A 72,089-nucleotide genomic window follows, 5' to 3' on the forward strand; every position below is an offset into this window, starting at 1 on the left:
CAGTTTCCATTTGTCTGCAGCAGTGGCAGCTTTTGCGTTAGCCTGACAGATGTTCCACTCAAAGGCTCTGTGTCTGTATGCTGTGTGCATGTGATAAATAAGATACACAACAACTATACTGTACACATGCGCCAATGTAGTTCCACCAAATTATGCTAATCAACCTATAGACCGATAAGCATGACCAGTCAAACGGGATTCCGTCGACTGGTATTTCCATCAATGAATAGGCTAGAAAGCATTATTTCACAATGGGATTTTTTTTATATATCGGCTTTTCCCACCAAAATAAAATAGAGGACAAAAGCGGCTAATGGAAACCCCGGGCATGAAGGTGCATTTATAATGGTTTGGAAGTGGACAGGAGGCAAGAGAGGAGAGGTGGGAGGAGAGCAGAGGAGAGATAGGGAAGGGAGAATGAATGGGAGTGAAATAAAGGAAATGGACCGAGAAGGAGAAAAGAGAGAAGGAGGATCTACTCTCTGGTCCTTATATATGCAGTAAGGGAATCATGTCTGCTGTGTTAAGCAGGTTGTTGCTGTCATTCTAGAGTTCTTTAACTGGGTTTATACAACCCTCTAACCTTTCTGTTTTCTCTGCCCTGCCCCCCCCCCCCCTCTCTCTCTCACACACACTCACACACCTCCTACCATCTCTCTCTCAGATGACCCAGCAGATGTCGGGCATCGCCATGAGTGGTAGTGTGTCAGCGCCACCCAGCTTTGTCCAACCAGGTGCTCCTGTAGGGGGTTGGGTGGGACCCCCCTCGGGTCAGACCCTCAGCACCCAGCTGTGGAAGTGAGGGAGGGGACAGGGGTAAAATGTGAATGGGAGGCAGAGCCCCCATGTCCCCCCCCCTAAATCCCCTCCTTTGCCCTCTTCCACCAACCCCAAAACAGGAAACAACACACAGATGGTAATCTAAGGACTGCTCCACTGTCCTCCCTCCTTCCCTTTTATCATTCCTTTAGAGACCCCCCCCCCCCCCCTCCACCTCTCTCTACCTCTCTCTGTGTGTTGAGGAGAGTCAAAAGGAAACGGCACAGAGTCTCGTGTGAGGCTGCTGGTCTATCTCTGCACGTGACTTTTAATTGCATCTTCTTTTGACCTTTTTTTCATTTGGTAAAAAAACAAAAACACATTGGCGAAAGAGAATCAAGCGTCTCATAATAATAAGTATCATTACCAAAACCAATAGAGACTAAAGAGATATTGAAATGGAGGATATGGCTATCATGTTGGTGATCCAATCAATCTCATCTGTGTATATTGTACTGTACCCTCCCCCTTCCTCCCCTCTGGGAAATCAGAGCCCCGGTAGCAAAGCATTGTATGATCCAGTACTGTATTGCTGTATGTGTGTCTGAGATAGAGGCCTCCCACCTATCCCTCCCTGTCATGTTGTGTTCTACTGTCCCCTATCTTACTGTGGTGTTTGGTTGTGTGCAGTACAAGAAGACGCAATGTTATGCATGATTCACACAATAGAGCGTGTTACGTGTTCACATTAGTTGCTAGAACCGTGCTGGACCGTGCCGGACATGACAATGTGAAAAGACAATATCTGAGGCAGCGCAGTATGGTTTCCGCTCGGCCATATAGTGTGAATCAGACATTAGATTGAGGCAAACAAACCTGGAAGACAGTCAGTGGGGCAAGGAGCTAACAAGGGATGGGTGGGGAAGGAGACCAGAATGGTATGAAGAAAGATATGATAACAGTGACGACATAAAGCTCCAGATGATTCGGGAAGTGTGTTGACATTGGGAGCCTAATGGAGCTGTCAGAGATTGGAACAGTCGTCTCAACATCATGTGTACTTCATGGTCTCTATTATGTTATAATCTCTGTCTAATCCTGCTTGATGTCATTCAATAGATTATATAGAGGGGAAATAGGAAATCCAAGTGAAGAAATACTATAGGACATGGGGGAATATGGGACAAACCTACAACAGAGCAAACACACCCAATCACAGACATACACACATATTGTGTAGTGTGGTTCTAAGGTGGAGATTCTATCCCTCTGCCAAACAATAACGAAAGAGAACACACAAACACACATATATACGCTCATGAGAACACACACATACACACAGTGCGTACTCCAGGTTTATTTCTAATGGTGTTTACATTTTCTGGTGCCTAGTACAGAGAACTAGTTTCCGTGCATTAAACCGTGAATAGCCCTGAACTGTGTGACCATTTTTGTCCAATGACTCTTTTATTGTAAAGTTGTAGTTTATCTTTTGGTTCTTTTCTTTTCTTTTTTCCTTCTTTTACAAGAGGGTTCATTTGGAATAGAAGTTGTACTCCTGGAGTTTATTCTTGGTAGTCCAGTGTGTCAGACCCACAGACACTTGAGGCCAAGAAGACCAACATTAACGTCGGCAGTACACAACTGGTGGCTGTCCTGTCACTGTTGACCATAGAACATCAGATCACATTTTCTGGTCATTTCCCAATTATTCAACATGTTGAATGTCCACCGTTCATCGGCACCCAGCAAGTGATCTACTTCGCACTTCCTTTTACAGATAAACACACATACTGAACACAAATCTTGTTCCGTTTCATACAAACTGAACTTACATACTCAATGATCAGGCACAGATCGACAGACAGACACACACACACACAGAAACACAGACAGACAGGTTTAGCCCACATACTTCAGAGGAAGTCCCCTCATAAGGGACTGGTCCACTTATTGCAGTACAAGAGCAGAGTCCACTGGGAACGCACAGGTCACCCAGTGCATTTTGGTCCACTTTGAGTTACAAATTAATCGGGGACCTCATTGAGTCAATCACAACATTCAGGCAGCAGTTCCCATCCATGCAATTGGTCTAAAGTGTCCATCGTAGTGTAGTCAAGGTTATGGTCAGGCAAGGTGCTATCGGTAGTGTAGTTCCATAAATTACTGGCAGTCTGTCCGACCAATGGGCTTGTTAATTCCTCTCTGGTTATCCCGCCCCTTAGACCTCGATGACCATACTGTCCTGTCGATGTTTGGGTTCGTTGCCCAGATTCACCTTCTCTGTACGAGTGTGCCACACCAACACCTGACACAGAGGGGGAGAGAGGGTTAGCATGCACACCAGTGAACTGATATAATTGGGTATGCAAAAGCAAGGGTTCCACTATTTTTTATTTTTTTATTTCACCTTTATTTAACCAGGTAGGCAAGTTGAGAACAAGTTCTCATTTACAATTGCGACCTGGCCAAGATAAAGCAAAGTTCGACACATACGACACAGAGTTCCACATGGAGTAAAACAAACATACAGTCAATAATACAGTAGAAACAAGTCTATATATGATGTGAGCAAATGAGGTGAGATAAGGGAGGTAAAGGCAAAAAAAGGCCATGGTGGCAAAGTAAATACAATATAGCAAGTAAAACACTGGAATGGTAGATTTGCAGTGGAAGAATGTGCAAAGTAGAAATAAAAATAATGAGGTGCAAAGGAGCAAAATAAATAAATAAAATAAATACAGTAGTGAAAGAGGTAGTTGTTTGGGCCTAAATTATAGGTGGGCTATGTACAGGTGCAGTAATCTGTGAGCTGCTCTGACAGCTGGTGCTTAAAGCTAGTGAGGGAGATAAGTGTTTCCAGTTTCAGAGATCTTTGTAGTTCGTTCCAGTCATTGGCAGCAGAAAACTGGAAGGAGATGCGGCCAAAGAAAGAATATGTTTAGGGAGTGGCCAGAGAGATATACCTTCTGGAGCGTGTGCTACAGGTGGGTGATGCTATGGTGACCAGTGAGCTGAGATAAGGGGGGACTTTACCTAGCAAGGTCTTGTAGATGACATGAAGCCAGTGGGTTTGGCGACGAGTATGAAGCGAGGGCCAGCCAACGAGAGTGTACAGGTCACAATGGTGGGTTGTATATGGGACTTTGGTGACAAAACGGATTGCACTGTGATAGACTGCATCCAATTTGTTGAGTAGGGTATTGGAGGCTATTTTGTAAATGACATCGCCGAAGTCGAGGATTGGTAGGATGGTCAGTTTTGGCAGCATGAGTGAAGGATGCTTTGTTGCGAAATAGGAAGCCAATTCTAGATTTAACTTTGGATTGGAGATGTTTGATGTGGGTCTGGAAGGAGAGTTTACAGTCTAACCAGACACCTAGGTATTTGTAGTTGTCCACATATTCTAAGTCAGAGCCGTCCAGAGTAGTGATGTTGGACAGGCGGGCAGGTGCAGGCAGCGATCGGTTGAAGAGCATGCATTTAGTTTTACTTGTATTTAAGAGCAATTGGAGGCCATGGAAGGAGAGTTGTATGGCATTGAAGCTTGCCTGGAGGGTTGTTAACACAGTGTCGAAAGAAGGGCCAGAAATATACAGAATGGTGTCGTCTGCGTAGAGGTGGATCAGAGACACACCAGCAGCAAGAGCGACATCATTGATGTATACAGAGAAGAGAGTCGGTCCAAGAATTGAACCCTGTGGCACCCCCATAGAGACTGCCAGAGGTCCGGACAGCAGACCTTCCGATTTGACACACTGAACTCTATCAGGGGAGTAGTTGGTGAACCAGGCGAGGCAATCATTTGAGAAACCAAGGCTGTCGAGTCTGCCGATGAGGATGTGGTGATTGACAGAGTCGAAAGCCTTGGCCAGATCAAATAATATGTCTGCACAGTAATGTTTCTTATCGATGGCGGATAAGATATCGTTTAGGACCTTGAGCGTGGCTGAGGTGCACCCATGACCAGCTCTGAAACCAGATTGCATAGCAGAGAAGGTGAGATTCGAAATGGTCAGTAATCTGTTTGTTGACTTGGCTTTCGAAGACCTTAGAAAGGCAGGGTAGGATAGATATAGGTCTGTAGCAGTTTGGGTCAAGAGTGTCCCCCCCTTTGAAGAGGGGGATGACCGCAGCTGCTTTCCAATCTTTGGGAATCTCAGACGACACGAAAGAGGGGTTGAATAGGCTAGTAATAGGGGTGGCAACAATTTCGGCAGATAATTTTAGAAAGAAAGGATCCAGATTGTCTAGACCGGCTGTTTGTAGGTGTCCAGATTTTGCAGCTCTTTCAGAACATCAGCTGACTGGATTTAGGAGAAGGAGAAATGGGGAAGGCTTGAGCGAGTTGCTGTGGGGGGTGCAGTGCTGTTGACCGGGGAAGGGGTAGCCAGGTGGAAAGCATGGCCAGCCGTAGAAAAATGCTTATTGAAATTCTCAATTATAGTGGATTTATCAGTGGTGACAGTGTTTCGTATCTTCAGTGCAGTGGGCAGCTGGGAGGAGGTGTTCTTATTCTCCATGGACTTTACAGTGTCCCAGACCTTTTTTGAGTTAGTGTTGCAGGAAGCAAATTTATGCTTGAAAAAGCTAGCCTTGGCTTTTCTAACTGCCTGTGTATAATGGTTTCTAGCTTCCCTGAAAAGCTGCATATCACGGGGGCATGGGATGGAGGTCTGTTTTTAGCCACCTCGTGCGTTTCCGTTGGTAGGATTAGTGGGGTTCTGTGTGGTAGAGGGGATCAATCCAATTCGCAAAAAAAAATAGATATAGTTATAGAGGCCCAAGAAAGAAAAATAAAGAAAAAGAAATGTCCGATAGGTCTATTCAGATAGCAGCCGATGAGACAGCTAACGATTAGCGGACCGCAGATGGGCGTTCAGGTAACATCGCAACGGAGGAGCCAGCTGGATAACTCCCTCGGGCAGATAACGTCGGTAGTCCAGTTGTGAAGGCCTGGTGGGGCTCCGCGTTGGCAGTAAAACGGGTCCGGATAGGTGATTGTAGCCCAAGAGTGACTGATGGAACTCTTCAGCTGGCTAGCTCCGGAATAATTGATGTTTGCTCCGGAATCGATGTACGCCGATAGTCACACGGATAGCAGCTAGCTAGCTGCGAGATCCAGGTATAAATGTTCAGAGCTTGCGGTTGAAATCCGCGTCCGGTATGTTCCGGTCCGAGCCGCGCCGTACAAAACTGGCGATAGATTTTCGAGCTAAAGGACAGCTGATGACCACAAACCGTGGTTAGCTGAATACTAACGGTTGGCCAGTAAAGAAGCTAACTCGCTTCTGGCTAGCTTCTGATTAGCTTCTGGTTAGCTTCAGGCTAGCTTCTGGCTAGCTTCTGGTTAGCTTCTATGGAGGATTACAGATGAGGTAAATAATACTTTCTTTTTTTAAATATAAATTGGTGAGGCGGGTTGCAGGTGAGTGTTTTGAAGATGAGTTTATGGAAAATAAAAAAAATATATAAAAAGGTATGCGAAGAAAGTTGTAAATATATATATATATATATATATATATATATATATATATATATATATATATACGGGACACGACAAGACGAGGACAAAAGACGTCTGACTGCTATGCCATCTTGGTGACACAAGCAGAGCCAACCCTGTGAAAGGGAATGGTGACTGTTCAAATATTCAAGAAAAGGCACTGTGACAGAGAAAGTGAGGGAGTGTCAGACTGAACAGACTGATAGTTCTACCTTGTACTTTAGTACATGTGAAAGTGTCTCACTTCTATTTCCAACCCAGTCGATGGTGGTCATTTGTGTGTTCACACTCACATGCAGTGATTGATTGTTTGGTGTGTGGTGCTATCCGTTCCCGTCTCCACATGTCATTTCCTGCTAATTGTCCCGCTTTGCATATCTAACGAGTCCAATGCCGCAGCCAGCAAAGCGGTGCAGAGGGTGGGTAAGCAGCATGTGTGTGTCAACATTTCTACGCAGTTTGAGTGCATTCCATTGTTCTCCCAAACCCCACCCAACATTCTAGTCCTGTCTGTAGGGAAGATCAGAATCTAGTTAGAACCCATGTGTAATAAGATGTTCTGGGAGAGGTTGGGGAGAATTGGGTGGGGGGGGGGTTGCCTGCGTGCAGTCCAGTCTGTTCACACCCAAAGAGTGGACAGAGCGCCCTGTGCCAGTGTGTCTAGTGATAAGTCTCCTCCTTCGGGATTTAGCCGTGAAGAGCACCCTTCACCAGCATTCCTATGGCCATCGAATGTGAATATTTGGCAAACGCCGAACTGCAGTCAGATCAAGACCCTGGTGAGGACGACGAGCACACAGATGAGCTTCCATGACAGTTTGTGCAGAAATTCCGTTGTGCAAACCCACAGCTTCATCAGCTGTCGGGGTGGCGGGTCTCAGACGATCCCGCATGTGAAGAAGCCGGATGTGGAGGTCCTGTGCTGGAGGGGTTACATCTGGTTTGCACTTGTGAGGCCGGTTGGACTGTTAAGGGAAATTTTATCAATGATGACTAATTATGTATACATTTCAATCAGGACTGACTAGTCCAAATGCTATTATGTACTGTACATATATTAATTTTCTCTCTTGCTCCCATTCCCAATTGTATATAATATAGTCAGGAGTTTAGTAACAATGACGATCTGTTCCTTTGTATAAATGAATGAACTATCTCCAGATGGCAGGGACGGACTATCTCCAGACTGTCTAGAATGCTGATTTACAATGACTGACCTTGGCTTCAGGCGAGGAGGGAAGGCTCGAGAACTATAGGGCCTCTCTACTAGTGTCATGAAGAGATAGAACATTTAGAAAACGCTGACGTCATTTTCAGTTTATAACCTGTGGAAAAATGTGTATGTACCAGTACTCTCTTGAATTAAATGCTGTTACCTGACTTTTAAGACCGGGGCTCTGTCCATTCTTATAAAAATATAGGGTCTTACAAGCCCTTCGAATGCATTGACAGAGTATTGAATTCTGATTGGGAAATAATACAGAGGAATTTAGAATTCCTTTAACATGGACGTACTGCCAAATTCTCTAAAACGACGTTGGAGAGGTGGCTTATGGTAGAGAAATTAACATACAATTATCTGGTAACAGCTCTGGTAGAATTTCCTGTAGTCAGCATGCCAATTGCGTGCTCCTTCAAAACTTGAGGAATTGTGTTGTGCGAAAAAAATTCACATTTTAAAATGGCCTTTTATTGTCCCCAGCACAAGCTGCACCAGTGTAATAATCATGCTGTTTAATCAGCTTCTTGATATGCCAAACCTGGCAGGTGGATGGATTATCTTGACAAAGTACAAATGCTCAATAACAGGGATTTAAACAAATTTGTGCCCAAAATTTGAAAGAAAGTTTATATTTTTGTTCAGGATATTTCCTCTCTGATGCTTAAGGTTAGCAAGTGAAGAATGTAAGCTTATCCCAGATCTGTAACTAAGGACAACCTACTGTACATGGAGCCTGGGTGGATTGTTATTGGGGATGAATTCACGTCCTGCTGGCAATGTAGCAATTGGTGATAAGTGATGATGTCATATCCTGCTAATGGTGTATATTAATACCAGCCTACAGCAGCCCCATTAACTTAATGGGCTGATAATGATGATGACTACTAGTGTCATGAGCTGCACAGGAGAGACGGGAGAGGGTTAGCCTAACTGATGAGATGACACAGTCAGACTAGAGGCTATATTAGGAGATAGTGTTTCATCCCAGAAAGTTTAACCAATGGAAACAGTGTTACTGTCAGGGCAACTTTTTTTTAACCTAATAACACTGTTGCCACGGTAACAGTGATAGGCTAGACTACTCACCCTTGTGCAGTTGTTGGCTTTCGGCTCCAGGTCTCCCACCTTCGTGATCTGCTTCAGGAAGTCAGACTCTTGCATGCCGGGCTGGGAACCCCTGCGCTTAAACAGCGCCCGCGGGCTCCCCAGAACCACCTGGAGGTTTACTGCAAAACCTGGAGAAGAGGAAGAGGAGGGTTTAAGGCCTTCTATGATCATGGTCCGAGGATTATACAAAAATTCAGTCTCAACCATTACATGTAATTCTCACTTTGGATGTGCTATACTTTTAGGAGAGAACAATTGAGAGGGGCAACGGGATCAATTAAATTCTTGTATCACTCCTTGACGTAATCATATACAGATCATTGATAACCTTAAACTATTGGAACTGAGTCCATATCCCACTATGGTGAACTGCATACTAGAGATCAGGTAAGACTGAGATCACATCACATTTGAGTGTGCGTGCACGTGTGTTTGTTGTTCATGACTATGCATTGAGAATGCCAAGCTTTGACACAGGAAGAGCCCGCTACAGTATCTCATATTACCCTCCTTATCAGTGTGTTACAGTACACACTGAGTGTGGAAACCATTACGAACACCTTCCTAATAGTGAGTTGCACTGCCTTTTGCCCTGAAAACAGCCTCAATTCGTCATAGCATGGACTACAAGGTGTCAAATGCGTTCCACAGTGATGCTTCACACAGTTGTGTCAAGTTGGCTGAATGTCCTTTGGGTGGTGGACCATTCTTGATGCACACAGGAAACTGAAAAGTCCAGGAGCGTTGCAGTTCTTGACACACTCAAGACGTTGCACCTGGCACCTACTACCATGCCCAATTCAAAGGCAGTTAAATCTTTGCCCTTCACCCTCTGAATGGCACATATACACAATCCATGTCTCAATTGTCTCAAGGCTTTAACATCCTTCTTTAACCGGTCTCCTCCCCTTCATCTATACCGATCAAAGTGGATTTAACAAGTGACATCAATAAGAGATCATAGCTTTGACCTGGATTCACCTGGCCAGCCTGTCATGGGGTTGAATATGCCATGCTACTGGGAATGGGGTGTGCTAATGGCTGCATGGAACAGCGTATTATGTGCCCTTGCCTCCTCGTTTCCAGTGAGCACACTGTTTTCTAGGCCAAAACGCTACTCACATGGGTATACTCCTTCCACACTGAGACATTGTGAGATTGTTCGTGTGAGTGTTTGTGCGTGAGAGTGTGCATGCACGTTTATGTGCATGTGCGAGAGTGTGTTTCCTGTATTTTGAAGTCACCAGTTTAACGCACAGATCCGCAGTGTCTGAGGCAGTCCAGTGAGATCTGCCTATTGGGTCAGTTCTAAATCAAATCAAATGTTATTTGTCACATACACATGGTTAGCAGATGTTAATGCGAGTGTAGCGAAACGCTTGTGTTTCAAGTTCTGACCATGCAGTAATATCTAACAAGTAATCGAACAATTTCACAACAACTACCTTATACACACAAGTGTAAAGAAATTAATAAGAATATGTACAAATAAATATATGGATGAGCGATGGCCGAACGGCATAGGCAAGATGCAGTAGATGGTATAGAGTACAGTGTATATACATATGACATGAGTAATGTAGGGTATAGTAAACATTATATAAAGTGGCACTGTTTAAAGTGACTAGTGATACATTTATTACATCCAATTTTTTATTATTAATTAAAGTGGCTAGAGATTTGAGTCAGTATGTTGGCAGCAGCCACTCAATGCTATTGATGGCTGTTTAACAGTCTGATGGCCTTGAGATAGAAGCTGTTTTTCAGTCTCTCGTTCCCAGCTTTGATGCACCTGTACTGACCTCGCGCTGTTGCACCTTCTTCACCATGCTGTCTGTGTGGGTGGACCATTTCAGTTTGTCCGTGATGTGTACGCGAGGAACATAAAACTTTCCACCTTCTCCACTACTGCCCCGTAGATGTGGATAGAGGGGTGCTCCCTCTGCTGTTTCCCGAAGTTCAAAATCATCTCTTTAGGGTGGAGGTGATATGATCCTTGACTAGTCTCTCAAAGCACTTCATGATGATGGAGGTGAGTGCTACGATAGTCGTTTAGCTCAGTTACCTTCGCTTTCTTGGGAACAGGAACAATGGTGGCCCTCTTGAAGCATGTGGGAACAGCAGACTGGGATAGGGATTGATTGAATATGTCCGTAAACACACCAGCCAGCTGGCCTGTGCAAGCCGGCAGCCTTGCGAGGGTTAACGAGGGTTAACACGTTTAAATGTTAACTCATGTTGGGAATGGGGTGTGCTAATGGCTGCATGAAATAGTGTATTATGTGTCCTTGCCTCCTTGTTCTATCAGGCATATTACTGAGAAATAAGTGATACCACAGTGAAAGCCCAGAAGCTGTAACAGGTATGATGGATGAATATGAAAGCCATTACATGATTGACTCTTAATCTCTTAACCTGCAGCTAAAATGGTATGAAGATTAGTGCATCTGTTAGCAATGCCCGCCTGTTATCAATGCAGTTTCTGTCTCAATAGTTTCGTCCAGCTTCCTTTCCTTGCATCATTTCCTTGTGTCCTTTTCTTTATGGTTCTGCTTCTGTGCATCATATGTAAAGTAGTGAAAGTCTACACACCCTTTGCACATAACATGATGCTGCCACCACAATACTTGAAAATATGCATGGTTTCACTCTGAGCTATGTTGTATTGGATTTGACCTGATCCTGAAGATTAACATTTTTGCTGTTTTGTCTTGCAGTAGTACTTAACATCCTTGTTACCAACACAAAAACAATGGATATAGAGTATGCTACCCTAAGAGTTGTGCAATGTTGCTAAAATCTTATTCAAAATTATTCACAGCTCTGATGGCTGCCAAATGTGCTTCCACCAAGTATTAACTCTGGGGTGTGAAGACGTACTATTGGAAATGTCACCGGAGGGGATGGCTGCAGTTTTACAGGCTCCTAACCAATTGTGCAATTTTGTGTGTTTTTTAATGCATTGTTTGTAACTTATTTTGTACATAATGTTCATGCTACCGTCTCTCATGCCCGAAAAGAGCTTCTGGATATCAGAATAAAGACTACTCACCTCGAACTGGACAAATCTCGGAAAAGGCACAAATCTCCGTCATTCACATTAAGAAAAGGAGATACCGGGGGTGCAGATCAGGGAGCCTTGTGAGAATTAGTCGGCAAGTGGGTAACCTGCCTCTACCATCTGTTCTATTGGCCAACGTGCAATAACTGGAGAATAAACTTGATGAGCTCCGTTTGAGACTATCCTACTAACGGACATTAAGATCTGCAATATCTTATGTTTTACCAAGTCGTGGCTGGACGACGACACAAACTTTCCAGATTTTGGAAGTAATATTAAGGTTGTCTTGAGATGTTGCTCGTCTTGAGGTATTGCTCACACACAGAGATGCGTACAATGCTCTCCCTTGCTCTCCATTTGGTAAATCTTACCATAATTCTATCATGCTGATTCCTGCTTACAAGCAAAAACTAAAGCAGGTAGTACCAGTGACACGCTCAATATGGAAGTGGTCAGATGACGCGGATGCATATTTTTCAAGCACAGACAGGAATATGTTCTGGGATTCATCCAATGGCATTGAGGAGTATATCACCTCAGTCCCCAGCTTCCTCAATAAGTGCATCGATGACGTCGCCCACGCGGTGACCGTACGTGCATAACCCAACCAGAAGCCATGGATCACAAGCAACATCTGCACCTCGCTAAAGGCTGGAGCTGCCGCTTTCAAGGAGCGGGATACTAATCTGGATGCTAATAATAAATCCCGCTATGCCCTGAGACGAACCATCAAACAGACAAAGTGTAAATACAGGACTAAGATTGAATTCTACTACGCCGGCTCTGTTCCTGACGAATTTGTGTTCACACTATCCATAGCTGATGTGAGCAAGACCTTTAAATAGGTCAAAATTCACAATGCCATGGGGCCAGACGGATTACCAGGACGTCTACTCAGAGCATGCGTTGACCAACTGACAAGTGTCTTCACTGACAATTTCAACCTCTCTCTGTCCGAATCTGTAATACCTACATATTTCAAGCAGACCACCATAGTCCCTGTGCTCAAGAAAGACTGTTGGAAAAGCATTCCTCATGTAGCTGGTTGAGAGAATGCCAAGAGGTTGTGCAAAGCTGCCACCAAAGCAAAAAGTGGTAACTTTGAAGAATCTCAAATAGAAAATATATTCTTTTTTGGTTACTACATGGTTCCATATGTGTTATTTTATAGTTTGATTTCTTCAATATTAGTTTTCAATGTTGAAAATAATAAAAAGAAAAGAAAAACCCTGGAATGAGTAGGTGTGTCCAAACCTTTGACTGGTACTGTATGTGAGAATGCTGTTCATTGACTACAGCTCAGTGTTCAACACCATAGTGCCCATAAAGCTCATTAGTAAGCTAAGGACCCTGGGACTAAACACCTCCCTCTGCAACTGGGTCCTGGACTTCCTGACAGGCCACCCCCAGGTGGTAAGGGTAGGCAACCACACATCTGCCACGCTGATCCTCAACATGGGGGCCTCTCAGGGTTGCATTCTTAGTCCCCTCCTATACTCCCTGTTCACCCACGACTGCATGGCCAAGCACAACTCCAACACCATTATTAAGTTTGCTGAAGACACAACAGTGGTAGGCCTGATCACCGACAACAATGAGATAGCCTATAGGGAGGAGGTCAGAGACCTGGCAGTGTGGTGCTAGGACAACAACCTCTCCCTCAACGTGAGCAAAACAAAGGAGATTGTGGAATACAGGAAAAGGAGGGCCGAACACGCCCCCTTTCACATGGGAGCGGGTCGGGAGTTTCAAGTTCCTTGGTGTCCACATCACCAACAAACTATCATGGTTCAAACACACCAAGAAATGTTTAAAGAGGGCACGACAACGCCTTATCCTCATCAGGAAATTGAAAAGACTTGGCATGGGTCCCAAGATTCTCAAAACGTTCTACAGTTGAACCACTGAGAGCATCCTGACTGGTTGCATCACTGCCTGGTATGACAACTGCTCCGCATCCGACCGGAAGGCACTACAGAGGGTAGTGCGTATGGCCCAGTACGGCACTGGGGCAAAGCTTCCTAACATCCAGGATTTATATACTAGGCGGTGTCAGAGGAAGGTCCCAGAAATTGTCAAAGACTCCAGTCACCCAAGTCATAGACTGTTCTCTCTGCTACTGCATGGCAAGCAGTACTGGAGCACCAAGTCTAGGTCCAAAATGCTCCTTTACAGCTTCTACCCAGAAGCCATAAGACTGCTGAACAGTTAATCAAACGGCCACCCGGACTATTTGCATAGCCTCATTATTGTTTTTTATATTGTGTTACTTCTTAAATTTTTTACTTTAGTTTATTTAGTAAATATTTTATTAACTGCATTGTTGAATAAGGGCTTGTCAGTAAGCATTTCACGGTATTCGGTGTATGCGACAATTAAAATTTGATTTGATTTGATACGCAATCAAGACATCTTCGTTTTGAAATGTTTTATTACTTACCAGGTAAAATAAGGGTAGAGATGTACAGAATTGTGTGTGTGTTTGTGTGTGTGTGTGCCTGCACCAAAAGAATACTAAACCATCTCCTCATTCTCTGGTCCAATTGTGGCCTATTAAATGGGATGGAGTAGAGATGGGACAGCTTAGTTGGCTCATTTGGCTGCCAACAATAGCCTCCAATACCACAATACAAGTTATTAAGGCAAAAGCTGCAATTTATTCACTGCTCAGCACTGCCCATTCTACATTGGATGTATAGTGATTAAAGAGGGTTATTGTGCATGCGTATGCAAGTGTGAGCACACGTGGGTGTACGCGTGTATCTGTGTCTTTTGTGTGTATCACTTGTCTGGCTGTGTCCATTTATGTGCACTCTTGAGTGATAGTATGTGTGGTTAGTGGGACCATTCATGCCGCAGGGACCACTAGATGGGTTTGTTTTGTACAGAGAGCAAGAGAGAGACAGGAGAAAGAGTGAGAGGGGGCTGAAGTGGTGAGCAGCATCACGGTGTCCCACTTTACTTTTAAATGTGCTTGCAGAAGCTTGTCCCTGACTGACCCTTTCAGAGAGGGAACGAAAACAGTCTCCCACTCCCCAAACACAAAAAAGGCCATTAATTGTGTGGAGCAGTTTACACCACCAAGTTGGGATGCATTCCAAACTGAAAACGTTATGACTATAACTATTGTTTCCTGAAAGAGGGAGTGGGGTACAACACAGCTATCGGGAGTTTGTGCGCTACGGACCTCTACTGAAGAACATTAGAATCATGCCTGACAAGGCCAATGAACACAGGGCCTCACCGGAAGCCCCGCCTTCCACAGGTGATAAACACCAGGCACAAATTCATTCTTTCAATTCAGTACCGCTCTTCACCAAGCCCAGAACTGGGCGGAACGGGTCCGAACAGCTGTTGTACCTCGTTTCCCTCCTTCAGAAAACAGTAGCTATAGTCATAACTGTACATTCCCTTTTTTGGTACAACACAGCTATGGGGACATGACATCACATTCTGGCCCGACTTTTGCTGACACAATATGAAATGGCCTACCGGCAAACCATTCGGAGTTCCAACCCAATAGGAAATCCTCCTGTACCTGAGTGTTTCACAATCTGCGCGCTGCCTAATGACCCTCTCCTGCCCCAGCCATAAGAGCAGATTGACAGATTTTTCACCTTGCCTGCTCGGGTATTAGTACCAGCGACCTTTCGATTATTGGCCCAATGCTCTAACCCCTAGTTACCTGCTATCCTAGGCTACCTGCACCCAAATCCCGAATGGGCGCAATTGGTTTATAAACCGGCCGAAGACTGCACATACCTTTTAAAAACTGCACTGCCAGGGGATTAGCCCCTGGAGTGGCACCATCAATTCCCACATGACATGCTGAAATAACCCCTGTATGCTTGTAAAGAAAAACAACTTTATCATAGAGGTTATCATGCCCACCAGTCATAGGTACCGGTGACACTGCACATTGTAACCCAGCTGGAAAAAGGGACAGACAGCTCTGAAAAATGTACCCCATCTGTGATAACAGACAGGGCGATACATAATTGAATCCAATTCCCAGGAATGAAACGCATTGACCGGGAGACAGACAGCTCATTTTGGAGTTCATAAGAACCACAGCGACTGTGTGGGGGATAAAAGCATGATTTCCAACCACCTACCGAGTCCATAATCTGTATGACTAAGCACCTCAAAGGGACCAGTGAGCTAGAGGGAGGAATCAGCAATGAATCCAGTAATATGCCACCTGTGGGGAGGGGTGTGCTCTTTGGACAAAGAGCGCCTGGTACTGTATAGCCCGCCTGAAACCTGGCCCTTTTACGGGTATAGGAACTCCAGCAATGGCCGACAATGTACCCAGGTCGGCCGCAGCCAAACACGGAGGCACTGTTGTCACAGTACCGTATGCTAGCCGACGTCAGCCATACGGCTTCTTAGTCTTGCTATGCCAGAACCCAGCTATCTGCATTATCCCAGTGGACTAGCACTTGCCAAGCCTGCTGCCAACAAGGAACTAGCCAAAGAACAAAGAGTGGCGTCTTCCTTCGGCCTCGAGAACCTCTCCGAATGCAACACGGTTCATCTAGAATAACCAAGCGACTGAAAGCTACGTATGCTAAACGAGAGAGAGAGAGAGCACGCTACACAAACAATTCCTCCATGGGAGGTAGGAATTGCCAGTGGCAGTACGCTAGCTCGCCTTGAAAAGTCAGCTAACCTGGCTAGCACGCTATGCGGCGCTGTTTAGCTAGCCTGATCCCGTCCACATAAGATTGGATTATCAACCAAGTCTGGGAAGGGAGGTGAACGGTGCTTGACTGAGACAGGCACAGGCAGCAGGCAGGCACAGGCAGCAGAAATCTATGGATTTCACATGACTGGGAATACAGATATGCATCTGTTGGTCACAGATACAGTACCTTTGAAAAATAGGTAGGGGCATGGATCAGGAAAACAGCCAGTATCTGGTGTGACCATCATTTGCCTCATGCAGCGAGACACATCTCCTTCGCATAGAGGTGATCAGGCTGTTGATTGTGGCCTGCCGAATATTGTCCGATTCATCTTCAATGCCTGTGCAAAGTTGCTGGATTTTGGCGGGAACTCAAACACGCTTGGAAGTACTGGGACATTTCCAGCTTCCAGGAATTGTGTGCAGAGCCTTGCGACATGGGGCAGTGCATTATTATACTGAAAAAGGAGGTGATGGCGGCGGATGAATGTCACGATAATGGGCCTCAGGATCTCGTCACGGTACCTCTGTGCTTTCAAATTGCCATCAAGAAAATATATTGTGTTTGTTGTTTGTAGCTTATTGCTGCCCATACCATAACCCACCGCCACAACGGGGCACTCTGTTCACAACATTGACATCAGCAAACCGCTCGGTTGGTTACGACGCCAAAACTGCAGTCAGGTCAAGACCCTAATGAGGACGATGAGCACACAGATGAGGTTCCATGACAGTTGACAGTTTGTGCAGAAATTCTTCAGTTGTGCAAACCCACAGGTTTATCAGCTGTCCGGGTGACAGGTCTCAGACGATCCCGCATGTGAAGAAGCCGGATGTGGAGGTCCTGGGCTGGCGTGGTTGCACGTGGTCTGCGTTTGTGAGGCCAGTTGGTCGTACTGCCAAATTCTCTAAAACAACATTGGAGGCGTCTTACTGTAGAGAAATGAACATAGATTTCTCTGACAACAGCTCTGTTGGACATTCCTGCAGTCAGCATGCCAATTGCATGCTCCCTCATAACTTGAGACATTTGTGGCATGTGTTGTATGATAAAACTGCACATTTTAGAGTTGCCTTTTAATGTCCTCAGCACAAGGTGCTCTTGTGTATTGATCATGCTTTTTTAATCAGCTTCTTGATATGCCACACCTGTGAGGTGGATGGATTATCTTGGCAAAAGAGAAATGCTCACTAACAAGAATGTAAGTGTACACAATTTGAGATAAGTAGTCATTTTGTGTGCATGGAACATTTCTGGGATTTTCATTTCAGCTCATGAAACATGGGACCAACACTTTACATGTTGCATTTATATTTTGGTTAGTATAGTTACCAACCTTTAACTCGCAACATCCAGAAGGATGACTACACCCTCCTTAAGTGGGACAATTAAGTTGGAGCAAAGCCTGATAAATTTAGTCTTCCAATGCTTAAAAAAAATAAATGCGAGTCACGGTGTTCATTGGCAATGTCAGGCATGATTCTAATGTTCTTCAGTAGAGGTCGCTAGCGTACAAACTCCCAATAGCTGTGCTGTAAGAAGTTGAACAACTGAAAGGGAACCACTGGTGTCTGTTCCTCTACCTAAGTACAGTAAATGCACTTTACCTGCCATGTCGATAGCGAAGGGACGGTCGGGCCTCCAGCCAGTGTACCAGCCCACCACTTTGCCCTTCTCCACTATGGGACGCTCGTACCGCCGCCCACTGACCAGCCCAACTGGCCACACTGACACACCCCGTGTTGAACGCATCTAGAGAAACAGAGAGGTAGAGAGAGTTAGACACACAAACACAAACACACAGAAGGCCCATGGGCCTCACAGACAGACACACTGATCCGAAAACACAGGAGAGGTCAAAGCAATAGGATTATTGGTGTGAATTTTCTCCAGGCTTGTCCAGCTCTTTCATAACAGTGTAGACAGAGGATAGCAGACAAGAAGGCTGTTTTAGACTTTTGAGATGTGTAGCTCCCCCCAAAAAAAGATACATCTGTGAAGTTGATCAACAACCAAATTTATTTTGTGGAAAATAAAAAATATTCTTTTTTTTGTATTATTTTCACTGAAAAATATAATTTTCCAAGAAAAATGTGTACCCACACACTGAAGGCTGCAAACGTCTGTGTACGCTATCCCTGATAGAGTGATAAAAATACAACAAATGAAACATTTAAGTACATTTTATGCAACATCTTTTTGAGTGCAGACCCATCACACCCTTTTGCTTATCTGAAATTATGGGCTTTACACACCAACCAAACTTCTGGGAGAGCACTATGGTCCCCTTTTGATTAGCTTTTGTGGAAAAGCAGAGATGTCTGGTGAAATGTGAAAAGAGGAAAATAAGCTTGGCTAGGCGGCTTTCTTCTCTGGATTCTACACTAAATGAAATAGCAGAGTAGAACAAGACTTGGGTACATTTTCACTGTGAATGAATTCACACACAGACGGGAGCAGTGTAGACCCAGACTCTGTGTGTGTGTGTGTGTGTGTGTGTGTGTACAGTTACTACTGTTAAGTCCAAAATAATTGGCATCCTTGATAAAGATGAGCAAAAAAGAGTATAAAACAAATAATACATATACTGAGCTATACTGTATGCTCAAAAACAAGTCATTCTTTTTTTATCTCAAAAAGATAGTGGTCAAAAGTATTGGCACCCCTGTTTTTCAATACCTTTCAGTAACTCACCTTGCCAGGATAACGGCACAGAGCCTTTTTCTAAAAATAATTATGAGTTTGGAGAACATTGGGAGGGATCTCGATCATTCCTCCATAAAAAATCTTTCCAGATCCTTGATGTCTTTCGTCTGCGCTTCTGGACTGCCCTTTTCAATTCAAACCACAGGTTTTTAATGGGGTTCAAGTCCAGAGACTGAAATGACCATTGCAATGTTGATTTTGTGTTCTTATTAAATCTCGTAAAAGATTCTAGTCTCAGTGCCGTTATCTTCCAAGGTGAGGTATTGAAAACGGGTGCTAATAGTTTTGCCCCGTCTCTTTTTGAGAAAAAATAATTACTTGTCAAACAAAACACACTTTCAGGTCTTGCCATAGATTTTCCAGTAAATCAAAAGTGTAACTCGGCCACTCAGGAACATTCACTGTCTTCTTGGTAAGAAATTCCAGAGTAGATTTGGCCATGTGTTTAAGGTTATTGTCCTTTTCAAAGGTGAATTCATCTCCAAGATTTTGCCTTTGCATAGCTCCATTCTGTTTTTTTTTCCTGAAAAACCCCAGTCCTTAAGGATAACAATCATACCCATAACATGATGCAGCCACCACTATGCTTGCAAATATGGAGAGTGGTACTCACCAATGTGCTGTATTGGGTTTGCCCCAAACATAACACTTTGTATTCAGGAAAAAGTTAACTGCTTTACCACATTTTTTGCAGTATTACTTTAGTACCTTGTTTCAAACAGTATGCATGTTTTGGAATATTTTTATTCTGTACAGGCTTCTTTCTTTTCACTCAGACAATTAGGTTAGTATTGTGGAGTAACTACAATGCTGTTGAACCATCCTAAGTTTTCTCCTTTCACAGGAAATAAATTCTGTAACTGTTTTACAACATTGGCCTCATGGAAGGGCCTAAGGCACTGCAGTCTATAGCACTGCATCACAGTGCTAGCTGCGTCACTACAGATCCTGGTTTGATACCAGGCTCTATCACAGCCGGCCACGACCGGGAAACCCATGAGGCGGCAGGACCAGCGTCGTCCGGGTTAGGGGAGGATTTGGCCGGCCGGGTTGTCCTTGTCCCTAGCGACTCCTGTGGCGGGCCAGGCGCAATGCACGCTGACACGGTCACCAGGTATATGGTGTTTCCTCCAACACATTGGTGTGTCTGGCTTCCGGGTTAAGCAGGCATTGTGTCAAAAAGCAGTGCGGCTTGGCGGGGTTGTGTTACGGAGGACGCACGGCTCTCAACCTTCGCCTCTCCCGAGTGCGTACTGGAGTTGCAGCGATGGGACAAGACTGTAACCACCAATTGGATATCCCGAAATTGGGGGGAAAAAAGCAAAACCCCAAAATATATATATATATATATATATATATATATATTTTGAAAAATTGGAATCATGGTGAAATCCCTGAGCGGTTTCCTTCCTCTCCGGCAACTGAGTTAGGAAGGACACCTGTATCTTGTAGTGACTGGGTGTATAGATACACCATCCAAAGTGTAATTAATAAGTTCACCATGCACAAAGAGATATTGAATGTCTGCTTTTTTTGTCCAACTACCAATAGATGCCCTTCTTTGCGAGCCCTTGGAAAACCTCCCTGGTCTTTGTGGTTGAATCTGTGTTTGAAATTCACTGCTCGACTGAGGGACCTTACAGATAATTGTATGTGTGGGTTACAGAGATGAGGTAGTGATTCAAAACATATGTTAATCACCATTATTGCACAGAGTTAGTCAATGCAACTAATTATCTGCCTTGTGTCGTGGCCATGACACTTGTTAAGCACATTTTTACTCTTTAAGTTATTTCGGCTTGACATAACAAATGGGTTGAATACTTATTGACTCGACATTTCAGCTTTTCATATATTATTCATTTGTAAGATTTCACTTTGACGTTATGGGTTGTAGGCCAGTAACATAAAAAATATAAATTTACTCCATTTCACTGTAACACAATAAAATATGGAAAATTCAAGGGGTGTGAATACTTTCTGAAGGCACTGTAATATGCTTGCTTGTGTGTGCATATGTACCCTTGTGTGTGTACGCTTGTGTATGTGTGTACTATTTCATTCCTTATTCCAGCCCCACTACGGATCCCATTCTAGTGCAATTCTCTTTTCAGAACATCAAACCACCTGGAGGAAGTCACTTGTAAGGGGCAAATCATACAAGGCAATATTTGATTACATAGCGACAATGTCGCTGTGTGATTCTTCACACAAACGGTCAGGGCAGGGCCTACATCTTTCGTGTCTCCTCTCTCACTCTCAGCACTCAACAGACTGTTGGGAAGGCTCTCTCTCTCTCTCTCTCTCTTCCTTCTTCTCCTCCTTTACCCCTGAGCGATGGACACATCTTTGAAGCCCTCTCTTCTAACGCTGTGGCCCTTGACCTTGCGCGACACTAAACACCCCCCCCCCCTTTCTGTTTCCACTACGACTTTTGTGGATTTATCATATAGATGACACTAGGGAGCAGCAAAATAAATGAGTGGACATTCATTTGGTTCTAATTCGGTTTTGTCCAGCTTCTGTGGCCCATTTGGATATGCATAATTCCTCCAATTAATTGAGACTAAGGGATGGTTCAGGTGTTTAAAATGCATCCTTAAAAATGCAAAAATGCCATTTTTGAATTACAAATGTACTTCTTGCCCTACCCACAAGGCACTCCTATAAGTCTGACATGATCGGATAGTTGTGAGCAATATAGTGGAAATTCCACCCAGCCTTTCAGTAGGAAACGTCTATCATAGTGTTGCTTCTCTCGGATACTTTCAGATCTACAGGAGTGCCTACGGGGGTAGCAGTCATATGTTAATCTGAGAGCATAGCATTGTGACGAGAGCAGCGGGAAGAAAGAACTGTGGTTTCATTTATCCAATCACATACAGATCAGTGATGACTTCAAAGGAAGGGAGGAAAGAAGGATGAATGTTCAATTGGACCAGCGCCTCAATGCGAAAAGCCTGGGATCTGTGAAGAGCGACTAAACGCTCCAGCCTCTGCAGCCATAGACCCAGACTGTCAAAACCAACATCAACCTCTAACACCTGAGTTCATCAATACCCTTCAGACAGAATCCATCTGCAGAGAATTCTAGCTATAAAAGTGGAAAAGTGAATATTCAAAATTATTGTTCTTGTGAGCCATAACATCCACTGGCTCTTTGATAGCGATTTGGGACATGGAGGAAACCAGAACCCATTCAATTGGAGTGAGACACTGTGGCAGAGTTCCTGGTCTCTATCTGAAAGGGAAGTACTGTCCAGAGGCATCATCTGACTGAGTGGTAGGGACTAGAGCCAGGGGAATGTGGGAAATAAAGAAGCTTACCATTTGACATGCAGCCATGTCATCTATCTAATATTGAGTAGCAACTTAGTCAGTGTATGCCTAGGCTGCCTTTGTTTACGCCATATTATTAACACAGGTAATATATGAAGTGTATGCATATACAATTGGACTTTAAATGATGCAGTATGAATCCATTATAAATGTGTTTCTCCCCCAGAGAAGAAGCTGTCATTTCATTGTGTGCTCAAATGCTCTTTCGGATTTTAATCAAGCCTTCTCCATGTGTCATTAATATGCATAGCGGGAGCAATGAGAGAGCGAGAGGGAGAAAAAAATGAATTAATCAAATTAGAGGAGAGAAAATTAAGAGGTTATGAAATTGTGATGCAATGATGCATGATGTGTTTGTGTGGGGGATTGTTTCTGTCTCTATCCTTTCAAACCAGCTGGGGGTGGATTGGGTTCAGGGTTGAAGGGTAGACAATGCCAGCATTTAGACAGACTCACACTGCTCCTGAGGGAATAGACAAGGACAGGGATGAGGAGGGGGGGTAGGACATGACAGGGATGTGAGAAAAGGAGGACAGAGAAGAGGGGGAGAGTATGGAAAAGGCAAGAAGGAAGGAAATGGGACAGGATGCATATACATCTAATCACATGTTATTTGTCACATGCTTCGTAAACAACAGGTGTAGCGAACAGTGAAATGCTTACTTACGGGCCTTTCCCAACAATGCAGAGAGACAAATGGAAAAATAATTGAAAAAAAGAATAACACGAGGACTAAATACACAATGATTAATGATAACTTAGCTATATACAATATACATATGTTCATGTGAGTAAGGGTAAAGTGACTAGGTAACAGGATGGATAACACAGGTTAGATAATGACCCTTTTTTTCACACTGTGAAATATAGTCTGGGTAGCTATTTGGTTAACTATTTTGCAGTCTTATGGCTTGTGGGTAGAAGCTGTTCAGGATCCTGTTGGTTCCAGACTTGGTCAAATCGAATCAAATTGCATTGGTCACATGGTTAGCAGATGTTATTGCGAGTGTAGCGAAATGTTTGTGCTTCTAGTTCCGACAGTGCAGCAATATCTAACGTGTAATCTAACAATTCCACAACAACAACCTAATACACACAAATCTAAGTAAAGGAATGGAATAAGAATATATACATATAAGTATATGGATGAGCAATGACAGAGCTGCATAGACAAGATGCAATAGATGGTATAAAATACATATATACAAATGAGATGAGGGATGCAAGATATGTAAACATTATTGAAGTGGCATTATTAAAGTGACTAGTGATTCATTTATTCAAGTGGCCAATGATTTCAAGTCTGTATGTAAGCAGCAGCCTCTCTGTGTTAGTGAAGGCTGTTTAACAGTCTGTTGGCCTTGAGATAGAAGCTGTTTTTCAGTCTCTCGGTCCCAGCTTTCATGCACCTATACTGACTTCGCCTTCTGGGTGGTAGCGGGGTGAATAGGAGGTGGCTCGCGTGGTTGTTGTCCTTGATTATCTTTTTGGCCTTCCTGTGACATCGGTTGCTGTAGGTGTCCTGAGGGCAGGTAGTTTGCCCCCAGTAATGTGTTGTGCAGACCACATCACATTTTAGTACCGCACCAGCCTCTGGAGAGCCTTATGGTTGTGGGCAGTGCAGTTGCCATACCAGGCTATGAAACAACCCAACAGGATGTTCTCAATTGTGCATCTGTAAATGTTTGTGAGGGTTTTAGGTGAAAAGCAAAAATTCTGTTGGGCCTTCTTCACCATACCGTCTGTGTGGGTGGACCATTTCAATTTGTCCATGATGTGTACGCCGTGATGTGTTCCTCTTGTCCAGTTGGGAGAGGACAGTGTGGAGTACAATAAAGATTGAATCATCTGTGGATCTGTTCGGGCGGTATGCACATTTGAGTGGGTCCAGGGTGTCTGGGATGATGGTGTTGATGTGAGCAATGACCAGCAGTTTAAAGCTTTTCATGGTTACAGATGTGAGTGCTACATTTTATACATTCAGCAGCACTCTTATATAGAGTGATTAATAAGATAGCTAGGAGGGACAACCATACATCAAAGGCATTGAACGTACATTTTTCTTCAATAACCTAGCAACCAGTAGAGTCAGAGCTATAACAGGTTGGGGTGGGGGGGTGGCGGTCAAGTGCAAGTGCTGGTTAAGTGCTTTTTTTGGGGGGGGGGGGGGGGGGGGGGGTCAAGGTGAGGAGGAGGATTATTTAAGATACTGTTTGAAGAGGGAGGGTTTCAAATGTTTTCGGAAGATGGGCAAGGACTTTACTGTACTAGCGTCAAGGGGAAGCTGGTTCCACCACTGGGGTATCAGGACAGAGAAGAGCTTGGAGTGGTCTGAGCAGGAGCTGCCCAGTCCAGGGGTGGGAAGGCCAAGAGACCAGAGGTGGCAGAACGGAGTGCTCGGGTTGGGGTGAAAGGTTTGAGCATAGCCTGAAGGTAGGGTGGGGTAGTTCCTCTTGCTGTTCCGTAGATACGTACCATGTTGTAGTGGATGCGAGCTTCGAATGGAAGCCAGCGGAGTGTGCGGAAAAGTGGGGTGATGAGAGAACATGGAAGGTTGAAAACCAGACGGGCTGCTGGTTTCTGGCTAAGTTGCATGGAATTGATGGCACAAGCGGGGAGCCCAGCCAACAGCGAGTTGCAGTAGTCCAGACAGGAGATGACAAGTGCCTGGATTAGGACCTGCACCGCTTCCTGTGTGAGGTAGGTTCGTACTCTACCAATGTTGTAGAGTAGGAACCTGCAGGAGCTGCTTTGATGTTTGCAGAGAACGACAGGGTGTTGTCCAGGGTCACTCCAAGGTTCTTTGCACTCTGGGAGGGCAACACTGTGGAGTTGTCAACCGTGATGGAGAGGTCATTGAGCTGGCAGGCCTTCCCCTGGATGAAGTTCTGTGTTCATCAACCCTCTCACCTCCACCTTTCTCACCCCTCTATCGTCTTCACTACAATACCCTTCTCTTTCTCCCTTCTCCCCTCCATCCACTCAGCCACGGACAATTTCTCTCTGTGAGATTCTCTCCTTTCTGCTTTAGCTCCCAGAGAGAAGAAAACTATCCAGTATGTAATTATGATAATCGCTCACATCGGTTTGATGGAATTGGATTTTGCTCTTCTGTTCTGTCTTGCGGTTCCTTTGTGCCCTCTCTATGGCCCTTGATTTAATTTGTCCTGACGATGTGTCAGTGTATTTCAAGTCCAATTCTTGTCACGTATGTATGCCTATCTTCACACCAATTAATAGTCTTCTCATTTCAGCAAGTCGTTTATAGCCATGTTGAGGCGGGAGAGATCAAATTGTGTCATCTTCCTTTCAGCCATCGGTAAGCCAAATGGCCTGCCATTTCCTTCAAGCCTTTAAGTGAACAGGTTTATTTGACAAGCTGTCTGGTTGCAGTAGTTTTCAAGTCAAACCAATACATATTTCTGACTGACAGACTATGTTTAACTAAACACTTGGGAGACATTCAGTATTGACTACAATGCTGCAGTTCTAGCGCTACAGCTAGCTCACGACTCCCTACAGCCCGAGGGCAAAATGCAAACTCACCGAAAGTAGCCGTCTGGCCTGGCTGTGAGTGGGGAAAGGAGAGAGGTAGGCTAGGCTATGATGTGGACGACTGTTTGCTGACACCCCATTTCGAGGCAGCAAAGCTGCCGGAATGTCTCGCACACATAATAATTTGCACCGAGCCGTGACTTGTTAATGCTTGAGAACAGAGAAAACATCCAATAATCTGTCTTTATACAAATTGTTTCTGGATGGTTTCCTCTTCAACTCAGACATAATACATAAGAGAGAAATAACAGAATCTCTTTCAGGTGTTGTTTCATCGCGTCTAGCATGATCAAATACCTCTTCTAAAATCAGTAAGCCTATAGTGACATCACTCACTCACTTAGTATTAATTGAATGGTGTTGGTATTGTGAGAGAATTGAATAGGATGCATTTATAGGCTATTCATAATGTTTTTTGCTCATTGACTACAAATTCAGTTCTAATGTGGTCTATCTCTATGTTATTTATTTTGGACACAAAACTGCTATATGAAAAAATGTGCCTATGTTTGACAGCAGCACCATCTGTGCAATGCTAAAATCAACTGCATAACAGGTTTGACAGGTTATTTCCACTACATGTCAGGTTATTAACACTATATGACAGGTCATTACCAAACTACGACAGATTATTACCGTGGAGAGGAGTTCTATAATGTCCTGGTTGAGGTGGGGCGAGCAGGCTGACTATCAGCCAATCAAATAACTATGATATTTACACATGCCTATCGTTGGAGCTGCGGCTAGACATTGCGATTAGGCACAGATTAATGAGGGAAATAAGTATTTGACCCCCTCTTAATCAGAAAGATTTCTGGCTCCCAGGTGTCTTTTATACAAGCAATGAGCTGAGATTAGGAGCACACTCTTAAAAGGAGTGCTCCTATTCTCAGTTTGTTACCTGTATAAAAGACACCTGTCCACAGAGCGCAATCAATCAATCAGATTCTAAACTCTCCACCATGGCCAAGACCAAAGAGCTCTCCAAGGATGTCAGGGACAAGATTGTAGACAAGGCTACACAAGGCTGGAATGGGCTATAAAACCATCGCCAAGCTGCTTGGTGAGAAGGTGACAACAGTTGATGCGATTATTCGCAAATGGAAGAAACACAAAAGAACTGTCAATCCTCCTCGGCCTGGGGCTCCATGCAAGATCTCACCTCGTTGGAGTTGCAATGATCATGAGAACGGTGAGGAATCAGCCCAGAACTACATGGGAGGATCTTGTCAATGATCTCAAGGCAGCTGGGACCATAGTCACCAAGAAAACAATTGGTAACACACTACGCCGTGAAGGTCTGAAATCCTGCAGCGCCCGCAAAGTCCCCCCTGCTTAAGAAAACACATATACATGCCCATCTGAAGTTTGCCAATGAACATCTGAATGATTCAGAGGACAACTGGGTGAAAGTGTTGTGGTCAGATGAGACCAAAATGGAGCTCTTTGGCATCAACTCAACTCGCTGTGTTTGGAGGAGGAGGAATGCTGGCTATGACCCCAAAAACACCATCCCCACCGTCAAACATGGAGGTGGAAACTTTATGCTTTGGGGGTGTTTTTCTGCTAAGGAGACAGGACAACTTCACCGCATCAATTGGACGATGGACGGGGCCATGTACCGTCAAATCTTGGATGAGAACCTCCTTCCCTCAGCCAGGGCATTGAAAATGGGTCGTGGATGGGTATTCCAGCATGACAATGACCCAAAACACACGGCCGAGGCAAAAAAGGAGTGGCTCAAGAAGAAGCACATTAAGGTCCTGGAGTGGCCTAGCCAGTCTCCAGACCTTAATCCCATAGAAACTCTGTGGAGGGAGCTGAAGGTTCGAGTTGCCAAACGTCAGCCTCGAAACCTTAATGACTTGGAGAAGATCTGCAAAGAGGAGTGGGACAAAATCCCTCCTGCAGACCTTTGTGATTGCCAACAAGGGTTTTGCCACCAAGTACTAAGTTATATTTTGCAAAGGGGTCAAATACTTATTTCCCTCATTTCACTCATTGTTTTTATTCTGTCTCTCACTGTTCAAATAAAACTACCATTAAAATTATAGACTGATAATTTCTTTGTCAGTGGGCAAACGTACAAAATCAGCAGGGGATCAAATACTTTTTTCCCTCACTGTAGGTGACAAGTCAAATTTCTTCAGCCTCCTGAGCGCTGTTGCACCTTCCCCACCACACTGTCTGTGTGGGTGGAACATTTCAGTTTGTCCGTGATGTGTACGCAGAGTAACTTAAAACTTTCCACCTTCTCCACTGCTGTTCCATCGATGCCCCCTTGGCTGTTTCATTAAGTCCACGATAACCTATTTTATTTTCGTGATGTTAAGTGAGAGGTTGCATTCCTAACAGCACATTCCGAATGCCATCACCTCCTCCCTATTATCTGTCTAGTTTGTTTTGGTAATCAAGACTACTACTGTTGTGCCATTTGCAAACTTGATGATTGCGTTGGAGGCGTGCATGGCCACGCAGTCATAGGTGAACAGGGAGTACAAGAGGGGGCTGAGCACACACCCTTGTGGGGACCCAGTTTTGAGGATCAGCGAAGTGGAGATGTTGTTTCCTACCTTCACCACCTGTGGGTGGCCCGTCAGGAAGTCCAGGACCCAATTGCACAGGGCGGGGTTGAGACCTCAAGCTTAATGATGAGCTTGGAGGGTACTATGGTGTTGAATTCTGAGCTGTAGTCAATGAACAGCATTCTTACATACAGTTGAAGTTGGAAGTTTACATACACTTAGGTTGGAGTCATTAAAACTCGTTTTTCAACCACTCCACAATTTTCATGTTAACAAACTATAGATTTGACAAGTCGGTTAGGACATCTAATTTTCCAACAATTGTTTACAGACAGATTATTTCACTTACAATTCAAATGTGTATACACAAAGTTGACTGTGCCTTTAAACAGCTTGGAAATTCCAGAAAATGTCATGGAGAAGCTTCTGATAGGCTACTTGACATTATTTGAGTCAATCGTAGGTGTACCTGTGGATGTATTTCAAGGCCTACCTTCAAACTTACTACCTCTTTGCTTGACATCATGGGAAAATCAAAACAAATCAGCCAGACCTCAGAAAAAAATTGTAGACCTCCACAAGTCTGATTCATACTTGGGAGCAATTTCCAAATGCCTGAACGTACCACGTTCATCTGTACAAAAAATGTATACACAAGTATAAACATTATGGGACCACGCAGCCATCATACCACTCAGGAAGGAGACACGTTCGGTTACCTAGAGATGAACGTACTTTGCTGCGAAAAGTGCAAATCAATCCCAGAACAACAGGAAAGGACCTTGTGAAGATGTTGGAGGAAACAGTTACAAAAGTATCTATATCTACAGTAAAACGAGTCCTATATCGATATAGCCTGAATGGCTGCTCAGCCAGAAAGAAGCCTCTGCTCCAAAACCACCATAAAAAAAGCCAGACTACGGATTGCAACTTGCACATGGGGACAAAGACTGTACTTTTTGGAGAAATCTCCTCTGGTCTGATGAAACAAATATAAAACTGTTTGGCCAAAATGACCATCATTATGTTTGGAGGAAAAAGGGAGAGGCTTGAAAGCTGAAGAACACTATCCTAACCGTGAAGCACGGGGGTGGCAGCATCATGTTGTGGGGTTGCTTTGCTGCAGGAGGGACTGGTGCATTTCACAAAATAGATTGCTTCATGGGGAAGGGAAATTATGTGGATATATTGAAGCAACATCTCAAGACATCAGTCAGGAAGTTAAACTTGGTCGCAAATAGGTCTTCCAAATGGACAATGACCCCAAGCATACTTCCAAAGTTGTGGCAAAATGGCTTAAGGACATCAAAATCAAGGTATTGGAGTGGCCATCACAAAGCTCTTACCTCAATCTTATAGAAAATTTGTGGGCAGAACTGAAAAGCATGTGCGAGCAAGGAGGCCTACAAACCTGACTTAGTTACACCAGCTCTGTCAGGAGTAATGGGCCAAAATTCACCCATTCAACTTATTGTGGGTAACTTGTGGAAAGTTATCTGAAATTTTTGACTCAAGTTAAACAATTTAAAGGCAATGCTACCAAATACGAAGTAAGTGTATATAACCTTCTGACCCACTGGGAATGTGATGAAAGAAATAAAATCTGAAAGAAATTATTCTCTCCACTATTATTCTCACATTTTACTAGAATTGAATGTCAGGAATTGAGATAAACTGAGTTTAAATGCATTTGGCTAAGGTGTATGTAAACTTCTGACTTCAACTGTAGGTATTCCACTTGTCCAGGTGGGATAGGGATGTGTGCTGTGTGATGGCGATTGCGTCGTCTGTGGACCTATTGGGGCATATGCAAACTGAAGTGGGTCTAGGGTGACAGGCAAGGTGGAGGTGATATGATCTTTGACTAGTCTCTCAAAGCACTATATAATGACCGAGGTGAGTCCTATAGTCATTTAGTTCAGTTACCTTTGCCTTCGTGGATACAGGAACAATGGTGGCCATCTTGAAGCATGTGGGGACAGCAGACTGGGATAGGTAGCGATTGAATATGTCCGTAAACACACACGCCAGCTGGTCTGCGCATGCTCTGAGGATGCGACTAGGGATGCCGTCTGGGCTGGCAGCCTTGCGAGAGTTAACACGCTTAAATGTCTTACTCACAATAGCCACGGAGAAGGAGAGCCCACAGTCCTTGGTAGAGGGCCGTGTCGGTGGCACTATATTATACTCAAAGCGGGCAAAGAAGGCGTTTAGTTTGTTTGGATGCATGACGTCGGTGTCCGTGACGTTGCTGGTTTTCTTTTGGTAGTCCATGATTGTCTGTACTCCCTGCCATATATGTCCCATGCCTGAGCCGTGAAATTGCGACTCCACTTTGCCTCTATACTGACATTTCGCTTGTTAGATTACCTTGCGGAGGGAATAACTACACTGTTTGTATTCAGCCATATTCCCAGTCAACTTTCCATGGTTAAATGCGGTGGTTCGCACTTTCAGTTTTGTGCAAATGCTGCTATCTATCCACGGTTTCTGGTTAGGGTAGTTTTTAATAGTCACAATAGGTACAACATCTCCTAGGCACTTCCTAAAAAACTCACTCACCGAATCAACAAATAAATCAGTATTATTATCTAAGGCTATCCGGAACATGTCCCAGTCCACGTGATCAAAACAATTTTGACAGGTACATCCTGTTTGAGTTTCTGCCTATAGGAAGGGAGGAGCAAATTGGAGTGGTGGTCAGGTATGCCGAAGGGAGGGCGGGGAGTGCCTTGTATGCACCGCAGAAGTTAGAGTAGCAGTGATCCAGAGTTTTGCCAGCACGAGTACTGCAATCAATCAATATGCTGATAGATTTTAGTTGGTCTTGTTCTAAAATTTGCTTTGTTAAAATCCCCAGCTACAATAAATGCTGCCTCAGGATATATGGTTTCCAGTTTGCATAAAGTCCAGTGAAGTTCCTTGAGGGCCGTTGTGGTATCGGTTTGAGGGGGAATATACGCAGCGGTGACAATAACCAATCAGAATTCTCTTGGGAGATAATACGGTCGGCAATTGATTGTAAGGAATTCTTTGTCAGGTGAACAAAAGGACTTGAGTTCCTGTATGTTGTTACAATTACACCATTAGCGGTTAATCATGAAACATACACCCTCACCCTTCTTCTTCCCAGAGATATGTTTATTTCTGTCGGCGCAACGCACAAAGAATCCCAGTGGCTCTACCGACTCCGACAGCATATCACGAGAGACCAGTGTTTCCATGAAACAGAGTATGTTACAATCCCTGATGTCTCTCTGGAAAGCAACCCTTGCCCTAATTTCATCTACCTTGTCATCTAGAGACTGGACATTAGCGAGTAATATACTTGGAAGTGGTGGGTGGGGTGCGCGCTTCCGAAGTCTGACCAGAAGGCCGGACGTTGTTTTGGGTCAGCCTCTGGAATCAGTTCAGATGCCCTGGGTGTTTCGGACAAAGGATCCGCTTCGGAAAAGTTGTATTCCTAGTCGCAATGCTGTTTAGTTGATGTCGCTCTGATATCCAGTAGTTCTAGCCGGCTGTATGTAATAACACTGAAGATTTTCTGGACCAACAATGTAATGAATAATACATAAAAAAACAAAATACTGCAAAGGTTCCTAAGGACTAGAAGTGAGGCGGCCCTCTCTGTTGGCACCATCTTGTCCGGTCATGTCCTGCAGCAGTCATAGTAAAACTCCTTGTATGCTATTTTTAATCGCACTCTAAAGGTCGGAGCTGTGTTATGATTTTGAAGGGGTCCCTAATGAAAGTGCTATCAAAAAAAGGGGTCCCCGTCCCTAACAAGTTTGGTAAAGTTTGTCTTAAGTTACGATTTGGGGAGATAAAGAGCCTTAAAATGGAAATCAATTGATAACATTTTTGACATGCGTTTTTCTGGATTTTGTTGTTGTTATTCTGTCTCTCACTGTTCAAATAAACCTACCATTAAAATTATAGACTGATCATGTCTTTGTCAGTGGGCAAACTTACAAAATCAGCAGGGGATCAAATACTTTTTCCCTCACTGTAAATCCCTCACAAACCTTTACAGATGCACAATTGAGAGCATCCTGTCTGGCTACACCACCCCCTGGTATGGCACCTGCACCGCCCATAACCTCATGGCTCTCCAGAGGGTGGTGTCGTCTGCACAACGCATCAACGGGGCAATCTACTTGCCCTCCAGGACACCTACAACACCTGATGTCACAGGAAGATCAAAAAGATCATCAAAGACAACAACTATCGTGCCACTACCTGTTCACCCCACTACCATCCAGAAGGTGAGGTCAGGACATGTGCATCAAAGCTGGGACCGAGAGACTGAAAAATAGCTTCTATCTCAAGGCCACCAGACTGTTAAACAGCCATCACTAACACAGAGAGGCTGCTGCCTACATACAGACATGAAATCATTAACCACTTTAATAAATGGATCACTAGTCACTTTAATAATGCCACTTGAATAATGTTTACATGTCCTGCATTACTCATCTCATATGCATATATTGTATTTCATACCATCTATTGCATCTTGCCTATGCCGCTTAGTCATTGCTCATCCATATATTTATATGTATATATTCTTATTCCATTCCTTTACTTAGATGTCTTTGTATTAGGTAGTTGTTGTGGAATTGTGAGATTTCTTGTTAGATATTGCTGCACTGTCGGAACTAAAAGCATAAGCATTTCGCTACACTCGCAATAACATCTGCTAACCAGGTGTATATGACCCCAAAAATTGTATTTTATTTGACTAACCAAGTCTTGGGGCCCCCTCTTCAAATCCAATAATTTCTTTCTAGTTTTCAAGGTAATTTCCTGCAATTCTACACATTTTCCTATGGGGCATAGAGACAATTTAGCAGTTTCAAATCTTAAATTACAGTGCATTTGTCACACCCTGATCTGTTTCACCTGTCTTATGCTTGTCTCCACCCCCCTCCAGGCTTCGGCCCTTTTTCCCCATTATCCCCTGTGCATTTATACCTGTGTTTTCTGTTTTTCTTGTTGCCAGTTCTTCTTGTCTCGTCAAGCCTACCGGTGTTTTTTCCCATACTCCTGCTTTTCTCTCTTGTCCCTGTTTCCTAGTTTTCCCGGTTTTGATCATTCTTCCTGCCCTTACCCTGAGCCTGCCTGCCGTTCTGTACCTTTTGGACTCCAGCTGGATTACTGACATCTGCCTGCCCCCTGTTTTTGTAATAAACATTTGTTACTTCGAACTGTCAGCATCTGAGTCTTATCCTGAGGTCTGATAGCATTTAGGTAAAAAACCTAAGGCCACCCTCTTGACAGTGAAGAGAAAACATTTATGTTTTAAAGTACATTTCCTGCAATTGTACACATTTTGTCATGGGGCGTCGAAATTGTTGCAGTTTTAAAGCAAGTTTGTCGTAATACTACATATCTTCCATAGGGTGGAGAGAAGATTTAACAATTTTCAAATTAATTTCATGCAATTTCTTTTAAAAATAAGTGGGGTGTGGAGAAGAAAAGTGCAGTTTTAAAGAAAATATCCTGAAATTCTACACATTTTGCCATGGGGCGGAGAGAATATTTAGCAATTGTATAACTAATTTCATGCATTTCTAGAACATTTTCCGTGGGCGGAGAGAATAATCTTCAGTTTTACAGCTAATTTCCTGCAATTCTACACATTATGTCATGGGGCGTAGAGAAAATGTTGCAGTTTTAAAGCAAGTTTGCTGTAGTACTACACATTTTCATGGTGCGGAGAGAAGATTTAGCAATTTTCTAATTCATCTCATGCAACAACAAAAAAATGATAATCAGTGGGGTGTAGAGAAAAATTTGCAGTTTTAGAGTAAATTTCCTGAAATTCTACACATTTTGCCATCGGGCGGAGAGAAGATTTTGCAATTGTATAACTAATTTCATGCATTTCTATAATCTTTTCCGTGGGGTGGAGAGAAAAATTTTCAGTTTTACAGCTAATTTCCTACAAATCTAAATTTTTTTGCCATAGGGTGGACACAATGTTTGCAGTTTTTAATGTGATATCTATGATCAATGGCGCCACCCCCCAGTCGGTTATTCGACCATAATTACGACAAATTTAGATAGCAGGCTGCTAGGCTAACTTACCAATCTAAAACGTTTTAGCTGACATGGGCTAATTGAGTGACTGTCAGTGACTGACATAACAAGCGAAAAACTGTTGATGCACAACCACATTTTTAAATCAATGAGAGATGAGCCCCTGCTGTCGATTAGGTTATTTGAAGAGAAAATTATTTAGAAGATCACAAAGCCAACTTGCTCAAAACAAATTTTAGGCAAATTAACTCTGGGTTGAATTATGTGCAGGTTTTTGTTCTATCCAGAATCAGTGTCTGGACACAGTGGCCCTCAAGGACCAGAGATGACCCTTGAATATATCCCACACTTATTTCAATACTTTGCCTGATTGCACAGATAGGCTATCTGAAAACTCTTGTATTAGAAAACTTTGTTGTTTGTGTGAATGACATCACATGCCATGTAGCCTATCTGTCATTAATGTGCTTTATTACCTCTTCAAACAGTTCCAGACTGTATGTGTTGTCATCATCTGCGAAGAATACTACCCCCACGTCCTTCCGAGAGCGATGTGACCGTAGCCACGATAGAGCCGTGTTCCTCTGCTCAGTAGCACGAGGCATCCCGGTCCGTTTGAACCGGCGGGGTGTAAAGATGTTCAAGTGTGTGTATGGCATCCCAGAGTGGGAGAGAAAGCGCGCCACCAGCTCTGTGCGCACGCTCGAGTCCTCCACTACGATCCAGTGGAAGCGAGGAACCTGGCAGAAGGTGTTAGCGAGCCGGGTAAGTTCAGCTTTCTGGACTGGCCGATTGTAGGTCGGAGTGATGGCGTAGATTACTGGGAGAGCGGAGCGATTGGCCCGAGGAAGTCTGGTTCTGTCATGCCGCTGTGCGCCCCAGGCGCGGCCCAGGACTGGACTTCGCACGGGTGTCCTCTTGGTGTCAATATCAATCATGATGATGACGATGAGGACCCAGGGCAGGAGAATGAAGAAGCGGCTGTAGAAGAGCGATTTCATTTTGCCGAAGTTAGGTGATAAACGGACGGTGCACTCACTCTATCTCACTCACTCCATCACATCCAAGCATCCCACCACGATCGTGCAACAACAATTTGCACTCTCCAAAGCTATTTTAATAGACCACATAAGACCCATTTTTAGAAATTAAGACTTTGTTTATCTCCAATAAACAAATAAATATCAACATTCATCCCGTTTAGGGTTATGAAAACATAGTCACGTCCGCGTCCCGTAGGGACTGTTTGCTGATGAGTCTCCTCCCAGATGAAAGTGGAGAAGTGCCTCACATCCCTCGAATGAGAGCGACGAAACGAACCCCTCAAAAAACAACATTTAATCCCAAACGCAGTCTTCACATGCCTTCAACCCACAACCTTTTCGATAAACCAGAAATAGCTCTTCGCAGATATCCACCGGCCGCTACTCCCGTAGTGTCTGAGAGAAAGGGACATCATTCCCGGGATGAATGCGGCTTAACTCGGTGTCTGATGGGCAGTGGGGAGAAGCAGGTGCGGGAGCATCAGTGCAGAGAGAGGAGAGACAGCGATGAGAGGGGACGGGAAAGATTGGAATGGACAGGGAGAGAAAGAGAGGAGGAGGGGAGAGAGAAAGGGAGACTTTGTTATGCTGCTAGAGAAGCACGTCAGTGTCCGCTGAGGATGGAGATAAACTCACCCTACAGACAGACAGAGAGAGAGAGAGAGAGATTGAAAGAGAGAGAGAGAAGCACCATCTTTTGATAAAACGTTTGCTTTCGTTCTAAATGATAATCGGAACTTTGATTTGCACTGCAAGTTGTCCACACCAGACCAATTGAGCTGGCAGAATTCAATGAATAGAAATAAAGACATCTCTCTGGAAGCTAGGGAAATCAGTAGCCTACAGCATGACATTCATTTAGACTCGGTCTCATTGCAACCCACTATCGTAAATAATCTTGAAATAAACACGAATTACTTATGTGAACAAGTGTGTATTATATTAGTTGCAGGAAATAGGCTTTCAGTTTGATGCTGGTCATCCTTACATGGTTTTGGACACCTGTCACCAGCTATTTGGATATTCTGAAGATTTTTCCCATATCTGGTACCCTATTTGTTCAAATGCAATTAATTGCTTGTGCTTGGAAAATATTGAAAACAAAGATGGTTATTTCTTCTCTTATCGTGATAAGGAACACTGATATGGATCCTAATCTATATAGCCTAACAGTCTAAATTGGACTGTAGCTTCTGTTATGCCAGACTCTGGTATTTTATTAATAGAGCAGAAAAATAGAGCCTGATTTGCATTTCATTATTGTCAATTGGTTTAAAAGATTACATCTATACCAGTACATAAATATCGAGTGCATTTTTCAATGTCAGCATGTGAAATCTCTTCTTTGAGTTATGACTAGTCAATTACTCATTCCCCACATCTAGCCCCACCCTCCTCTCCCCCGCATAGGCTCTGTGCCATCAGCATGTACCTGTCATTCAACTGTCAGACTGCCTTGTCCGTGCCCCAGTTCCATCAGATACTCCATTCTTATTGGGTATTGACATGTGACAGTGCTCTCTGCTATTGGGAATTACATGACGAGGGGTTCTATGAGAAATGGATGCCACACTATCAGTTCTGATGGTGGAAATCAGAGCTTTGTTCTGTTCTGTTGCTTCTTCGCCCAGGGGATTGGCTATTATCTGACATCATGTCAAATGTCACAGGAGTTGGTCTGAGTTAGAGAGACAAGGGAGCATTAAACAGAGTGATGTGTTTGCTAGAGGCAACAATTAAGTGTATAGCCTATCTCACCTGTCTGGAGAGGCCTCAGTAATAGACAACACGCACGCACACAAACACACACACACACACACACACAAAAGAAGGTAGCATCACCAGACACTGGCAGGAGAACAATAGTGCACAGATAAAGAGTGTGTGTTTGTGAGAGAGAGAGAGAGAGAGAGAGAGAGAGAGAGAGAGAGACAGACAGACAGACAGACTGACTGACTGACTGACAGACAGACAGACAGACAGACAGACAGACAGACAGACAGACAGACAGACAGACAGACAGACAGACAGACAGACAGACAGACAGACAGACAGACAGACAGACAGACAGACAGACAGACAGACAGACAGACAGACAGACAGACAGACAGACAGACAGACAGACAGACAGACAGAGAGAGATAACCCTGGGTCCAATCTACTCTTTGTCATCCTGGTAATACAGCATAGAGAGTGAAAGAGAAAGAAAGACAGGGAGAGAAAACGATGGCGGGGGAAGGAGGTGGATGTTTACTGATGGAGAGGAATATTCAGTTAGCTCCCAGACCAACTGAAGACTCCTACCATCCAAAGACAACAAACGAGTCTTCCATCGTATATGCATAAATCACTATGGAACACGATTTAAGTGAGAATTTAGAGTACAATTCAATTTAGAGACAATTCAGATCCTCTCAACAAATGGAAAGTCTACAAGGCATTTGTCAACGCCATTAGCATAGAAACGACTTTCCGTCCTCCCTATTGTGTAAATTGGAGACAAGCTAATACATTTCCCTCCAGCATAACTCAATTGGCACAGGTTTGCAGTTGATGACATTAGTTGTTTGATGGGGAAGAGGATGGAGATGCTATTGAATTTTCTCCCAGCCCCAAAATCGATCACGGGGAAATGTATTTATTGGAATTTCGCGATTAACTATTTGTTTTACACCCAATTTCATCCTCCTAAGAGGTGATGGAGGTTTCTGTTTATGTACTTCATCCCTCCATATACTGTAATGTAAAGTGGTGTGCTGTATAGAGGCAATTCTAGGTCTCATCCATTGGCTTGATACCAGCATCTACATCCCAAATGGAATGTACCAATAAAGGTAAAACTAGAGAGGAGTAAGGGAGTCTGTGTTGTCAACCTGTAGACCACAGCTTTCCTCACGATTTTCTCTAGAGTTTATTCCCCTTCCCCTTGTCAGCAACAAGACATGTGCACGCACGCACACACACACACACACACACACACACACGCACGCACACATGCACACACACGCACGCACACACACACACACACACACACACACACACACACACACAGTGTCAATTAAGACTCATAATCCCATTAAATGACCCATCTCCCACTATAAAGGAATTGATTCCTAGGATGCTCATTGGTAGAATGTCTATCAAGCACCTTTTAAAATGTACTTATCTAAGCATTTACACCCACCCACACTACGTAATGGATGAAATTCAATCCTACCTGTCATTCAATAGAATCTGACACAGTCCTATATCAATTACAGGCTTTGTCAGTTTGAAAAACACATTTACTAACAGCGTCACATAATGACTTTGACTGCAGTACCAGAGTGAGTGTGTTGTTTGTGAGGAAATGAAAACACTTACAGCATAGCGACCAAACAAGCTGGTGTTAGGCTAACCTTGAGTCTCTGGCAATATCTTTCCTGATTTACATAACAGAAGAGAGCTTCTCTCTGAACGCAGTGTGCTGTAAAGTAGTTTTTCTGCTTTGCATTGTGAGAAAGAGCGAGAGAGACAGATCTTGAGAGAGAAGAGACAGATAGAGAGAGAGAGCAATCAGAGCAGTCAGAGCATGCTGATGCTATCTCTGGCTCCAAACTTTTATGTTAGAGAGAGGCTGAGAAAGTGTGTGTGTGGTTTAAGAATTCTAATGACATCCAACAGAGGTGCCACGGAACTTCATTCCTCTGTATAAGTAATGAAGGGCTGTGATTGAGACGGGCAATTCAATAGACTGCCTTGTCCTGTGAAGGACCCACTGATGTGTGTGAAATGAATGCATCAAGAAGGCAGAACTCAGGGCTTTAGTCTGATGTGGTTGGTGACCGCTCCACATGCTGTAACAGTGTAATCCGTTATTGTGACACTTAGTCGGTAACCATGCAGACGAGTGACAGGGTGAGCGTTTGGAAGCCTCACCCACTTCTACACAACACAGACGACAGGGAGATACATCCTGTGTCTGGAGTGACATCAAAATGTGTCCCCCCTATAGAGCACATAATGGAACTTGGGAGCCCATAGAGATCAAACTGCCTGGATGGCTGAGGGATGGGACTCCATTTGGCTTCATTTCTATGCAGCAGGTGTGTCTTGTCTCTGCTATACTTTGATGAACAGCTCCTCCTCATCCAACGGGAGGAAAGCTGCACCCCCCCAATCACTCACACACACACACATACACACAAGGACACACACACCCTCTCAGTAGAGTGGTTCCTTGAAGCTAGCCGAGGTAATTAACATGTTGTTAATGCTAATGTCTACACCTACAGGCTCCTCTCACCTCAATCCAGAAGCACATGTGTAACAGCTCCCATCACCACACACATGCATGCATTCACACATACACACACAGCAAGTGTGGTCCATTCCCCATCAATCTATTTGAAATTAGTCTGCTGTGTAATATCAGCTAGGTTAAGTGTGTTCCAAGCTGAGATAATGATACTGAGAAAAATAGTCAGCTCAGTATCTATGGTCTCTCTACATTACGTGACTATGTGTGTTTTTGCAGATATTGGATTATGAGAAAGTATATTTTCTTCACCCTGTTTTTGGTTTCATTTGACTAATGGCATGTCGTCCTTTTAATTCCCACCAATCCTCCCCTGGCTTCCATGGCCACTTTGATAAGGGCTCATCTGTAGGCGCTGCCACACTCTACGTTGTCTCTATCTCTCTTTCTTTCTGTCGATTTCATTTCAATTTAAGGGGCTTTATTGGTATGGTAAACATATGTTTACATTGTCAAAGCAAGTGAAAGAGATAATAAACAAAAGTAAAATGAACAATAAAAAATTAACCGTGAGCAATACACTCACAAAATAATAAAGACATTTCAAATGTCATATTATGTCTTTATACTAAATAAACATAAATACAGGTTGTATTTACAATGGTGTTTGTTCTTCACTGGTTTGTCTCTCTCTCTCTCTCTCTCTCTGTCTCTCTCTGTCTCTCTCTCTCTGTCTCAAACATTATTATATCCACCCTTCTACCAAGGAAATGTCTCCCCTGGCAAATGATCCAAAATGTCAACCAAAAAATCCCCATGGACTGCTCGTCACTAACAAATGTCAGCACCTCTCACCACCACATCCTGACATGTGAGCACTTGTACGACCATGTACACCTGGACCATGAGGGAGTCTTTGCCAAGAACCTGAAGGATGCCACATTAGACATCTCCGGCTCCTACCAACATGTCAGAGCCCAGCAGTGCTAGACCCAGACCAGCTCAGCCCGGCAGTGCCAGAACCAACCAGGCTCAGCCAAGTGGTGCCAGGACCAACCCGTCTCAACCTAGCGGTGCTGGTCACAGCTCAGCTCAGCCCAACACAACCCTTCACAGCACTGGACTGTACTCTAGGGGTAGGGCAAATAGTGGCCAACAGGAGGGTACCAGAACAGGTCTGCCTCAGCACAGCTCTACAAGACCCGGCCCATCACAGAACAGCTTTACCGAACTAGGCCCATCACAGCACAGCATATTCAAACCCGGCCCATCACAGCACAGCACAAACAGACCCAGCACGCCTCAACACAGCTCTACCAGACCAGGCCCGCCTCAGCACAGCTCTACCAGACATGGCCCACCTCAACTCAGCCCAGTTCTACACAGCACGACCACTACACCAGTCTGGCAAAACACCTTTGAGGGTGGTGCACCACATGATGCAGTCCACACCATGTATCATTCTCATCATCAGCCCTCATATGCGGAGAGTTTGGAGCTTCAACAGCCAAACTGTCCTCCACACCACCCTCCTCAATTCCCCCCACAACCTCCATCCCAGGCTAGTTTTGGTTACCCTACCTACTCCCATCACCATGACAGGCCTGGGACACTCCTTCTCCGAATGGCAGCCCCAACCCTGCAACAGGAGCCACATCAAGGCATCCTGCGCACACCCAGAATGGAGCATTGGCAGCCACTCCAGTCCCCTGCAGCAGCTCCAGCGGGAGCTTCATCAGGGTGGACTGAGTTCTGCCAAAACTGCTCTTCCAGTTCCCGCCCCAGCCCCTGCATCAAGCGACTCGAGGGAGGTCTGTCAAATACTCAGTCTGCGCTGCTCTCACGTGGTTGGCCAGGGACCTTGGCAAAGTCTCAGCTCACTCAACAAATAACTGCAGGTGACTTGAAATCTCGTAGAGGGTTTGGGCTAATGCACCTACATCTGCAAAGTATAATTAAAAAAATGGACACAATTGACATTTGGGTCCTGAACTTAGGTCCTGACATTTTGGTTCTCTCAGAAACATGGTTTAATGGTTCTGTATATGTGACAGGTTACAGAAATGGGGAGTGGCCATATATGTAAAATCACATTTCCTGTAATCTCAATTTTTGTATATTTCTGTTACCAAGAAAAATCAAGCTCCTGGTTGTAGTAAATGTGTCCATAAACCAGAATGCACATTTATTTGTTGCTGGGATTTACCGCCTCCTTGTTGTCATGGCGGATGTTATTGCTGCTATTTCTTACAAATAACCCCAAAATTATTTGTCTAGTGGAGCATTTGCATATAATCTCAGTGATCATTGTCCCATAGTATGTATTAGAAATACGAAACAGCAAAATACTAACCCTTGTTTAATTAAGAAGATCAATTTTAAAAAGTTCTCTCATCAACGATTCAAAATGGCGCCGACAGAGATGGTCGCCTCGCTTCAAGTTCTTAGGAAACTATGCAGTAATTGTCACAGTTTCTGTTTTATTTGTTGTTTCCTTAGGTTACTGCTGGAGGGCACCGTTACCTTGTTTTGTAGTTTACAGGTTACTCTGGTTATTACTTGGTTTCACCTGTGTTTAATTACCTTCTCTGTTCACCTGGTTGCCTTGCTATTTAGGTACCTCATTTGGCCTGTATCTGTGCTTAGGTCTCATGTTTTGTTGGTGTACTCTTGTGCGGTTGCCTTGTTTTTGTCAAAACTTTAAGTAAAATATCTGAATTTACACTTACCTCTGCTTGCTGTGTTTCTCTGTGCCTGGGTTTGAGTTCGTACAAGCATTATTGTAACAGTAATTTGTTTTTTTATGTATTATTTCTTACATTGTTGGCCCGGAAAATGTTAAGTGTTATTACATACAGCCGGGAAAAACTATTGGATATAAGAGCGAAGTCCATTTACCAGCATTAGGACCAGGAATATGACTTTGTTTGGACCTCCACTCTGGACATTGGATCTAATCCCAGAGGCCGACCCAAAACAATGTCATTGCCATAGGAGAGTCTGACCTCCTGGTCAATGTTCGGTCTCTTGACAACAAGGTGGACGAAATTTGGGTATGAGTTTTGTTCGTCCTCTCGTGTACTTTTGTATTTTTTAGTCTTTTTTGTATATATTTCAATTTTATTTTCAATCTCTTCTCTATTTTAGTTCAATTATACCTTCCGGTAACCTGCCTCACCCAATGTGATTATCACCCAATGCTATTATTTTACATTTTTAGACCTTATAGCAAGAACCACCTAGCCATCAGAAGCTACCCAGCTAATTAGCTACAAGCTATTTAGTCATTGTTAGCCACTGCTAGCGGCCTTTACCTACTGCACAGATACCAGCCCTTTTTTAAAATGTAAATTTAAACTTAATTTTTTTTAGCCTGGATAATACTTGTCAGCCTACCAGTAATGGACTGTCTCTCCACTACAACGCCGGATTCCTTATCTTCACAGCTAGCTAACACCCACCGAGGTACCCAGTACCGAAGCTATCCCTGAGGCCCACCTCCCGGCCTACTCAGTTGTTCACCCGGACTCCACCCAAACACGGCTAGAACACACTACTCCACAGGATCCTTGCCGTATGCTCTGGACCTTGGCAACAGATCACCGCTGCTACCGAGTGGCTATAGTGGCTAACGCCCCTGCCCCGAAGCTAGCACCAGTTAGCCGTGAGCCAGGCACATCTCCCGGGCTAGAAAACTAAATTACTACAACTACAATTCCTCTTTCGCAATCTGGCTTGGATCCTTAGTCGACACGCCGGCCCGCCACACCACCACGACTGGTCTGCCGACGAATACTTCAACCGGCCTCCGTCGGACGTCGGAGCAGACGCTTCTACCAGTCCCGGGCTACTAACTTTAAATGCCGTGTTGCCCACGTGCTAGCGTAGTAGCGACTACTCTGCGGCTTCCCTGTTCCATCTATTGCTGCCCCCTGGACCCTATGATCACTTGGCTACATTGCTGATGCCTGCTGGATTGTCCATTAATCACGGTACTCCATTCTTTTTATTTTTGTGTTTATCTGTCGGCCCCAGCCGCAAACTCAGGCCCTGTGTGTAGTTAACCGACCCTCTCTGCCATTTTACCTGTTGTTGTTTTAGCTGATTAGCTGTTGTTGTCTCATCCGTTGTTGTTTTTAATTATTTTTTTATTTCACCTTTATTTAACCAGGTAGGCTAGTTGAGAACAAGTTCTCATTTGCAACTGCGACCTGGCCAAGATAAAGCATAGCAGTGTGAACAGACAACACAGAGTTACACATGGAGTAAACAATTAACAAGTCAATAACACAGTAGAAAAAAAGGGAGTCTATATACATTGTGTGCAAAAGGCATGAGGAGGTAGGCGAATAATTAAAAATTTTCAGATTAACACTGGAGTGATAAATGATCAGATGGTCATGTACAGGTAGAGATATTGGTGTGCAAAAGAGCAGAAAAGTAAATAAATAAAAACAGTATGGGGATGAGGTAGGTAAAAATGGGTGGGCTATTTACCGATAGACTATGTACAGCTGCAGCGATCGGTTAGCTGCTCAGATAGCAGATGTTTGAAGTTGGTGAGGGAGATAAAAGTCTCCAACTTCAGCGATTTTTGTAATTCCTTCCAGTCACAGGCAGCAGAGAACTGGAACAAAAGGCGGCCAAATGAGGTGTTGGCTTTAGGGATGATCAGTGAGATACACCTGCTGGAGCGCGTGCTACGGGTGGGTGTTGCCATCGTGACCAGTGAACTGAGATAAGGCGGAGCTTTACCTAGCATGGACTTGTAGATGACCTGGAGCCAGTGGGTCTGGCGACGAATATGTAGCGAGGCCCAGCCGACTAGAGCATACAGGTCGCAGTAGTGGGTGGTATAAGGGGCTTTAGTGACAAAACGGATGGCACTGTGATAAACTGCATCCAGTTTGCTGAGTGTTGGAAGCAATTTTGTAGATGACATCGCCGAAGTCGAGGATCGGTAGGATAGTCAGTTTTACTAGGGTAAGTTTGGCGGCGTGAGTGAAGGAGGCTTTGTTGCGGAATAGAAAGCTGACTCTAGATTTGATTTTCGATTGGAGATGTTTGATATGAGTCTGGAAGGAGAGTTTACAGTCTAGCCAGACACCTAGGTACTTATAGATGTCCACATATTCAAGGTCGGAGGTTAGATAGCACAGTGTCCAAGGACGGGCCGGAAGTATATAGAATGGTGTCGTCTGCGTAGAGGTGGATCAGGGAATCGCCCGCAGCAAGAGCAACATCATTGATATATACAGAGAAAAGAGTCGGCCCGAGAATTGAACCCTGTTTCATCCCAATAGAGACTGCCAGAGGACCGGACAGCATGCCCTCCGATTTGACACACTGAACTCTGTCTGCAAAGTAGTTGGTGAACCAGGCAAGGCAGTCATCAGAAAAACCGAGGCTACTGAGTCTGCCGATAAGGATATGGTGATTGACAGAGTCGAAAGCCTTGGCAAGGTCGATGAAGACGTCTGCACAGTACTGTCTTTTATCGATGGCGGTTATGATATCGTTTAGTACCTTGAGCATGGCTGAGGTGCACCCGTGACCGGCTCGGAAACCAGATTGCACAGCGGAGAAGGTACGGTGGGATTCGAGATGGTCAGTGACCTGTTTGTTGACTTGGCTTTCGAAGACCTTAGATAGGCAGGGCAGGATGGATATAGGTCTGTAACAGTTTGGGTCCAGGGTGTCTCTCCCTTTGAAGAGGGGGATGACTGCGGCAGCTTTCCAATCCTTGGGGATCTCAGACGATATGAAAGAGAGGTTGAACAAGCTGGTAATAGGGGTTGCGACAATGGCGGCGGATAGTTTCAGAAATAGAGGGTCCAGATTGTCAAGCCCAGCTGATTTGTACGGGTCCAGGTTTTGCAGCTCTTTCAGAACATCTGCAATTTGGATTTGGGTAAAGGAGAACCTGGAGAGGCTTGGGCGAGTAGCTGGGGCGGAGCTGTTGGCCGAGGTTGGAGTAGCCAGGCGGAAGGCATGGCCAGCCGTTGAGAAATGCTTGTTGAAGTTTTCGATAATCATGGATTTATCGGTGGTGACCGTGTTACCTAGCCTCAGTGCAGTGGGCAGCTGGTAGGAGGTGCTCATGGACTTCACAGTGTCCCAGAACTTTGGAGTTGGAGCTACAGGATGCAAATTTCTGCCTGTAGAAGCTGGCCTTAGCTTTCCTGACTGACTGTGTGTATTGGCTAGCTCTCCAAATCAACACCTGTGATTACTTTGTGCCTCACTGTATGTCTCTCTCATATGTCAATATGCCTTACGTACTGTTGTTTAGGTTCGTTAGCATTGTTTTAGTTTACAATGGAGCCCCTAGTTCCACTCATGATACCTCTGATACCTCCTTTGTCCCACCCCCCACACATGCGGTGTTCCTCACTCATTATAACCAGCATATCCAGAGATACAACCTCTCTTATCATCACTCAGTGCCTGGGCTTACCCCCGCTGTACCCGCACCCCACCATACCCCTGTCTGCACATTATGCCCTGAATCTATTCAACCACAGTCAGAAATCTGCTCCTTTTATTCTTTGTCCCCAACACTCCAGGCGACCAGTTTAGATAGCCTTTAGCCCTCATCCTACTCCTCCTTTATTCCTCGGGTGATGTGGAGGTAAACCAGGCCCTGCGTGTCCCCAGGCACACTCATTTGTTGACTTCTGTGATCAAAAGAGCCTTGGTTTCATGCATGTCAATATCAGAAGCCTCCTCCCTAAGTTTGTTTTACTCACTGCTTTAGCACACTCCGCCCACCCTGATGTCCTTGCCGTGTCTGAATCCTGCCTTAGGAAGGCCACCAACAATTCTGAGATTTCCATACCCAACTACAACATTTTCCATCAAGATAGAACTGCCAAAGGGGCCGGAGTTGCAATCTACTGCAGAGATAGTCTGCACAGTTCTGTCACACTTTCCAGGTCTATACCCAAACAGTTTGAACTTCTAAATTTAAAAATGAACCTCTCCAGAAATAAGTCTCTCACTGTTGCCACCTCCTATCGACCCCCCTCCGCTCCCAGCTGTGTCCTGGACACCATTTGTGAATTTTTTCACCCCCCATCTAGCTTCAGATTTTGTTCTGTTCGGTGACCTAAACTGGGATATGCTTAACACCCCGGCAGTCCTACAATCTAAGCTAGATGACCTCAATCTCACACAAATCATAAAGGAACCCACCAGGTACAACCCTAAATCCGTCAACATGGGCACCCTCATAGACATTATCCTGACCAACTTGCACTCCAAATACACCTCCGCTGTTTTCAATCAGGATCTCAGCGATCACTGCCTCATTGCCTGTATCCGCTATGGGTCCGCGGTCAAATGACCACCCCTCATCACTGTCAAACGCTCCCTAAAACACTTCTGCGAGCAGGCCCTTCTAATCGACCTGTTCCGGGTAACCTGGAAGGATAATGACCTCATCACGTCAGTCGAGGATGCCTAGTCATTCTTTAAAAGTAATTTCCTCACCATCTTAGATAAGCATTCCCCGTTCAAAAAATGCAGAACTAAGAACAGATTTAGCCCTTGGTTCACTCCAGACCTGACTGCCCTTGACCAACACAAAAACATCCTGTGGTGGACTGCAATAGCATCGAATAGTCCCCGCGATATGCAACTGTTCAGGGAAGTCAAAAACCAATACACGCAGTCAGTCAGGAAAGCAAAGGCTTGTCAGGAAAGCAAAAGCAGAAATTTGCACGGACAAACTGAAATGGTTCACCCACACAGACAGCGTGGTGAAGAATGCCTCTTCGACCTCAGGAGGCTGAATAAAAGTGGCTTGTCACCTAAATCCCTCACAAACTTTTACAGATGCACAATCGAGAGTATCCTGTCAGGCTGTATCACCACCTGGTACGGCAACTACACCTCCCTCAACCGCAAGGCCCTCCAGAGGGTAGTGCGGTCTGCACAACGCATCACCTGGGGCAAACTACCTGCCCTCCAGGACACCTACAGCACCCAATGTCAAAGAAAGGCCAAAAAGATCATCAAGGAAAACAACCACCCGAGCCACGGCCTGTTCACCCCGTTACCATCCAGAAGGTAAGGTCAGGACAGGCGAATCAAAGCCGGGACCGAGAGACTGAAAAACAGCTTCTATCTCAAGGCCATCAGACTGCTAAGCAGCAATCACCAACATAGAGAGGCTGCTGCCAACATACAGACTTGAAATCACTGGCCACTTCAATAAAGGTAATAAAGGTTTAATAAAGGTTTAATAAAGTCACTTTAAATAATGGCACTTTAATAATGTTTACATATTGTCATGACGTTGGCCTGGGGTGTAGGTTTATGACAGTCTCAAATCCATCTTCCCCCCTTTCTCCTCTCTCTAACCTACTGATGTTACATTTGCAAAACACATGGTTAGCATAGAGATTCTGGGAACATTAGAAGGTGGGGGGAAATTAACTCTATTCTGGTAATCCGACCAATGGAACATATGCGGTTGTACTTAATGAATATGATGTCAGTTCGGTTGTCATCTGAGACATTCTCATCAATGATAAGATGACAGAAGCTCTACAATGGAAAGTCTACACACCAGAGTTATCGGATTCACATGGAATTGTTGTTCAATTTAAATGTTTGAATATGAAATTATTCGTGATGGGATTAAATGTGATTTTAGCTTCGAAAATATGAGATTTGGGTTTTCATAAGATAGGGCTCTGGTCAATCAGTGGCCCGCCCCTGTGAAGCGACATGGGCTATGAAACTTTTCAAACAAGCCCTCCTCTCCCTTCCTATATAAGCCCTTGATGACAATATAACCTCCTGTTCCGAGAACGTGAGGACGATGGTCCTATGTCAGAATGGTTCAGATAATAACTACCTAACGAAGCCAATATCAGCGTGAGCTTTGATTGCGAATGGTATGAACTTTGAACTCTTATTCACTACAGAAGTGATACCTCCTAGACATTGAGTTAGCAACAGCAGATGCAAATGAGGGTTAGGAAGGAACAGACAGAGTATCCCGTCTACCACACAATGACTTTACAACAACGTATCCAATTGACCACCAGAGACATTCTTCAAAGGACTCGTTAGGCAACACAGCCTTCCATCTACCACCAACCTACCGAAGCGCATCTCAGAGTAAATATTTATTGCATTTTCCTTTTCCAAATGGGCGGTAATTTAGAATGCATAAGATACTGTATTTACGAAAGCACAACTTCACCCTTTATTCCTCAGTCTTCCCGCTCTTTCACTCAAACCCAGACCCTTTTCTTTTGTGTAACCAGCTGTCATATCTGTTCCAACCGCTAGGGACGTTTTCCTTTATGATGTAATTTGTAATCAAGTTATGATTTAATTATGTGTATGTGTAATTCTGTGTGATTAGTTAGGTATTTAGTCAATAAATGATTAAATCCAATTTTGTATTGCTGATTCAAATTGTTCGTGCAGGGTTCATGTAGATAACCAATAATAACTTTCAGATGAGACTGAATTAAGATGGTGATTAATATTGACTGCTATTGATGTAAAATATTACTAGGTTTTTAAGAGTTTATTCGGAAGATAACAGCTCTAAAAAGATTATTTTGTGGTGCCCGACTCTCTAGTTAATTAAATTTACATGATTAGCTCAATCAGGTAATATTAATTACGGAGAAATTATTTTATAGAATAGCATGTCATATCACTTAATCCGGCATAGCCAAAGACACGACAATAACCTACATTACTCATCTCATGTGTATATACTGTGTTTCATACCATCTATTGCGTCTTGCCTATGCCGCACAGCCATCGCTCATCCATATATATATATATATATATATATATATATATATGTGTGTGTGTGTTCTTTTTCCATCCCTTTACATTTGTGTGTATAAGGTAGTTGTTGTGAATTTGTTAGATGACTTGTTAGATATTACTGCACTGTCGGAACTAGAAGCACAAGCATTTCGCTGCACTCGCATTAACATCTGCTAACCATGTGTATGTGGCTAATAACATTTGATTTGATTAACATGTCATGTTCTACTCTGATTGAGCCACTGTCTCCTGTATTCCTGGCCCTGAGATGTCTCTTGGAAATTTCTCCTACATATTTATTCATCTGGCAGATCAACACTCCCCTTATAAACAATTCAGAGTGAAAGATAGATCTAACGCTTGGATTTCGTCTGAGCTATCTGAGCTCATTCAGATGAGAAATCAGGCCTGAGTCTGAGCCAAAGCAAAGAACACTGACTCTGTTGTGGACTGCAAATTTTTCAGACAATTGAGAAGCATACTATATATGCAATAATATAGTAATATGTAATATCTCGATTAAGAAAGCTAAATCAAGCAACGTTTTAAACTCAATCTCTGACACTGCTAGTGACCCTTATAAATGTTTTGGAAAACAGTACATGCATTAAAGTTGACAAATTCCTCTTCTTCAGTGCCAAGCAAGTTCTGTCTGACTCTGGCATCATAACTGAGAAGAAGGGGACAAGTGATGCTTTTAAGAGAAACAGTGGTGTAATTGACCTTAGCCAGTCAATCGACTGCTCGTCCCTCTGCCAGCTTCTAGCTGACTCGATGGTTAACACGTCAACTTCAATTGAATCTTTGTTTTCATTTCAGCAATTTACTATCTGTGACGTGCTAGATGCCTTGCTCAAGATTGATGTGAAAAGAATCCACTGGGGCTGATATGCTTGATCCATTTTTGCTGCAGCTCTCTTACCCCTTGATTGCTGAATCATTAACCCATATTTTTTACCTAACAGTTATATCTGGTACTATCCCCAAGGTTTGGAACGTGGCCCATGTACTCCCCCTTCACAAAAGTGGTGATCCTTATGACCTAAATAATGATCGCCCTATTTCTAATCTTTCTTGCCTAGCTAAAATATTAGAGTCCTTGATTCATTATCAGCTACGATCGTTCTTATCTTTGAAATGTATTTTAAATGTACATCAGTCGGGTTTTAGACCATAGCACTATCTCTGCTGCATCCCTAGTTATAAATGATGGCGTTAATTGTATGGATAAAAGGCAACATTATTCTGCCCTCCTCATTGACCTGCCAAACGCTTTCGATACTGTTGATCACTCACTGCTAATTCAGAGGTTTTCCTCAATTGGCCTAGACCAGGATTCATGTAACAGGTTTAAATGTACTTGACAGACAGAACTCAATGTGTATCTACTGATGGTGTTAGATAGGTTTCCTGGATATTACGAAAGATATCCCGCAGGGGCACTTGTATGCCGATGATACTGTTGTGTATGCTATTGTCCCTACGGTTGACCAGGCTCTATTTGAACTACAGTCTGCCTTCATTGTATAAAAAAAAAAATAGTATTGAATGCAAGTAAAACTAAGTACATGTTGTTCTCTGATGATTTACAGTGGCTTGTGAAAGTATTCACCCCCCTTGGCATTTGTCCAAATGAAAAGTAAGACCAAAAAAAAAAACTTGAGCGTGCATTACTATTCACCCCCCCAAAGCCAATACTTTGTAGAGCCACCTTTTGCAGCAATTACAGCTGCAAGTCTCTTGGGATATGTCTCTATAAGCTTGGCACATATAGCCACTGGGATTTTTGCACATTCTTCAAGGCAAAACTGCTCCAGCTACTTCAAGTTGGATGGCTTCCTCTGGTACACAGCATTCTTTAAGTCATACCACAGATTCTCAATTGGATTGAGGTCAGGGCTTTGACTAGGCCATTTGAAGACATTTAAATGTTTTCCCTTAAACCATTCAAGTGTTGCTTTAGCAGTATGCTTAAGGTCATTGTCCTGCTGGAAGGTTAACCTCCATCCCAGTCTGAAATCTCTGGAAGACTGAAACAGGTTTCCCCACAAGAATTTCCCTGTATTTAATTTCACAGTCCCTGCCGATGAAAAACATCCCCACAGCATGATGCTGCCACCAGGTCTTGGGTTTGCGCCAGAAATATTATTTTCCTTGATGGAAAAAAGCTATATTTTAGTCTTATCTGACCAGAGCACCTTCTTGCATATGTTTGGGGAGTCTTCCACATGCCATTTGGTGCACCCTAGACGTGTTTACTTAGTTTTTTCTTCAAGCAATGGCTTTTTTTCTGGCCAGTCTTCCATAAAGCCTAGCTCTGTGGAGTGTACGGCTTAAAGTGGACCTATGGACAGATACACAAATCTTCACTCTGGAGCTTTGCAGCTCCTTCAGTGTTTTCTTTGGTCTCTTTTTTGCATCTCTGATTAATGCCCTCCTTGTCTTGTCTGTGAGTTTTGGTGGGCGGCCCTTTCTTGACAGGTTTGATGTGATGCCATATTCTTTCCATTTAAATTTTTGGGGGATTTAATGGTGCTCATTTAATGGTGTTCAAAGTTTTGGATATTTTTTTTATAACCCAACCCTGATCGGTACTTCTGCACATTTTGTCCCTGCCCTGTTTGGAGAGCTCCTTGGTCACCATTCTGTATACTTCAGGTCCTTCTAAGGACACTGTTTTAACTACCCTCCAGACGAGCTTCAATGCCATACAATTCTCCTTCCGTAGCCTCCAACTGCTCTTAAATACAAGTAAAACTAAATGCATGCTCTTCAACCGATCGCTGCCTACACCTGCCCGCCCGCCCAGCATCACTACTCTGGACAGTTCTGACTTAGAATATGTGGACAACTACAAATACCTAGGTGTCTGGTTAGATTGTAAACTCTCCTTCCAGACTCACATCAAACATCTCCAATCCAAGGTTAAATCTAGTATTGGCTTCCTATTTCGCAACAAAGCATCCTTCACTCATGCTGCCAAACATACCCTCGTGAAACTGACCATCCTACCGATCCTCGACTTCGGCGATGTAATTTACAAAATAGCCTCCAACACCCTACTCAACAAATTGGATGCAGTCTATCACAGTGCCATCCGTTTTGTCAAGCAGCATATACTATTCACCACTGCGACCTGTACGCTCTCGTTAGCTGGCCCTCGCTTCATACTCGTCGCCAAACCCACTGGCTCCAGGTCATCTGCAAGACCCTGCTAGGTAAAGTCCTGCCTTATCTCAGCTCGCTGGTCACCATAGCAGCACCCACCCGTAGCATGCGCTCCAGCAGGTGTATTTCACTGGTCACTCCCAGGGCCAATTCCTCCTTTGGCCACCTCTCCTTCCAGTTTTCTGCTGCCAATGACTGGAACGAACTTCAAAAATCTCTGAAACTGGAAACACATCTCCCTCAGCAGCTTTAAACACCAGCTGTCAGAGCACCTCACAGATCACTGCACCTGTACATAGCCCATCTGTAAATAGCCCAAACAATTACCTCATCCCCTACTGTATTTATTTTTTATTTGTATTTTTTTTGGCTCCCTTGCACCCCAGTATTTCTACTTTGCACATGCACCTACTGCAAATCTACAATTCCAGTGTTTTTAATTGCTATATTGTATTTACTTCACCACCGTGGCCTTTTTATTGCCTTTACCTCTCTTATCTCACCTCATTTGCTCACATTGTATATAGACTTGTCTTTGTACTGTATTAATAACTGTATGTTTGTTTTACTCCACATGTAACTCTGTGTTGTTGTATGTGTCGAAATGCTTTGCTTTATCTTGGCCAGGTCGCAATTGTAAATGAGAACTTGTTCTCAACTTGCCTACCTGGTTAAACAAAGGTCAAATAAATACAATTTTAAAAAATTTAAATGCTTGCTTGGTGGTGTTGCAGACTCTGGGGACTTTCAGAACAGGTGTACAGTTGAAGTCAGAAGTTTACATACACCATTAGCCAAATACATTTAAACTCAGTTTTTCACAATTACTGACATTTAATCCTAGTAAAAATTCAGTGTCTTAGGTCAGTTAGGATCACCACATTATTTTAAGAATGTGAAATGTCAGAAATAATAGTAGAGAGAATTATTTATTTCAGCTTTTATTTCTATAATCACATTCCCAGTGAGTCAGAAGTTTACATATGCTCAATTAGTATTTGGTAGCATTGCCTTTAAATTGCTTAACTTGGGTCAAACCTTTCGGGTAGCCTTCCACATGCTTCCCACAATAAGTTGGGTGAATTTTGGCCCATTTCCCCTGACAGAGCTGGTGTAACTAAATCAGGTTTGTAAGCCTTCTTGCTCGCACACGCTTTTTCAGTTCTGCCCACACATTTTCTATCGGAATGAGGTCAGGGCTTTGTGATGGCCACTCCAATACCTTGACTTTGTTGTCCTTAAGCCATTTTGCCACAACTTTGAAAGTATGCTTGTGGTCATTGTCCATTTGGAAGACCCATTTGCAACCAAGCTTTAACTTCCTGACTGATGTCTTGAGATGTTGCTTCAATATATCCACATAATTTTCCATCCTCATGATGCCAACTATTTTGTGAAGTGCACCAGTCCCTCCTGCAGCAAAGCACCCCCACAACATGATGCTGCCACCCCCGTGCATCACGGTTGGGATGATGTTCTTCAGCTTGCAAGCATCCCCCTTTTTCCTCCGATGACCATTATGGCCAAACAGTTCTATTTTTGTTTCATCAGACCAGAGGAGATTTCTCCAAAAAGTACGATCTTTGTTCCCATGTGCAGTTGTAAACCGTTGTCTGGCTTTTTTATGGCGGTTTTGGAGCAGTAGCTTCTTCCTTGCTGAATGGCCTTTCAGGTTATGTCGATATAGGACTCGTTTTACTGTGGATTTAGATACTTTTGTTCGTGTTTCCTCCAGCATCTTCACAAGGTCATTTGCTGTTGTTCTGGGATTGATTTGCACTTTTTGCACCAAAGTACTTTCATCTCTAGGGGACAGAACACATCTCCTTTCTGAGTGGTATGATGGCTGTGTGGTCCCATGGTGTTTATACTTGCTTACTATTATTTGTACAGATGAACATGGTACCTTCAGGCATTTGGAAATTGCTCCTAAGGATGAACCAGACTTGTGGAGGTCTATACTTTTTTTTCTGAGGTCTTGGCTAATTTATTTTGATTTTCCCATGATATCAAGCAAAGAAGCACTGAGTTTGAAGGTAGGCCTTAAAATACATCCACAGTTACACCTCCAATTGACTGAAATGATGTAATTTAGCCTATCAGAAGCTTCTAAAGCCATGACATCATTTTCTGGAATTTTCCAAGCTGTTTAAAGGCACAGTCAACTTAGTGTAAGTGTAAGCTTCTGACCCACTAGAAATTGTGATACTGTGAATTAGAATTGAAATAATCTGTCTGTAAACAATTGTTGGAAAAATGACTTTTGTAATGCACAAAGTAGATGTCCTAACCGACTTGCCAAAACTTTAGTTTGTTAACAAGAAATTTGTGGAGTGGTTGAAAAACTAGTTTTAATGACTCCAACCTAAGTGTATGTAAACTTCTGACTTCAACTGTAAATACTGAGATCATGTGACACTTAGATTGCACACAGGCAGACTTTATTTAACAAATGATGTGACTTCTGAAGGTGATTGGTTGCACCAGATCTTATTTAGGGGCTTTCTAGCAACGGGGGTGAATACATATGCACGCACCACTTTTCCATTTAAATTTTTTTTATTTTTGAAACAAGTAATTTTTTTCATTTCACATCACCAATTTCAACTATTTTGTGTATGTCCATTACATTAAATCCAAATAAAAATCCATTTAAATTACAGGTTGTTATGCAACAAAATAGGAAAAACGCCAAAGGGGATGAATACTTTTGCATGGCACTGTAAGTGTATGTATTTTGGATGGTGTCCATATGCTTACAAGTATCGGGCTATATGAAAAGCTGTCTTTTACAAAGCATATTGACGAGTTAGTTAAGAAGCTGAGAATAAAAATGGGCTTCTTCTATATAAATAGGTCCTGCCTCTCGATAAATAGTATAAAGCAGATTATTCAGTCGACGTTCCTATCGGTCCTAGATTATGGCGACATCATCTATATGAACACAGCTGCTACTTCATTAAAATCCGTTAGATGCAGTTTATCATAGAGCTATGCGCTTTATTACGGGAGACAGTTTTAGCACTTTTTAGCACTGCAATCTGAAAGTTGGTTGGTAGGTTGATACATTGTTATGTTTTAATTTATAAAGCCCTTTTACAAAATGTCCCACTGTACCTAACATCATTACTAACCTTTAGACATATGAGTTACCACACCGGGACTCAGGGATGGCTAACTCTGGAAATTCCTTTAGTCTCTACCGAGTTAGGTACAGTACATCAGCTTTTAGTTTTTTATTTGTGGAACAATCTTAAAAATGTTGCTAAAATAAAGGTTAAATAAGATAAATAAAAAGCATCTGTCTCTCTCTCTGCCCCTCTCTCTCTCTCTCTCTCTCTCTGGCTCTTTTTTCTATCTCTGTCTGGGTCTCTCTCTCAGTCTCTCTCAATTCAATTCAATTCAAGAGCTGTATTGGCATGGGAAACATATGTTAACATTGCCAAAGCAAATGAAGTAGATAATAAACAAAAGTAAAATAAACAATAAAAATGAACAGTAAACATTACACTCACAGAAGTTCCAAAATAATTAAGACATTTCAAATGTCATATTATGTCTATATATAGTGTTGTAAAGATGTTTCTCTGTCTCTCTATACTAATGGTTTAGTTGAAGGAATCATTAGTGTAGTCTGTTTTGATAATATGCAAATGTATTCCCTGTTATTTTATTTTATTCCAAAGATAAACGTTTGAAATCAAATATGACTGAACAGTCGAGCATAGAGTTAGTTTGCCTGTAATGTATTCAGGCTTCTTGCTTTCTGGCAAGGAGGACTCCTCTGTATTTCATGGATTTTCTCCACTAGCTAGGATCCCATCCAATTGGCGACAGATTTTCATGGAAATATTCAAAAATCCGCATGAAGAAAATGTGGGAATTTTTCCACCAAGCTGGTGTTTCCACCAAACAGACTTGTTGCAGATAAAAATGAGTGTGTGCCGATGTAGTGCACACAAAAAGGTACTGTTTTCGCTTAAGTTTCCATGTACTGAATAAAAATCGAATTATAAAAAGTGCAATGTGTTTCCATTGCATGTTCGACTCTACCAATAGGTTTTGTCACAAAAACGATTGTGTTAAATAGCAAATGTGCCTACTCTATATACATTGTGGGTAGGTAAGTTTTCCTGATGAGATTATTATGGACAAGAGCAAGAATATTGTTATTTGTCAAATGGCAGTTAAGCATTGATCATCATGTTACCAGTATAAGACCCTATATATTTTATTGGAGAATCAAACTCATCACTGTGCGCTTTCACCACCCTGTGAAGTTCATCATCATTTATTTCAACTGTAGCCTAATAAACTGTATGGTTTCCTGAGTCTTAGTGGGAGGGCCACACGCCATATCATCACGTGACTCCAAGTGTACTTCAATATGATAGTTATTATATCAATAGTTTTTGTATAAAGGTGTTTCCGCTGCCATTTCTAGTATAATAAATTTTACCGACACAAAAAGATCCCACCATGTCTAACAAACAAATGATCTGTCGGCATTTATAAAATTCCACTGAAACTTCCTGTTTCCATCTCAGTTGTCTGGATTTTTTAAATACAATATGACTTTACTCGCATAAAAACTGTGTATGGAAACGTGGTTACTGTCATGTGGTGCTGAACTGCAGGATTGAAAGAGTTCGATATTGCCGCTGTCCAAGTTGCTGAATCTCCGACCACAATCTATTTGCTTGTTTGTACCTTCTACAAAGTAAACTAATGGGCTTATGCATTATTTCCAGATTAGAGTTTAGGGTGGGAAGGGAAAGGAAGTGGGGGATACTGGATAGCGTACATGGAAATGGCACTTGGAGATTAGTGCTGCAACCATTGAATTACATATTAGAACTCAACAAGTTATTTAATATGATACTGTGTATGTGGACGTAACAGGCTCTCTAAGGAGTCGAGACCTACGTTGCTATAGTATAATATATTACATAGGAAATGCTGCTCTCATGTGGTTGTGATTAGCATGACATTCTGGTTCCTGTCTCACTGAATGTTGACCTTTGTACATAACATTTGATGTCAGTTCTGTTGAATTTCTATTATCCTGTTCTGTTGTGTTCTATCAGCAACTAATGGTGCATTTGATTTTGATCCCTCTCCAACTCCAACACTGCTTGTGCAGGCTATGTCATGCTTTACCATGTTTGTCTCTGTGTTGCCATACATCAAAGCTCATCCCTTAAGAGGAATGCCCTCATATAAATGTCGATTTGAGTAGCAAATTGTGGCCTGTTGATTAGCCCACATAACTAGAAAAAACAGTGCACATAGTATGTCTGTGCTACACGGTGTGTGCGTTATAACCTACCAATAGACAGGCCCACGTGGCCAATTCCTACAACGATGGCTGCAGCTCCGATTAACTCGATGGAGGAGACTATGTCAGCAACCACGTTTGCATCCACAGTTTTTGTGAGTAAAGTCATACCGTCTAAAAATGAGTCATGACAGCTGTAATGGAAACAGGACGTTTCAGTAAAATTGTATAAATGCTGGCAGATAATTTGTTCATTTGACATGGTGTGATCATTTTGTGTTGGTAAAGTGTATGAGACGAGAAATGGGTGGAAATGCCTTTATGCGCAAATATTTATATAAAAAGCATCATATCAAAGTAAACTTGGAGTCACGCGATGATATGGTGTGTGGTCCTCCCACTATGACCCGGAAACCATGAGGTTTATTAGGCTATAGATTAAATAATTGATGATGAACTTCACAGGGTGGTGAAAGTGCCCTGTGATCTTGGTGCACCTTTCCAATAAATATAGAGGCTATTATTCTGCTTGACTGCCGTTTGACAAATAAAAATATTGTGCTTTTATCCATAATAATCTCATCATGTAGACTATACCTGCACAGCCTACCGCCACTGTGTCTGCTAAATGTTGGCTAGAGCGCAGGTGCCAAGACCAGAGTAGGTACATTTGTTGTTTAACGCAAAAGTGTTTCTGACAAAGCTATCTGTAGAGTTCAAAATGCAATGGAAACATATTGAACTTTAGATTTGTAGATTTGCACATGAGAACTAAAGCGAACACGTACATTGTGTGTACATTACGTCACGCACAGATTTTTTCCGCAAAAAGTCAAGTTGGTGTAAACACACCACTGGTAGGAAAATGCGCATATTTCCCTATGCGGATTCTAGAGTATTAGCTTGAAAATCTGTCGCCAATTGAATAGAAACCTAGCTATTGACCGAAAGGGAGAATGAGTACGTGTTCTCCATCTGACATTGAGGATCTCAGATGTGACACTGGTTAACCACTGTCCCAGTGTCGCGGAGCACGTGGTCATCTTTGGTCCTGATGCTGTGACCACTTTCCTCGGCACGCGCCGCGCATTTAGGGGTGTGTTCACGATGTACTAGCAAGTCTGGATCGGAATTTTCCTCAGCCTGCCATTTAAACGCCACACACTAACCGTGGCGCAGCAGGCCGACTGCACGGCAAAATATGTAGGCTAGAAGGACACAGAGGACGGCGCGACTCGGTGTAGGCGGGTAAATGGGAAATCTGATGGGCAGTTTGCGCTACAAGGAGCCGAGAACTGTGGAGGAATGCGACTCGACATGGGAGTCAGACTCGGAAAGCGAAGAGCAGCCGGGTGATGAGGACAGCGGGATATCGGAGTGTGTCAGCCGATTTGAGACAGGGAGATGCGGCGAACAGGCGAACATGTCCCCGAAGGTAAATAGGCTACCAACCAACTGGCACACAGAAAAGCAACCACACACACACACAATAGGAAGAAGAGTAGACTGCAATGAGCTAAATTAGAAAATGGAAATGGCACAGCTGCATAGCTGGCTCGCTGAAGATGTCAACATCCCAGACTATAATGTCGGGAAACCAAAATCAGGATTGTATGTAGGCTAGTAGCCTAGTTGAGGCCTATGTCCCAATGTATATGTCCTCAACGCATATGTTGTTGCCATGTCTACGCTACGTTCAATGTCATTGCCAGGTATCCAATTGATGTGGTCTTATGCATTGCCAAAAGTGGCAATCTTATAGCGCGTAATTCAATATCGTTCAGTTTTAACCAAAATGTTGTACATCGCTGTCTTGTTTTATGTCCTCGTTTCGTGTCCTCAATGTCCTGCATGAACACGCGGAGGGAGAGTAGGTTAGTGTTGCGCGCAAGTGAGACAGTGACCTGATAAAAGTGACCTAATTTTCTAAATACATAAAATATAATAGGGCCAAATAAGGGAGCCCATCTTCCATCGTTTGATTTGGGGGAAATGACACAGTATCCCCAAATCCTGGCTGTTTTCAGGTCTAGGCCTTTAGGCTTACTATTTTTTTTCTCAATTTGTTTTCTGAAAAATGACAATAGGCAACAACCCTACAACTTTGATGGGATGCATCCATGTTCACAAGTATAAAAGAGATAAACAACTATATGTGTTTGTAATGAGTCAAATGCCTTTATAATACCTTGATATGCTTTTATATGGTGCATTTTCCTTCATGTTATCCTGACTGTGAGTGCATTGGAAGCCTGCATGAAGTTAGAATTGCTTTCATGGAGAAGAAATTGGCAGATTATTATTCTACCTACACCAAAAATAGTTAATTCCAGTTCAGTTACGAACCCACTCAAGCCAGACATCTGCTATGCTGTTATGGGTTTGTGTGTCACACGGTTGATATCATTGTTGCTATCTATTTCAGTCAGTATTCATTCACTATTTTATTTCCTCTCTCTCTCTTATTCTCTTTCTATCATAGCCCTCTGACTCTAAATCCAGCACCAAGATGAAGAGGAGTTTTTATGCTGCAAAGGATCTTTACAAATATCGCCACAGCTATCCAGTACGGTGCACACACACACACACACACACACACACACACACACACACACACACACACACACACACACACACACACACACACACACACACACACACACACACACACACACACACACACACACATATACACACTAGCCTGATTTTTCCTGACTCTCCCTCCTCATCCTCTCCCTCCCTAGAACTACAAGGCGCCCCGGCTACCTAATGACTACCGCAACCTCCGCTTCTACCTGAACAAGATCCCTCTAATACCAGACGGTCAGCACACACACACACAGTAACACACAGTGACAAACAGCAACATACACCCGTCGGACACACAGCAGAGTGTTACTGGCTCATGGCTTAGAGAGTTTTGATTGGCCTTGGGTCATGTTTGAACAGAGTAGTCCAGAGGATTAAGAGCTGATCTATTGTTCAAACACTAGCCTGCACACACACACACACACATTTTATGCTGACCCCAAACAGGGCAGGCGTGTTTTCCTGTATTATTTATGTGATTGACCTGAATCCCTCTCTAGGTATCTTCATTGAGGAGATCCTGACCAAATGGAGAGGAAATTATGACAAGCTGGAGCACAATCACACCTACATACAGTGGTAAGAGGCCCTTTGAGGTACTATGGATGTGTGTGTTAGTGTGTGTGTGTGTGTGTGTGTGTGTGTGTGTGTGTGTGTGTGTGTGTGTGTGTGTGTGTGTGTGTGTGTGTGTGTGTGTGTGTGTGTGTGTGTGTGTGTGTGTGTGTGTGTGTGTGTGCATGTGCGTGTGTGATGCACACCTGTGACTACGTATCAGACCTGGGTTCAAATACGATTTGAGTTTTAGAACCAATCAATCACAGATTAAGTATTTGAAATGATTTCAAATAGAATTTGAACCCAGGTCTGTAACATATGTATGTTTGGACATAGAAATCTATCTCAACCTTTTTTTGCAGGAGCAGAAAGCAGAAAAGAGAACAGCAAAGTACAGCCAATGCTTTCTCTGACACAGACCTACATAACTTAGAGACCTACATAACACCAGGAGAAAAAAACATAGTCACACCACTGGGATTCACATATCCTGCCAATCTCACTTACTCCCTGCAGCGCCAACCTTATTATCTCTCACTTTCTCTCATACTCTCTATTCTGACAGAGCAGTTCATTAGCATAATATCAATTAGTGGGTGTCTAAGCAGCAGTGAGCGTGTGCAGACGAGTGGCTGTTGCTCATTGAATTTACTTACAGTGCCTTGCAAAAGTATTCATCCCCCTAGGCGTTTTTCCTATTTTGCTGCATTACAACCTGTAATTTAAATGGATTTTTATTTTTATTTCATGTAATGGACATACACATAATAGTCCAAATTGGTGAAGTGGAATGAAAAAAATAACTTGATTAAAAAAATTATAAAACATTAAAAACAGAGAAGTGGTTTGTGCATATGTATTCACCCCTTTGCTATGAAGCTCCTAAGTAAGACCTGGTGCAACCAATTACCTCCAGAAGTCACATAATTAGTTAGATTGCACACAGGTGGACTTTATTTAAGTGTCACATGATCTGTCACATGATCTCAGTATATATAAACCTGTTCTGAAAGGCCCCAGAGTCTGCAACACCACCAAGCAAGTGGAACCATGAAGACCAAGAAGCTCTTCAAACAGGTCAGGGACAAAGTTCTGGAGAAGTACAGATCAGGGTTGGGTTATAAAAAAATATCAGAAACTTTGAACATCCCATGGAGCACCATTAAATCCATTATTTAAACATTGAAAGAATATGGCACCACAACAAACCTGCAAAGAGAGGGCCGCCCGCCAAAACTCACGGACCAGGCACGGAGGGCATTAATCAGAGAGGCAACAAAGAGACCAAAGATAACCCTGAATGAGCTGTAAAACTCCAAAGCGGAGATTGGAGTATCTGTCCATAGGACCACTTCAAGGCTTACACTCCACAGTGATGGGCTTTACAGAAAAACAGCATTGTTTAAAGAAAAAAGAAGCAAACGTGTTAGATATTCGCCAAAAGGCATGTGGGAGAAGCCCCAAACATATGGAAGAAGGTACTTTGGTCAGATGAGACAAAATGTAGCTTTTTGGCAATCAAGGAAAATGCTATGTCTGGCACAAACCCAACACCTCTCATCACCCAGAGATCAGCATCCCCATTGTGAAGCATGGTGGTGGCAGCATCATGCTCTGGGGATGTTTTTCATCGACAGGGACTGGGAAACTGGCCAGAATTGAAGGAATGATGGATGGTGCTAAATACCGGGAAATTCTTGAGGGAAACCTGTTTCAGTTTTCCAGAGATTTGAGACTGGGACAGAGGTTCCCCTTCCGGCACGACAATGACCCTAAGCATACTGCTAAAGCAACACTCGAGTGGTTTAAGGGGAAACATTTAAATGTATTGGAGTGGCCTAGTCAAAGCCCAGATCTCAATCGAATTGAGAATCTGTGGTATGACTTAAAGATTGCTTTACACCAGCGGAACCCATCCAATTTAACGGAGCTAGAGCAGTTGTGCGTTGAAGAATGGGCAAAAATCCGGATGGCTATATGTGCCAAGCTTATAGAGAAATACCCCAAGAGACTTGCCTCTGTAATTGAAGCAAAAGGTGGCTCTACATAGTATTGAGTTTGGGGGAGCTAATAGTCATGCACTCCCAAGTTTTCTGTTTTTTTTGTCTTATTTCTTGTTTGTCTCACAATAAAAATATTTTGCATCTTCAAAGTGGTAGGCATGTTGTATAAAGCAAATGATACAAACCCCCCAACAAATACATTTTGATTTCCAGGTTGGAAGGCAACAAAATAGGAAAAATGCCAAGGTGGGGAATACTTTCGCAAGCCACTGTAATAAGAGACAGCAGTGGGAGAGAGATGCGCGTATAGAGGAAAAGAGGACAGTAGGGAAGAGCAAGAGAATAAAGACAGACAAGAGAGGACAGGGAGACTTGCATAGAAAAGTCAAGGGAAGAGAGTTAACCTCACTCTTTGACAGTCTTCTCTCTCTGTCTTTATTGCAGGCTTTTCCCTCTGAGGGAGCAAGGGCTCAACTTCTATGCTCAAGAACTCACTCAGGAGGAGATCAAGGTAAAGACAATAACAAGACTTAACCATGTGGTTTGACTGATCTGAAAATGTCAGTATGCCATCATGTTGTACAGGAATTTTGAATATTGGGGGATCTACTTATACTTCCGGCTGATCTTTGCTGTGTCCCATAGGAATTCCAAAGCACTCGGGAGGCCAAGCGGCGATTTCTGCTGGCATACACACTCATGCTGGATTTTTACGGGATCAAACTCCTGGATAAAAGTGGGAATGTCGCCCGAGCTTCCAACTGGCAAGAACGCTTTCAGCACCTCAATGAGTGAGTGGGAAACACAGGTGTACTTACACACACTCACACAATTTCTCTCTGGGTCTATAGCGAAGGTGGTTTGGTGATGAGTAACCTATCTCTCCCTCTCTCCCCAGGTCCCAGCATAACTATCTGCGGATCACACGCATCCTCAAGTCTCTGGGCGAGCTGGGCTTTGAGGCCTTCAAGGCTCCCCTGGTGCGTCTGCTGCTGGACGAGGCTCTGTGCCGGGGCACCCTGCCCAACATGCTGCACAGCACCCTAGAGTATTACGTCTACACCATCCGCCTCCGCTCCCACCGCCGCAGCCTGCTCCGGTACGCCCGCCAGCACTACCAGCCGGCCAACACCTTCCTCTGGGGGCCCCCGGCCAGGAGGAGAGGAGCTGAGGCAGGGCCAGGAGGCAGGGTGGCAGAACCCACCCCAGAGAGGGAGAGGAGAGGAGGAGACCCCCATAGGGCTTGTAGTCCACTTACAAAGAAGGACTCAGTGGGAGGGGGGGGTGGGGGAGGAGATGGGAAGGGAACCAAGGGCTATACCGTCTCCACCAAAACCCTCCAGGAGGGGGTGATGGAGAGGGGTAGGGGGGACAGGGGCAAGTACCTTGAGACTGTTCCACTGTAGGGAGAATAGTTTAGGGAAGATGTGGTGTATGTGTGTCTTGATGGATTGGTGGGTGGTTGGGGGGGTTATTGTAGCAATACTGGCCAATGCCATGTTTTTATGAACTCAAAAGTCGTAGCTAAGTTGTAGTAGCTAAGTTTAGTATGCAGCACAATCCTTAACGTTAAACTACTCTTGCAATGTTTTCTCTCTTGTCACAATGTCATTCTTCCTTTTGTGTAGATTGACTGCACTTGGTAATCCACTAATTGTACAGAACCTTCTATAGCCAAGCAGATCACATGTAGGGCTTAGCATACAACAAGCAGCCTGATCGGTTGGAAGTATGAAGCAAATAATCTGATAGGATATGAACAACTGCTTGAAAGGGCGGCTGCTGTGTGGAACCTTGCACCTTTGACAATCTGTCTTCCTATATGAAATAGCTCTGTTACTTCCTGAGCTGATCTTTCTGTTGACTGCTGAGCCTGGCGATGACGGTGAAACTTTGGCTGTCGGAATCCCATCTTCCTACACAAAGCCTTCTGTAGCTTTCCGAGCAGCCAAGCTAGTCAGACGCACAGGCTCATATGAGCTTTTCAGGTATACTGTAATGTGATTGATAATATGGGCTCAAGTATTAACACTGTAGCTATCAGTGTGTCGAGACTGTAGTGTGTGTGTGTGCTAGGCAATTTGTGTACTACTATCTGAAGTGCCTATTTTTCTATTCATCTTTTACTGGTTGATTGTGTGCCATTAGGGATGTGTGTGTACTTACCAGTGTTTGTGTTAAAGGGTGTTTTCGGGTATGAATGTGGTTACCTGATGGGTGCTAGCGAAAAGGTAGGATTTGCTTTCACAAGGACAGAACGTGACCATTTCAGTGTACCGGTATTCTTATAAACACGCAAATAACTTGACGGCAGCTTGACATAGCTCTTTTTTTGAATGGCACACATTTCACATGATTCACAGTAACGGGTGACAACAGTACGTGGCACTTGGGTCCTGAATCCTGGACCAATCTTTTGGGGACGTGCAAGACTTTAATTGGATCCGAATCCAGGATGGTGATATGCCTGTTTTTTTTTTATTGGGAAAAGAAAATGCATAACTGTTGAGTGTATGTAGATACAAATAAGCATTTATAGTAAAGCCTATACACAACTTATTATTCATACAGACAGATTTACTCACTCTTTCCCTCACCCATAAACCCATACACAATAGAGTATCTCGTCTTTGTATACAGTGCATATCTGTTTTTTGGGGATTTCTCTCTCTCACGCTCTTTCTCTTCCTACTCTTCATCTACCACTACTTCCGCAATTGCGAGAATTAAAGGAGGCTGAGTGGATGGCCTGAATCCAACTCTCTTTCTTTCTTGTTCTCTCTCATTCTGTCTCTCCTTATCTCTAGCCATACAGTTGGTTGGCATTGGCATACTGAAATAATGTGCCAATGAGGAAAAGTTAAAATGCCTAATTCTAATTTGGGAGGGGACGGAGGATTGGCACGAGAAACAGGAATGAGGAGAGGAACTAACCGTAAATCCAGTCTATGGAATGCTGGAAACTCTTCAAATGTTTTACTTCCATATACAATGTATAGTGGTCTGTTTCAGGGATAGATGCATCTCTCTCTCTCTCTCTCTCTCTGTCTGCGTCCACCCTTGTGACTGACTTGTCTTTGGATGTGTAAAGGTTCCATACATAAGTATGTTTTGTAACTTGTATCAATTCTTATGATTTGTATAGTAAGTGTATGGATAAATTTTTTACTGTATTAAAATATGGTCAAAAGGAAAAGACAATGTGTACTTTCTTGTGCGTATGTGTGTGTGTGTGTTGTGTGTAAGAGAGAGTATATGGGAGTAGAGAGCGCTGGTGGCAAGACCCTACAGACAAACCCAACCAGCTACATTTCTCATTGTTCGACATATACTAATGGCAAATGATATTGTCACCGTTAGATGTATAGAACATGTCTGTTCAAGCCATTCTATGAGCCTGACCTACTATGACCCCGACTGAACCCACGGTAGTTTACAAGACCAAAGAAGGCGAGTGTATAGACAGCAGCACACATATGAGTCCAAAGAGTGCTATGGATATCCAGAGTTATGGCAATTTCAGGTTAACAGTAGAGATTTTAAAACTTAAACACTCTGAAGTAACACACACAGGTTCGTGTAAATTAAAGTGTGTTGTGAGAAGAAAAATGCGTGTGATATGATGTGTGATCTTTCACATACACGCAAACACGCACACACATACACATGCAAAAGGCAGTTATACAATAAAAAAATGTCAAATACATTTCACAACAGATTTCGCAACACATTAGGTGTGTGCCCCGTCCACTACTCTACTACCACATATCTACAACACAAAATCCATGTGTACATGTGTGTATTATGCGCATGTTATCGTGAGTGTGTATGCATGTGTCTGTAACTGTGTGTGTGTGTATCTTCGCAGTCCCCGCTGTTCCATAAGGTGTATTTTTATCTGGTTTTTTTTCTTTAATCAAATTTTACTGCTTGCATGAGGAACTGGATGTGGAATAGAGTTCCATGTAGTCATGGCTCTATGTAGTACTGTGTGTTTCACATAGTCTGTTTTGGACTGTGAAGAGACCTCTGGTGGCATGTCTTGTTGGGTATGCATGGGTGTCCAAGCTGTGTGCTAATAGTGTAAACAGACAGCTTGGTGCATTCGACATGTCAATACCTCTCACAAATACAAGTAGTGATGAAGTCAATCTCTCCTCTACTTTGAGCCACGAGAGATTGACATGCATAAAAAATATGCATAAAAAACATAGTATTAATGTTAGCTCTCCATCTACAGTACCAGTGAAAAGTATGGACACACCTGCTCATTCAAGGGTTTTTCTTTATTTTCACTATGTTCTAATGGTTACTATGTAACCAGAAAAGGGTTAAACAAATCAAAATATATTTTATATTTGAGATCCTTCAAAGTACCCACCCTTTGCCTTGATGACAGCTTTGCGCACTATTGGCATTCTCTCAACCAGCTTCATGAGGTAGTCACCTCAATGCAAATGGTCTGGGTAGCCAGTTGACTAGATGTTCGGGAGTCTTATGGCTTGGGGGTAGAAGCTGTTCAGAAGCCTCTTGGACCTAGACTTGGAGCTCCGGTACCGCTTGCCGTGCGGTAGTCTATGACTAGGGTGGCTGGCGTCTTTGACAATTCGTAGGGCCTTCCTCTGACACCGCCTGGTATAGAGGTCCTGGATGGCAAGAAGCTTGGCCCCAGTGATGTACTGGGCCGTTCGCACTACCCTCTGTAGCACCTTGCGGTCGGAGGCCGAGCAGTTGCCATACCAGGCAGTGATGCAACCAGTTAGGATGCTCTCGACAGTGCAGATGTAGAACCTTTTGAGGATCTGAGGATCCATGCCAAATCTTTTCAGTCTCCTGAGGGGGAATAGGTTTTGTCGTGCCCGCACTGTCTTGGTGTGTTTGGACCATGTTAGTTTGTTGGTGATGTACACACCAAGGAACTTGAAGCTCTCAACCTCCTCCCCTCCAGCCCCGTCAATGAGAATGGGGGCATACTCTGTCCTCTTTTTCCTGTAGTCCACAATCATCTCCTTTGTCTTGATCAGATTGAGGGAGAGGTTGTTGTCCTGGCACCACAAGGCCAGGTCTCTGACCTCCACCCTGTAGGCTGTCTCGTTGTCGGTGATCAGGCCTACCACTGTTGTGTCAATTGGCAAATTTAATGATGGTGTTGGAGTCGTGCCTGGCCGTGCAGTCATGAGTGAACAGGGAGTACAGGAGGGGACTGAGCACGCACCCCTGAGGGGCCCCTGTGTTGAGGATCAGCGTGGCGGATGTGTTGCTACCTACCTTTACCACCTGGGGTGGCCCGTCAGGAAGTCCAGGATCCAGTTGCAGAGGGAGGTGTTTAATCCCAGGGTCCTTAGCTTATTGATGAGCTTTGAGGGCACTATGGTGTTGAACGCTGAGCTGTAGTCAATGAATAACATTCTCACGTAAGTTTTCCTTTTGTCCATGTGGGAAAGGGCTGTATGGAGTGCAATAGAGATTGCATAATCTATGGATCTGTTGGGGCAGTATGCAAATTGGAGTGGGTCTAGGATTTCTAGGATGATGGTGCTGATGTGAGCCATGACCAGCCTTTCAAAGCACTTCATGGCTACAGACGTGAGTGCTACGGGTAGGTAGTCATTTAGGCAGGTTACCTTAGTGTTCTTGGGCACAGGCACTATGGTGGTCTGCTTAAAACATGTTGGTATTACAGACTCGGACAGAGAGAGGTTGAAAACGTTAGTGAAGACACTTGCCAGTTTGTCAGCGCATGCTTGCAGTACACGTCCTGGTAATGCATCTGGCCCCTTGGCCTTGTGAATGTTGACCTGTCTAAAGGTCTTACTCACATCGGCTGCGGAGAGCGTGATCCCACAGTCTTCCGGTACAGCTGGTGTTCTCATGCATGTTTCAGTGTTATTTGCCTCGAAGCAGGCAGAGAAGTAGTTTAGCTCGTCTGGTAGGCTCGTGTCACTGGGAAGCTTTCGGCTGTCTTTCCCTTTGTAATCTGTAATGGTTTGCAAGCCGTGCCACATCCGACGAGCGTCAGAGCCGGTGTAGTACGACTTGATCGTAGTCCTGTATTGAAGCTTTGCCTGTTTGATGGTTTGTCGGAGGGCATAGCGGGATTTCTTATAAGCTTACGGGTTAGAGTCCCGCTCCTTGAAAGCGGCAGCTCTAGCCTTTAGCTCAGTGCGGATGCTGCCTGTAATCCATGGCTTCTGGTTGGCTTATGTACATACGGTCACTGTGGGGACTACGTCATCGATGCACTTATTGATGAAGCCAATGACAGATGTGTACTCCTCAATGCCATTGGAGGAATCCCGGAACATATTCCAGTCTGTGCTAGCAAAACAGTCCTGTACCCTAGCATCTGCTTCATCTGACCACTTTTTTATTGATCTAATCACTGGTGCTTCCTGCTTTATTTTTTTGCATGTAAGCTGGAATCAGGAGGATGGAATTATCGTCAGATTTGCCAAATGGAGGGTGAGGGAGAGCTTTGTATGTGTCTGTGTGTGGCTTAAAGATGGTCCAGAGTTATTTTTCCTCTGGTTGCACATTAAACATGCCGACAGAAATTTGGTAAAATTATATACAGGGGGTACCGGTACCAAGTCAATGTGTGGGTGTACGGGTTAATTGAGGTAATAGAGGTCATATGTACATGTAGGTAAGGGTGAAGTGACTATGCATCGATAATAAACAGAGAGTTGCAGTAGCGTAAAGAAGGGGGTAAATGCAAAATAGTCCGGGTAGCCATTTGATTAACTGTTCAGCGGAAGCTGTGAGGAAGCTGTGAATAATCCTCTTGGACCTAGACTTGGTGCTCCAGTACCACTTGCCCTGCGGTAGCAGAGAGAATAGTCTATGACTTGGGTGGCTTGAGTCTGACAATTTTTAGGGCCTTCCTCTGGTATCGCCTCGTAATAGAGGTCCTGGCTTGGCAGGATGCTTGGCCCCAGTGATGTACTGAGCTGTATGCACTACCCTCTGTAGCACCTTGCAGTCGGGTGCTGAGCAGTTGCCATACCAAGCGGTGCCATACCAAGCGGCATCACCGCTTGGTATGACACCTGCTCAGCATCTGAACGCAAGGTGCTACAGAGGGTAGTGCATACAGCTCAGCATATCATGCTCTCGATGGTGTAGAACATTTTGAGGATCTGAGGACACATGCCAAATCTTTTCAGTCTCCTGTGGGGGAATAGGTGTTGCCGTTCACAACTGTCTTGGTGTGTTTGTACCATGATAGTTTGTTGGTGATGTGGGCACCAAGGAACTTGAAACTCTCAACCCGCTCCACTACATTCCAGGTGGGAAAGGCAGTGTGGAGTGCAAGAGAGAACACGTCATCTGTGGATCTATTGGGGCGGTATGCAAATGAGAGTTTGTCTAGGGTTTCTGGGATGATGGTGTTGATGTGAGCCATGAACAGCCTTTCAAAGCTTGGCTACAGATGTGAACGCTACGGGTTGGTAGTCATTTAAGTAACCTTGGCGTTCTTGGGCACAGGGACTATGGTGGTTTGCTTGAAAAGTGCCTCGGTCAAGGAAAGGTTGAAAAAGTCAGTGAAGACACTTGCTTCACTTTCAGTGAAGACACTATCATTTTTTATATAATTTATCCACAGGGATTTAACTTTTTTCCCCCAGTAATTTTCTTAGTGGGTGCATGCTAATTAGTAACTGGAATAAGCAATTTCATAAGTGCAGTGTCTGGTTGCTCCTCATTACACACCACAGAGCAGCAAACATTCTTTACACCTTCAACATTGGAATTACGACAAAACTTAAATATATGACCTCTTATACACTGTTTTAGGCTCAAGATTTGGAACTTTGGATTTCCTAGAAATGGCTACTATATTATGATGACTACATCTGATAGATTTAGATACTGCTTTAGAGCAGATTTCTGCAGCATTAGTAAAGATGTGATCAATACTTGTGGATTATTTAACTCCTGTAATGTTTGTAAATACCCTGGTAGGTTGACTGTTAACCTGAACCAGGTTTCAGGCACTGACTGGTGACAGTTTGATGCTTTTTCTTGAGTAGGCAGCTTGATGAAAGCCAATCAATATTTAGGTCACCCAGAAAAATTTACCTCTGTTGATATCCCATACAGTTTAAGTCAGAAGTTCACATACACTTAGGTTGGAGTCATTAAAACTAGTTTTTCAACCACTCCACACATTTCATGTTAACAAACTACAGTTTTGGCAAGTCGGTTAGGACTATTTCACTATAACTCACTGTATCACAATTCCAGTGGGACAGAAGTTTACATACACTATGTTGACTGTACCTTTAAACAGCTTGGAAAATTCTAGAAAATGATGTCATGGCTTTAGAAGCTTCTGATAGGCTAATTGACATCATTTGAGTCAATTGGAGGTGTACCTGTGGATGTATTTCAAGGCCTACCTTCAAACTCAGTGCCTCTTTGTTTGACATCATGGGAAAATCAAAAGAAATCAGCCAAGACCTCAGAAAAAAATGGTAGACCTCCACAAGTCTGGTTCATCCTTGGGAGCAATTTCCAAACACCTGAAGGTACCATGTTTGTCTGCACAAACAATAGTACGCAAATATAAACACCATGGGACCACGCAGTCATCATACCGCTCAGAAAGGAGACGCGTTCTGTCTCCTAGTACTTTGGTGCAAAAACTGCAACAGCAAAGTACCTTGTGAAGATGCTGGAGGAAACAGGTACAAAACTCTATAACCACAGTAAAACGAGTCCTATATCAACATAACCTGAAAGGAAAGATCATACTTTTTGGAGAAATGTCCTCTGGTCTGATGAAACAAAAATAGAACTGTTTGGCCATAATGACCATAGTTATGTTTGTAGGAAAAAGGGGGAAGCTTGCAAGCAGAAGAATACCATCCCAACCGTGAAGCACGGGGGTGGCACCATCATG

General features: G+C 43.6%; 2 protein-coding genes across 2 annotated transcripts; one reads left to right on the forward strand and one right to left on the reverse strand.

The window, feature by feature from the left end:
* Nucleotides 1-2,070: 2,070 nt before the first annotated feature.
* LOC109899720 (galactosylgalactosylxylosylprotein 3-beta-glucuronosyltransferase 2) lies at nucleotides 2,071-36,191 on the reverse strand. The gene is made up of 4 exons (XM_020495187.2): nucleotides 34,987-36,191; nucleotides 17,951-18,095; nucleotides 8,574-8,722; nucleotides 2,071-3,067 (listed from the first exon to the last, which is right to left on the reverse strand). Exons 1-4 carry the CDS (start codon nucleotides 35,509-35,511, stop codon nucleotides 2,981-2,983), a joined length of 906 nt encoding a protein of 301 aa, XP_020350776.1. The 5' UTR covers nucleotides 35,512-36,191; the 3' UTR covers nucleotides 2,071-2,980.
* A 22,715-nt stretch (nucleotides 36,192-58,906) lies between these two features.
* Nucleotides 58,907-66,380, forward strand: LOC109898851 (opioid growth factor receptor-like protein 1). The gene is made up of 7 exons (XM_031835712.1): nucleotides 58,907-59,472; nucleotides 60,520-60,603; nucleotides 60,782-60,860; nucleotides 61,127-61,205; nucleotides 63,629-63,695; nucleotides 63,830-63,975; nucleotides 64,083-66,380. Exons 1-7 carry the CDS (start codon nucleotides 59,290-59,292, stop codon nucleotides 64,588-64,590), a joined length of 1,146 nt encoding a protein of 381 aa, XP_031691572.1. The 5' UTR covers nucleotides 58,907-59,289; the 3' UTR covers nucleotides 64,591-66,380.
* The last annotated feature ends 5,709 nt before the right edge of the window (nucleotides 66,381-72,089 follow it).

Source organism: Oncorhynchus kisutch, linkage group LG11 (assembly GCF_002021735.2).
Source record: "Oncorhynchus kisutch isolate 150728-3 linkage group LG11, Okis_V2, whole genome shotgun sequence".
Lineage (NCBI taxonomy): Eukaryota > Metazoa > Chordata > Actinopteri > Salmoniformes > Salmonidae > Oncorhynchus > Oncorhynchus kisutch.

What these genes read in the sequence shown, in the direction of transcription:
- LOC109898851 (XM_031835712.1), top strand. Translation starts at nt 59,290, where the DNA reads ATGGGAAATCTGATGGGCAGTTTGCGCTACAAGGAGCCGAGAACTGTG. An exon ending in GATCCCTCTAATACCAGACG is followed by an intron (nt 60,861 to 61,126) that starts GTCAGCACACAC and finishes ATCCCTCTCTAG; the next exon opens with GTATCTTCATTGAGGAGATC. An exon ending in AATCACACCTACATACAGTG is followed by an intron (nt 61,206 to 63,628) that starts GTAAGAGGCCCT and finishes TCTTTATTGCAG; the next exon opens with GCTTTTCCCTCTGAGGGAGC.
- LOC109899720 (XM_020495187.2), bottom strand. Translation starts at nt 35,511, where the DNA reads ATGAAATCGCTCTTCTACAGCCGCTTCTTCATTCTCCTGCCCTGGGTC. An exon ending in GTCTGGAACTGTTTGAAGAG is followed by an intron (nt 18,096 to 34,986) that starts GTAATAAAGCAC and finishes CTGTTTCTCTAG; the next exon opens with ATGCGTTCAACACGGGGTGT. An exon ending in CTTCGCTATCGACATGGCAG is followed by an intron (nt 8,723 to 17,950) that starts GTAAAGTGCATT and finishes CCTCTTCTCCAG; the next exon opens with GTTTTGCAGTAAACCTCCAG.